At 44.7% G+C, this 72,089-nt stretch overlaps 1 protein-coding gene across 1 annotated transcript; it reads left to right on the plus strand.

Moving 5' to 3' along the window:
- Positions 1 to 15,635: 15,635 nt before the first annotated feature.
- LOC112240801 (sodium- and chloride-dependent GABA transporter 1-like) lies at positions 15,636 to 47,352 on the plus strand. Its single transcript, XM_042329393.1, has 15 exons — positions 15,636 to 16,054; positions 17,211 to 17,607; positions 17,906 to 18,037; positions 18,342 to 18,442; positions 18,834 to 18,943; positions 19,143 to 19,275; positions 19,609 to 19,743; positions 21,917 to 22,020; positions 22,968 to 23,092; positions 24,647 to 24,759; positions 26,048 to 26,179; positions 40,052 to 40,154; positions 40,378 to 40,478; positions 42,214 to 42,381; positions 46,276 to 47,352. Exons 2-15 carry the CDS (start codon positions 17,382 to 17,384, stop codon positions 46,378 to 46,380), a joined length of 1,788 nt encoding a protein of 595 aa, XP_042185327.1. The 5' UTR covers positions 15,636 to 16,054; positions 17,211 to 17,381; the 3' UTR covers positions 46,381 to 47,352.
- Positions 47,353 to 72,089: the final 24,737 nt, after the last annotated feature.

Genomic DNA, 72,089 nt, shown 5'->3' on the forward strand with positions numbered 1-72,089 from the left:
CATTGATCTGGTACTGGTACTCCCTGTATATAGCTCCACATTGATCTGGTACTGGTATACTCCACATTGATCTGGTACTGTATATAGCTCCACATTGATCTGGTACTGGTACTCCTGTATATAGCTCCACATTGATCTGGTACTGGTACTCCCTGTATATAGCTCCACATTGATCTGGTACTGGTACTTCCTGTATATAGCTCCACATTGATCTGGTACTTCCTGTATAGCTATTACTCCCATTGATCTGGTACTGGTACTCCCTGTATATAGCTCCACATTGATCTGGTACTGGTACTCCTGTATATAACTCCACATTGATCTGGTACTGGTACTTCCTGTATATAACTCCACATTGATCTGGTACTACTCCTGTATATAACTCCACATTGATCTGGTACTGGTACTCCCTGTATATAGCTCCACATTGATCTGGTACTGGTACTCCCTGTATATAGCTCCACATTGATCTGGTACTGGAACTCCCTGTATATAGCTCCACATTGATCTGGTACTGGTACTTCCTGTATATAACTCCACATTGATCTGGTACTGGTACTCCCTGTATATAGCTCCACATTGATCTGGTACTACTCCCTGTATATATATTGAGCTCCACATTGATCTGGTACTGGTACTCCTGTATATAGCTCCACATTGATCTGGTACTGGTACTTCCTGTATATAGCTCCACATTGATCTGGTACTGGTACTCCCTGTATATAGCTCCACATTGATCTGGTACTGGTACTCCCTGTATATAGCTCCACATTGATCTGGTACTGGTACTTCCTGTATATAGCTCCACATTGATCTGGTACTCCCTGTATATAGCTCCACATTGATCTGGTACTGGTACTTCCTGTATATAGCTCCACATTGATCTGGTACTTCCTGTATATAGCTCCACATTGATCTGGTACTGGTACTTCCTGTATATAGCTCCACATTGATCTGGTACTTCCTGTATATAGCTCCACATTGATCTGGTACTGGTACTTCCTGTATATAGCTCCACATTGATCTGGTACTGGTACTCCCTGTATATAGCTCCACATTGATCTGGTACTGGTACTCCTGTATATAGCTCCACATTGATCTGGTACTTCCTGTATATAGCTCCACATTGATCTGGTACTGGTACTTCCTGTATATAGCTCCACATTGATCTGGTACTTCCTGTATATAGCTCCACATTGATCTGGTACTGGTACTTCCTGTATATAGCTCCACATTGATCTGGTACTGGTACTTCCTGTATATAGCTCCACATTGATCTGGTACTGGTACTTCCTGTATATAGCTCCACATTGATCTGGTACTGGTACTTCCTGTATATAGCTCCACATTGATCTGTACTGGTACTCCCTGTATATAACTCCACATTGATCATTGATCTGGTACTTCCTGTATATAACTCCACATTGATCTGGTACTTCCTGTATATAGCTCCACATTGATCTGGTACTGGAACTCCCTGTATATAGCTCCACATTGATCTGGTACTGGAACTCCTGTATATAGCTCCACATTGATCTGGTACTCCCTGTATATAGCTCCACATTGATCTGGTACTGGAACTCCCTGTATATAGCTCCACATTGATCTGGTACTGGTACTTCCTGTATATAACTCCACATTGATCTGGTACTGGTTCCTGTATATAACTCCACATTGATCTGGTACTGGTACTCCCTGTATATACTCCACATTGATCCACTGTATTGCTCCACATTGATCTGGTACTGGTACTCCCTGTATATAGCTCCACATTGATCTGGTACTGGTACTCCTGTATATAGCTCCACATTGATCTGGTAATGGTAATCCCTGTATATAGCTCCACATTGATCTGGTACTGGTACTCCTGTATATAGCTCCACATTGATCTGGTACACCCTGTATATAACTCCACATTGATCTGGTACTGGTGAACCCTGTATATAGCTCCACATTGATCTGGTACTGGTACTCCCTGTATATAGCTCCACATTGATCTGGTACTGGTACTCCCTGTATATAACTCCACATTGATCTGGTACCGGTACTCCCTGTATATAGCTCCACATTGATCTGGTACTGGAACTCCCTGTATATAACTCCACATTGATCTGGTACTGGTACTTCCTGTATATAGCTCCACATTGATCTGGTACTCCCTGTATATAACTCCACATTGATCTGGTACTGGTACTTCCTGTATATAGCTCCACATTGGTCTGGTACTCCCTGTATATAACTCCACATTGATCTGGTACTGGTACTCCCTGTATATAGCTCCACATTGATCTGGTACTGGTACTCCCTGTATATAGCTCCACATTGATCTGGTACTCCCTGTATATAGCTCCACATTGATCTGGTACTCCCTGTATATAACTCCACATTGATCTGGTACTGGTACTCCCTGTATATAACTCCACATTGATCTGGTACTGGTAATCCCTGTATATAGCTGCACATTGATCTGGTACTGGTACTCCCTGTATATAACTCCACATTGATCTGGTACTGGTACTCCCTGTATATAGCTCCACATTGATCTGGTACTGGAACTCCCTGTATATAGCTCCACATTGATCTGGTACTGGTACTCCCTGTATATAGCTCCACATTGATCTGGTACTGGTACTCCCTGTATATAGCTCCACATTGATCTGGTACTGGTACTCCCTGTATATAACTCCACATTGATCTGGTACTGGTACTTCCTGTATATAGCTCCACATAGATCTGGTACTGGTACTTCCTGTATATAGCTCCACATTGATCTGGTACTCCCTGTATATAACTCCACATTCATCTGGTACTGGTACTCCCTGTATATAGCTCCACATTGATCTGGTACTGGAACTCCCTGTATATAGCTCCACATTGTTCTGGTACTGGTACTCCCTGTATATAGCTCCACATTGATCTGGTACTGGTACTCCCTGTATATAACTCCACATTGATCTGGTACTGGTACATCCTGTATATAGCTCCACATTGTTCTGGTATTGGTACTCCCTGTATATAGCTCCACATTGATCTGGTACTCCCTGTATATAACTCCACATTGATCTGGTACTGGTACTTCCTGTATATAGCTCCACATTGATCTGGTACTCCCTGTATATAACTCCACATTGATCTGGTACTGGTACTCCCTGTATATAACTCCACATTGATCTGGTACTGGAACTCCCTGTATATAGCTCCACATTGATCTGGTACTGGTACTTCCTGTATATAACTCCACCTTGATCTGGTACTGGTACTCCCTGTATATAGCTCCACATTGATCTGGTACTGGTAGTCCCTGAAAATAGCTCCACATTGATCTGGTACTGGTACTCCCTGTATATAGCTCCACATTGATCTGGTACTGGAACTCCCTGTATATAGCTCCACATTGATCTGGTACTGGTACTTCCTGTATATAGTTCCACATTGATCTGGTACTGGAACTCCCTGTATATAGCTCCACATTGATCTGGTACTGGTACTCCCTGTATATAACTCCACATTGATCTGGTACTGGTACTCCCTGTATATAACTCCACATTGATCTGGTACCGGTACTCCCTGTATATAGCTCCACATTGATCTGGTACTCCCTGTATATAGCTCCACATTGATCTGGTACCGGTACTCCCTGTATATAGCTCCACATTGATCTGGTACTGGAACTCCCTGTATATAGCTCCACATTGATCTGGTACTCCCTGTATATAACTCCACATTGATCTGGTACTGGTACTCCCTGTATATAACTCCACATTGATCTGGTACTGGTACTCCCTGTATATAGCTCCACATTGATCTGGTACTGGTACTCCCTGTATATAGCTCCACATTGATCTGGTACTGGAACTCCCTGTATATAGCTCCACATTGATCTGGTACTGGTACTTCCTGTATATAACTCCACATTGATCTGGTACTGGTACTCCCTGTATTTAGCTCCACATTGATCTGGTACTGGTACTCCCTGTATATAGCTCCACATTGATCTGGTACTCCCTGTATATAGCTCCACATTGATCTGGAACTTCCTGTATATAGCTCCACATTGATCTGGTATTGGTACTCCCTGTATATAAGTCCACATTGATCTGGTACTCCCTGTATATAAATCCACATTGATCTGGTACTGGTACTTCCTGTATATAGCTCCACATTGATCTGGTTCTCCCTGTATATAACTCCACATTGATCTGGTACTGGTACTTCCTGTATATAGCTCCACATTGATCTGGTACTCCCTGTATATAACTCCACATTGATCTGGTACTGGTACTCCCTGTATATAACTCCACATTGATCTGGTACTGGTACTCCCTGTATATAGCTCCACATTGATCTGGTACTGGTACTCCTGTATATAACTCCACATTGATCTGGTACTGGTACTCCCTGTATATAACTCCACATTGATATGGTACTGGTACTCCCTGTATATAACTCCACATTGATCTGGTACCGGTACTCCCTGTATATAGCTCCACATTGATCTGGTACTGGTACTCCCTGTATATAGCTCCACATTGATCTGGTACTGGAACTCCCTGTATATAACTCCACATTGATCTGGTACTGGTACTTCCTGTATATAGCTCCACATTGATCTGGTATTGGTACTCCCTGTATATAGCTCCACATTGATCTGGAACTTCCTGTATATAGCTCCACATTGATCTGGTATTGGTACTCCCTGTATATAGCTCCACATTGATCTGGTACTCCCTGTATATAACTCCACATTGATCTGGTACTGGTACTTCCTGTATATAGCTCCACATTGATCTGGTACTCCCTGTATATAACTCCACATTGATCTGGTACTGGTACTCCCTGTATATAGCTCCACATTGATCTGGTACTCCCTGTATATAACTCCACATTGATCTGGTACTGGTACTCCCTGTATATAACTCCACATTGATCTGGTACTGGTAATCCCTGTATATAGCTGCACATTGATCTGGTACTGGTACTCCCTGTATATAGCTCCACATTGATCTGGTACCGGTACTCCCTGTATATAGCTCCACATTGATCTGGTACTGGAACTCCATGTATATAGCTCCACATTGATCTGGTACTGGTACTCCCTGTATATAGCTCCACATTGATCTGGTACTGGTACTCACTGTATATAACTCCACATTGATCTGGTACTGGTACTTCCTGTATATAGCTCCACATTGATCTGGTACACCCTGTATATAACTCCACATTGATCTGGTACTGGTACTCCCTGTATATAACTCCACATTGATCTGGTACTGGTACTCCCTGTATATAACTCCACATTGATCTGGTACTGGTACTCCCTGTATATAGCTCCACATTGATCTGGTACTCCCTGTATATTGCTCCACATTGATCTGGTACCTGGTACTCCCTGTATATAGCTCCACATTGATCTGGTACTGGTACTCACTGTATATAACTCCACATTGATCTGGTACTGGTACTCCCCGTATATAGCTCCACATTGATCTGGTACTTCCTGTATATAACTCCACATTGATCTGGTACTGGTACTTCCTGTATATAACTCCACATTGATCTGGTACTTCCTGTATATAACTCCACATTGATCTGGTACTGGTACTCCCTGTATATAGCTCCACATTGATCTGGTACTGGTACTCCCTGTATATAGCTCCACATTGATCTGGTACTGGAACTCCCTGTATATAGCTCCACATTGATCTGGTACTGGTACTTCCTGTATATAACTCCACATTGATCTGGTACTGGTACTCCCTGTTTATAGCTCCACATTGATCTGGTACTGGTACTCCCTGTATATAGCTCCACATTGATCTGGTACTGGAACACCCTGTATATAGATCCACATTGATCTGGTACTCCCTGTATATAGCTCCACATTGATCTGGTACTGGAACTCCCTGTATATAGCTCCACATTGATCTGGTACTCCCTGTATATAACTCCACATTGATCTGGTACTGGTACTCCCTGTATATAGCTCCACATTGATCTGGTGCTCCCTGTATACAGCTCCACATTGATCTGGTACTGGTACTTCCTGTATATAGCTCCACATTGATCTGGTACTGGTACTTCCTGTATATAGCTCCACATTGATCTGGTACTGGTACTCCCTGTATATAGCTCCACATTAATCTGGTACTCCCTGTATATAGCTCCACATTGATCTGGTACTGGTACTTCCTGTATATAGCTCCACATTGATCTGGTACTTCCTGTATATAGCTCCACATTGATCTGGTACTGGTACTTCCTGTATATAGCTCCACATTGATCTGGTACTTCCTGTATATAGCTCCACATTGATCTGGTACTGGTACTTCCTGTATATAGCTCCACATTGATCTGGTACTGGTACTTCCTGTATGTAGCTCCACATTGATCTGGTTCTGGTACTTCCTGTATATAGCTCCACATTGATCTGGTACTTCCTGTATATAGCTCCACATTGATCTGGTACCGGTACTTCCTGTATATAGCTCCACATTGATCTGGTACTGGAACTCCCTGTATATAACTCCACATTGATCTGTTACTTCCTGTATATAGCTCCACATTGATCTGGTACTGGTACTTCATGTATATAGCTCCACATTGATCTGGTGCTCCTGTATATAGCTCCACATTGATCTGGTACTGGTACTCCTGTATATAGCTCCACATTGATCTGGTACTGATACTTCCTGTATATAGCTCCACATTGATCTGGTACTGGTACTCTCTGTATATATCTCCACATTGATCTGGTACTTCCTGTATATAGCTCCACATTGATCTGGTACTGGTACTCTCTGTATATATCTCCACATTGATCTGGTACTTCCTGAATATAGCTCCACATTGATTTGGTACTGGTACTCTCTGTATATATCTCCACATTGATCTGGTACTTCCTGAATATAGCTCCACATTGATTTGGTACTGGTACTTCCTGTATATATCTCCACATTGATCTGGTACTGGTACTTCCTGTATATAGCTCCACATTGATCTGGTTCTGGTACTTCCTGTATATATCTCCACATTGATCTGGTACTTCCTGTATATAGCTCCACATTGATCTGGTACCGGTACTTCCTGTATATAGCTCCACATTGATCTGTTACTGGAACTCCCTGTATATAACTCCACATTGATCTGTTACTTCCTGTATATAGCTCCACATTGATCTGGTACTTCCTGTATATAGCTCCACATTGATCTGGTACTTCCTGTATATAGCTCCACATTGATCTGGTACTTCCTGTATATAGCTCCACATTGATCTGGTACTTCCTGTATATAGCTCCACATATATCTGGTACTTCCTGCATATAGCTCCACATTGATCTGGTACTTCCTGTATATAGCTCCACATTGATCTGGTACTTCCTGTGTATAGCCACTTTACCTGAGCCCTCTGTCAGAACCCAACACAGCCTACCACTTTACCTGAGTCCTCGGTCAGAACCCAACACAGCCTACCACTTCACCTGAGCCCTCTGTCAGAACCCAACACAGCCTACGACTTTACCTGAGCCCTCGGTCAGAACCCAACACAGCCTACCACTTCACCTGAGCCCTCTGTCAGAACCCAACACAGCCTACCACTTCACCTGAGCCCTCTGTCAGAACCCAACACAGCCTACCACTTCACCTGAGCCCTCTGTCAGAACCCAACACAGCCTACCACTTCACCTGAGCCCTCTGTCAGAACCCAACACAGCCTACCACTTCACCTGAGCACTCTGTCAGAACCCAACACAGCCGACCACTTCACCTGAGCCCTCTGTCAGAACCCAACACAGCCTACCACTTTAGCTGTTAAACTATATATCCTCTAGAGCTGTCGCATTCAAGGAATCCCGGAATCTTACTATGCCCTCCGACGAACCATCAAACAGGCAAAGCGTCAATACAGCACTAAGATCGAATCGTACTACACTGGCTCTGACACTCATCGATGTGGCAGGGCTTGCAAACCATTACAGACTACAAAGGGAAGCACAGCCAAGTGCTGCCCAGTGACCCGGGCCTACCAAATGATAAACTACTTCTATAACCGCTTCGAGGCAAATAACATGCATGAGAGCACCAGCTGTTCCGGAAGACTGTGTAATCACACTCTCTGCAGCCAATGTGAGTAAGACCTTTAACTTGATACCTGTCTACTACCTGAACAACTGCCTCCTACCTGACCAACTGCTTCCTACCTGACCAACTGCCTCCTACTTGACCAACTGCCTCCTACCTGACCGACTGCTTCCTACCCGACCAACTGCCTCCTACCTGACCAACTGCCTCCTATCTGACCAACTGCCTCCTACTTGAACAACCTCCTGCTAACTGACCAACTGCCTCCTACCTGACCAACTGATACCAACTACCTGCCTGAACAACTGCTGCCTACCTGACCAGCAGCTACCTGGTGACTACTTGACCAACTGTTACCTACATTACCAACTGCTGCCTGCCTGACCAACTGTTTCCTACATGACCAACTTCTACCTGCTACCTACCTGACCAACTTCTGCCTTCCTAGCCAACAGCTACCGTGTGACTACCTGATCAACTGATGCCTACATGACCAACTGCTGCCTGCCTGACCAACTGTTTCCTACATGACCAACTCCTGCCTGCCTGACCAGCTGTTTTCTACATGACCAACTCCTGCCTGCCTGACCAACTGTTTCCTACATGACCAACTCCTGCCTGCCTGACCAACTGTTTCCTACATGACCAACTCCTGCCTGCCTGACCAACTGTTTCCTACATGACCAACTCCTGCCTGCCTGACCAACTGTTTCCTACATGACCAACTCCTGCCTGCCTGACCAACTGTTTCCTACATGACCAACTCCTGCCTGCCTGACCAACTGTTTCCTACATGACCAACTCCTGCCTGCCTGACCAACTGTTTCCTACATGACCAACTCCTGCCTGCCTGACCAACTGTTTCCTACATGACCAACTCCTGCCTGCCTGACCAACTGTTTCCTACATGACCAACTCCTGCCTGCCTGACCAACTGTTTCCTACATGACCAACTCCTGCCTGCCTGACCAACTGTTTCCTACATGACCAACTCCTGCCTGCCTGACCAACTGTTTCCTACATGACCAACTCCTGCCTGCCTGACCAACTGTTTCCTACATGACCAACTGCAAGAATGAAGAATTGCTCCATGGTGTTGTGGAGGGAGTTGAACTGTGCAAAGGCTGGGTGAAGGCTGAGTTACCTCTCCCATTCTCCCACAGCATGTCATCTTAACCCGAACCAATGGGATTATTAAAGGGGAAATACACTTTATCAGAGTAAGAATAAAGTGAATGAGAGAATACACAAAACACACTTTGATTTGGGAATGTGATGAATAATGAGTTATTTTCTCTGTCCGAGCGGGGCGGAGACAGAGATAGTTGCGCGCCATAGACATCTCTGTGAAATGTTTGTATAAAACGAGTGGATAAAAGGACTAACCCTTTGTTAAAGCCATGGTCCTACTGCAGTGAAGTAATGAGAACACTTCCTGCACACTGCTGCTCCAGACCTAGTGCATGTGTCCCTAATGGATCCCACTGGGCTAAAACCTGTCGAATCAACGTTGTTTCGACGTGATGATGTTGAATCAACCTGGAAAACTAATTGGATTTACAAAAAGTTATCAAATGAAGGGCATTTTGTCTTCTTTTCACCCAGCTTTAAACCTAAATTGAATTACTTGGTGAAATCTTTTGTTGAATTCACGTTGAATTCACGTTAGTTGACAACTCAACAAAAGGTAAGTCAAAACTAAACGTTGAACTGGTATCTGTAGCGAGCGCAACTACAGGATGAGGTTTAGGACAGCCTGTTATGTCATGTCAACACAGCCCTAGCCTGGTCTTAATCACAGCCTGTTAAAGTCACGTCAACACAGCCCTAGCCTGGTCTGAATCACAGTCTGGTCTTAATCACAGCCTGGTCTTAATCACAGCCTGTTAAGTCACGTCAACACAGCCCTAGCCTGGTCTTAATCACAGCCTGTTAAGTCACATCAACACAGCCCTAGCCTGGTCTTAATCACAGCCTGTTATGTCACATCAACACAGCCCTAGCCTGGTCTGAATCACAGCCTGTTATGTCACATCAACACAGCCCTAGCCTGGTCTGAATCACAGCCTGTTATGTCATATCAACACAGCCCTAGCCTGGTCTGAATCACAGCCTGTTATGTCATATCAACACAGCCCTAGCCTGGTCTGAATCACAGCCTGTTATGTCATATCAACACAGCCCTAGCCTGGTCTGAATCACAGCCTGTTATGTCATATCAACACAGCCCTAGCCTGGTCTGAATCACAGCCTGTTATGTCATATCAACACAGCCCTAGCCTGGTCTGAATCACAGCCTGTTATGTCATATCAACACAGCCCTAGCCTGGTCTGAATCACAGCCTGTTATGTCATATCAACACAGCCCTAGCCTGGTCTGAATCACAGCCTGTTATGTCATATCAACACAGCCCTAGCCTGGTCTGAATCACAGCCTGTTATGTCATATCAACACAGCCCTAGCCTGGTCTGAATCACAGCCTGTTATGTCATATCAACACAGCCCTAGCCTGATCTGAATCACAGCCTGTTATGTCATATCAACACAGCCCTAGCCTGGTCTGAATCACAGCCTGCTATGTCATATCAACACAGCCCTAGTCTGGTCTGAATCACAGCCTGTTATGTCATATCAACACAGCCCTAGCCTGGTCTGAATCACAGCCTGTTATGTCATATCAACACAGCACTAGCCTGGTCTGAATCACAGCCTGCTATGTCATATCAACACAGCCCTAGCCTGGTCTGAATCACAGCCTGCTATGTCATATCAACACAGCCCTAGCCTGGTCTGAATCACAGCCTGTTATGTCATGCAGTGTTGTCATCATGTCTCATCATGTCTTGCACGATGAATGACACAATACTTTGCTGAAATCCGCTTGCATCCAAACAGTCATTTTAAAATATAAATATCATTATGGAGTATCAAAGGGGTAAATGTGGATATTTGTCCCAAACCTCTCTCCAAATTAGTGTGGCTAGCTCATAGTGCCTCCTTCTGAGTTACATTTCCATACATCATCTGTTTTTTTAAACACAGCTGATTTTGTTGCAAACTACTACCTTTTTAGATATTTTAATTAATTATCATTAGAATAAAATTCTCTCTGCCATTTTCCATCTGCTTGTATTATTATGGCAGAGAACCTCATGGTGATTCTACTGGTGTCGACGTGGGATCTTTTTTTGCACAAACCGTGCTTATAGCTGAATACCAAAAAGACCTCAGAGAGATGGGATTATCACAACCTACTGCAATTATATGGTTCAATGCACAGTGGCACTATCAGGTGCTCCACCACCAACGCCTAAACACTTTGAGTCTGTGACAACACGCATCCCAAATGACAGGCTATTCCTACGGGTCAAAAGCAGTGCACTGCCTATGTGAATAGGTTGCCGTTTGGGACACGTCCTCTGGCTGGCTGCAGGTGGGGGCCAGGTGGGCCGGCATGTGGCGGTGGTGTCTCTCTCTCTCTTTGCTCTGCTAACCCCCATCCCCAGAGGGAGAAACAACCAGGTGGGGTTTAGAAATGCTACATTTAATTTTGTATCATTAGTAGGTTAGCTCACCCCTCATTGGCTTCCCATCTGCTGCAGTCCCAAATGGTACCCTATTTCTTGCATAGGGCTCTGGTCGAAAGTAGTGCACTATATAGGGAATAGGGTGCCAGCCCTGGTGTAAAGTAGTGTTCTATATAGGGAATAGGGTGCCAACCCTGGTGTAAAGTAGTGCACTATGTAGGGAATAGGGTGCCAACCCTGGTGTAAAGTAGTGTTCTATGTAGGGAATAGGGTGCCAGCCCTGGTGTAAAGTAGTGCACTATGTAGGGAATAGGGTGCCAACCCTGGTGTAAAGTAGTGCACTATGTAGGAAATAGGGTGTCATTTGGGATTTAGCCTATACCTTTATGCCTTCATAATGCAGCAGATCAGAAACCGCAGCTATTGGCTTCCTACACTACAACAACAGACACCACAGGTACTGACAGCATTATCTCCAACCTAGACCCCTTTCTCATCATCAGAGATAGAGGGACAGACAGACAGACAGACAGACAGACAGACAGACAGACAGACAGACAGACAGACAGACAGACAGACAGACAGACAGACAGACAGACAGACAGACAGACAGACAGACAGACAGACAGACAGACAGACAGACAGACAGACAGACAGACAGACAGACAGACAGACAGACAGACAGACAGTGACATAAACAGAGAGAGAAGCAGACAGAGAAGCAGAGAGAGAGAAGCTTAGAGAGAGAGAGTAGCAGAGAAAGAAGCAGAGAGAGAAGCAGAGAGAGAGGCAGAGAGAGAGAAGCTTAGAGAGAGAGAGTAGCAGAGAGAGAAGCAGAGAGAGGCAGAGAGAAGCTTAGAGAGAGAGAGTAGCAGAGAGAGAAGCAGAGAGATAGAGAAGCTTAGCGAGAGAGAGAAGGAGGGAGAGAAAAGCTTAGAGAGAGAGAAGCAGAGAAAGAGCCGCAAAGAGAGAGAGAAACAGAGAGAGAGAGAAGCAGGGAGAGAGAAGCAGAGAGAGAGAGAAGCAGAAAGAGAGAGAAGCAGGGAGAGAGAAGCAGAGAGAGAGAGAAGCAGAGAGAGAGAGAAGCAGGGAGAGAGAGAAGCAGAGAGAGAGAGAAGCAGAGAGAGAGAGAAGCAGGGAGAGAGAGAAGCAGGGAGAGAGAGAAGCAGGGAGAGAGAAACAGATGTTATAACGGCTGTAATGGTGTCTTATAACAGCTGTCATGGTATGTTATAACAGCTGTCGTGGTAGGTTATAACAGCTGTTGTAGTAGGTTATAAAAGCTGTCGTGGTAGGTTATAACAGCTGTCGTGGTAGGTTATAACAGCTGTTGTGGTATGTTATAAAAGCTGTCGTGGTAGGTTATAACAGCTGTCGTGGTAGGTTATAACAGCTGTTGTGGTATGTTATAACAGCTGTCGTGGTAGGTTATATCAGCTGTCGTGGTGTCTTATAACAGCTGCCGTGGTAGGTTATAACAGCTGTCGTGGTATGTTATAACAGCTGTCGTGGTGGGTTATAACAGCTGTCGTGGTGTCTTATAACAGCTGTCGTGGTATGTTATAACAGCTGTCGTGGTAGGTTATAACAGCTGTCGTGGTGTCTTATAACAGCTGTCGTGGTAGGTTATAACAGCTTTCTTTGTATGTTATAACAGCTGTCATGGTAGGTTTACAACATCTTTCCTTGTATGTTATAACAGCTGTAATTGTAGGTTATAACAGATTTCCTTGTATGTTATAACAGCTGTTGTGGTAGGTTATAACAGCTGTCATGGTAGGTTATAACAGCTTTCCTTGTATGTTATAATAGCTGTCATGGTAGGTTATAACAGCTGTCATGGTAGGTTATAACAGCTGTCGTGGTGTCTTATAAAAGCTGTCGTGGTAGGTTATAACAGCTTTCCTTGTATGTTATAATAGCTGTCATGGTAGGTTATAACAGCTTTCCTTGTATGTTATAACAGCTGTCATGGTATGTTATGATAGCTGTTGTGGTCGGTTATAACAGCTGTCGTGGTGTCTTATAGCAGCTGTCGTGGTAGGTTATACAGCATTCCTTGTATGTTATAACAGCTGGCATGGTATGTTATAATAGCTGTTGTGGTCGGTTATAACAGCTGTCGTGGTGTCTTATAACAGCTGTCGTGGTAGGTTATACAGCATTCCTTGTATGTTATAACAGCTGGCATGGTATGTTATGATAGCTGTTGTGGTCAGTTATAACAGCTGTCTTGGTGTCTTATAACTGCTGTCATGGTAGGTTATAACAGCTGTCGTGTTAGGTTATAACAGCTGTCGTGGTAGGTTATAACAGCTGTCATGGTAGGTTATAACAGCTGTTGTGGTATGGTGCAACAGCTGTCGTGGTAGGTTATAACAGCTGTCGTGGTGTCTTATAACAGCTGTCGTGGTAGGTTATAACAACTTTCCTTGTATGCTATAACAGCTGTCATGGTATGATATAATAGCTGTCGTGGTGTCTTATAACAGCTGTCGTGGTAGGTTATAACAGCTGTCGTGTTATGTTATAACAGCTGTCGTGGTAGGTTATAACAGCTGTCATGGTATGTTATAACAGCTGTCGTGGTATGTTATAACAGCTGTCGTGGTATGTTATAACAGCTGTCGTGGTATGTTATAACAGCTGTTGTGGTATGTTATAACAGCTGTCGTATGTTATAACAACTGTTGTGGTAGGTTATAACAACTGTTGTGGTAGGCTATAACAGCTGTCGTGGTGTCTTATAACAGCTGGCGTGGTAGGTTATAACTGCTGTCGTGGTAGGTTATGACAGCTGTCGTGGTAGGTTATAACAGCTGTTGTGGTATGTTATAACAGCTGTCGTGGTAGTTTATAACAGCGTTCCTTGTATGTTATAACAGCTGTCGTGGTAGGTTATAACAGCTGTCGTGGTAGGTTATAACAGCTGTCGTGGTATGTTATAACAGCTGTCGTGGTAGGTTATAACAGCTGTCGTGGTATGTTATAACAGCTGTCGTGTTTATACTGTTATTATAGGTCTTTCCACATTGTTTTTAAATCTGTGCTCTGTAGTCCAATGAAATGAGTTCCCATCAGAAGATGACGGACCAGAAGCTGTGATACGTCAGAGAGAGTGGTACATACCTGAATACGGCCTCACAATCCAAATGAGTGGGTGACTGTGGCTAGGAAATTAGAAACATCGTTGGCACCAGGTGATTTTGGGCGATCGGGTTATAATGAAATAATCTATTCACCATTTGGTATGCATGGACTTCAAGCTTTGAAGAATAGAGAGTGGATAAAACACCCAATCCCCATTCTAGCTGAGTGAGCCAATCAGAATGGAACACAACAGAGGCCATCTTTCTGTTTTAGCTGTTTATTCCTTTGTCTCTGCACTTTTCCAAGTCTCACACTCACTGAGGCCCAATCTCCCTGTGAGACACTATAGCGTCTACTAATCAATATATTCATTTGTCTCCACATTTTGGGGTTCAATTCTCCTTTTAAAGTCTGTTTTTCCTCTGTCCCCGGGGTCTTATATTTCATGAGACAGCGGATTAAAAAGATTATAGACAGCCGTTTTCAATTCATCTCCCACCCTCAGACTAGCTTGTATTGACTGGTTCCTCTTATCACAGTTTGCCAGCAGCCACAGCATGATTGGCATCTGCCTTCACATCAGCCACTCTCTGGGAATGGTTGTTTTCTCTGACATAAACAGAGGAAAAACTGCGGATGCACAACCAGGTTTCGAAATTGCACCTTGCTGTAATTCTATTATTCTAACTCTCAACAGTAAATTGAGACCCCGACTTGAGTTAATTTGTTTCTGGGAATATCAACACGGTTAAGCGTATGATAACTGTCCTATATGTGAGAAATCGCGTAAAGCTAACAAAATGTTAAGTCATATAACTAACTGTCTTTGAGTCACCCAATCAATTCGTGTAGAAAAAAAAATCCACAAATTGATGAAAAGCACTATGCCTATAAAACCATGAGACTATAAGATGCTACTTTATCAGAACCACAGCGATCTCAGTGGTGGAAATGTTGGACACACGGGGAGGGTCGACTTACAGATGACATTGACGCTATGTAGATGAGAACGGGGATTTGTGATCCGCGTAACAACTCTGGCCGCTGAAGATAGACGGTGTTACGAGGTGAAGCTGCTGCCTTTTCGTGGTGTTGTTCCCCCCCGCTCTGCTCTCCTCTGCTTGTCTCTCTCTCCTTCAGGCATCACCAAGCTAACGGACAGCACCACTCACACCTAGTTCCTGCTTTCCTGCAAACTCACCTTTCCCATCAGGATCATAGTTTAGTTTTGCTTATCTATCTCTAAAAATATTTGATTTGTTCTGCCCGTTTAGAAGCTTCAAAGAACACAACTTTTCGAAGAACGCACGGATACTATACCATGTCCCACAATTCTGGCTGGCACAGCAGTTTAATTGTAAGTACAGAATTGACGTTAAACAGTGTGGGAAAACTTCATTGCGATGGTCAGAACATTGAACAGTGAACCCATTTGGGGATGCGGAGTTGCGTCTCGGTGGGGAAAAACGATGTTTCAGATGTTGCGCACTGAGTAGCCGAGATGATTAGCCTAAATTGGATGAATCAATGATATATATTTTTTAAATCAATGCAACTTCAAAGAGAGTGATAAATCACATCATTCTACATTTGATTCGTTTTTTGAAGTTCCATAATTCATGGAATATAATCAGCAAATGTGAAAGGACGCGTAGGAGAGTGTCTGACGCGTAAATCTTGTTGCTTTTGTTGGCGGGCACATATCCATCTCCATCTCTTTCCATACATGTCAACTAGCTGATGGGAAAAACGAGGGATATTTGACCATTATACTACAGATATAGAGGCACGGTATTATTCACACAAATAAAAGCCTAAAAATACCAAAAGCATGACGTTGCCTAGCCAATGTTTCCACAATACGCACATTGCGTTTTGACTTGTAACAGGAACGATTTTTATTTTTTAAATCGACTAATTTACCTTTGTCTCACATTTATTATGAATAATTAAAGATAAATTATATTCAAAGTATTTAACCTCGGATAATTAACAGTTAAGCTGATTTATGTTAATATGAATGCTTTGCGATTCAGTTTTGTATTTATAACGTTACACTTATTTGGATGCGTACATTCTAAGCCATAGCGTGTGAATGAACGTAATTTATCTTTTTTTTGTGTGTCAAATTGATGGTTGAGTTCCGCTGCAATTAACATCCAAATGCTGAATAATTGGACAGCGGGGATCGCCTCCTCCTCCTCTTAAAGTATGAAATGACCTGTCTGCGGAATGTGTGCTGTTTTAAAGTTGTATAAGGGGGACATTGAGAGTAACGACGTTGTGAATCAACCGGCCCTGGCTGTTTAAAAAGCACCACAGGGTCTTCGTGTGATCTCTTGTCCCCTGCGCCAACAAAGTGAATCAATGAAAACTCTTCAAAACGGCCCATTTTCAGCGCTATACTTTAATTTGGATCATTCCCGTGTTAATTCAATATTATGTAAATATTTAGGGTCCTATCATTATTTTAATTTCCTATTTGGTAAAATTCTCTTGCTCTTTTTTTCCAGGTTCGCTTTTAACTTCCTCGGTGTTCCCTCTCCTTCTCCCGCTCCTTCACATCTAACGGTCAATCGGCTGGGTAACGAACCGCGAAGCTGCTCTCTACGTGGATCAGTGGGGTTAAAATCTTCCGACCGCCTGCCATCCTTGCCAGGAAATCTAAACCCAATCAGAGAGACATGGCGACTAATGGAACTAAAGCCTCGGATGGACACGTTTTAACGGAGGTGAATGCGGAGCCTAATGACAAACCCAAAACCTTGGTCGTAAAAGTCCAGAAAAAGGAACTTCCCGAAAGAGAAAACTGGACTGGAAAATTTGACTTTCTCCTGTCTTGCGTCGGGTACGCAATTGGACTCGGAAATGTCTGGAGATTTCCTTATCTATGTGGGAAGAACGGAGGAGGTAATCAAGATTTCGGCGCTTTTCCCGTGTTTTCAAAAACAGGAGGCTTAAAAACTTAACCCTTCAAACAGAAAATGTGTTCTGAGTCCCTCATTTAATTTTCACAATGGTCTTTTTCTCTCCAGATTGAGCGTAATTATCATTAATTTTAGGCGCAGCATTGTGATACAAAAAATATTGTCTTCATCTCTTTATTTTTTGGATGATTTGAAATGTTCCCTGTATATCAATGCAAATGGTCGCTTTTATTCACCATTCTATATATGTGTTGTGTACTTACCTTTCACCTTCCATTCAGGGGCCTTCTTGATTCCATACTTTTTGACGCTCATATTTGCTGGCATGCCCCTGTTTCTGCTCGAAACGTCCCTCGGTCAGTACACATCGATTGGAGGGCTTGGGGTGTGGAAACTGGCTCCCATGTTTAAAGGTAAATCAAAGCACTACGCTTAGAGGTTCAACTGAAATACATCTCAATATATACCGTAAAACAATTAGCTCTCCTCATCCAATACTCTTTTTGCTGGTTGTCAATAAACACACACAAATATCTGCAATTTCAGTGCACGCCTCCTCTCCCCGTTGTAATTACAGATCAAACCACATATTTAATATAACTAGCTAAAGCTATTTTATGTATTTTTTTCTCAAATTACTCAAGTTGTCACATTATTTCATCTTATATTAACTGACTGTATATACATTCCTAATTTCACGTTTCCCTGCTGTTCTAGGTGTTGGTCTGGCCGCTGCAGTGCTTTCTTTCTGGCTAAATATTTATTACATTGTCATCATTTCCTGGGCCATATACTATCTCTGGTCCTCCTTTACTTCTGTGAGTATGATGGATATTATTGCTTTACTATGAAAAAGTTGTAAGTACAAAACAAACAAACCAAAAAAAAAAATCGAATTAATGTGAGTTTATTGCATTTCGTTCACTGGGAGGTTTAAAAAAGAAAAGCACATTTCCCTGATGAATGTCTTTAAGTAGCATGACTGAGGACTGAAAGAGCAGGGGGCATAGGCCTCTTCGGTGTTATTCATTTGAATGCTGAAAAGAAAGAAATACTGTTTCTTTTATGTATAGTTAATTCAAATATATCGAATTTGGCCATCAGTACCCTTTCAAAAAACAATGTGGTGCATGTCGCCTGGGTGAAAAGAGATGGGCAAAATGACAAAAAGTGAGAAAAAGAAAAAAAAAACTGTCTTTGTTATTACAGGAGTTGCCATGGCAATCATGTGGAAATTCTTGGAATACAGATCGCTGTTACACCAACTACAGCATCCCGAACGCTGTCAACCTCACCAGCGCAGTTCAGGAATTCTGGGAGTAAAGAACATATATTTTATTATATTTTGTTAAACTTTTTTTTTTTTTTTTTTTTTGGTCTGTGGTTAGACCACGCAGTGTAGAAAATAATGAATGGGGTTGTAGTTGATGAAAAAAAGGATTTATAAATAGATTTGATTGGTTGGTTGATTGATTGGTTGGTTGATAGATTGGTTTCATTGGTTGATTTGTCCTATAGACGTAACATGCACCAATTGACGGATGGTCTGGAGAAACCTGGGGAGATCAGAGCGCCTCTAGCCATCACGCTGGCCATCGCTTGGGTCCTGGTTTATTTCTGCATCTGGAAAGGTGTCGCATGGACCGGCAAGGTAAGAGGCTGCCACTGACTAAATTCATAGAGTAGGTGCTAAACCGCACAGAAGAATCTTGACATTGGATTTTTGCAGCCATATTGGATTTTGGCAGCCATATTAGATTTTGGCAGCCGTATTGGATGTTGGGAGGGCGGGGGGATCCAGCATGTCCCCTGGCTTATTTGCAAAAGTAAGAGGCATTACTATAGATTAAAAATCCATTAAGAAACATTTGACTGGAAACATGGCAGTTAATCCATGCATGGGTTCTAGCTGTAATAATGACGTAAGGAGGGTGGCTCCATTGTCTTGTATTTTAACAAGTCTCTCCCTCCCTCCCTGTTTCAGGTGGTGTACTTCTCAGCGACGTACCCCTACTTTATGCTCTTCATCCTCTTCTGCCGCGGCATCACTCTGCCCGGAGCCATCGATGGAATCCTCTTCTATATCACGCCCAACTTTGAGAAGCTCAAGGAATCAGAGGTAGCTAGTCCTTATCAGTGAACAGATTCAGAGGTAGCTAGTCTTTATCAGTGAACAGATTCAGAGGTAGCTAGTCTTTATCAGTGAACAGAATCAGAGGTAGCTAGCCTTTATCAGTGAACAGATTCAGAGGTAGCTAGCCTTTACCAGTGAACAGAATCAGAGGTAGCTAGTCTTTATCAGTGAACAGAATCAGAGGTAGCTAGCCTTTACCAGTGAACAGAATCAGAGGTAGCTAGTCTTTATCAGTGAGCAGATTCAGAGGTAGCTAGTCTTTATCAGTGAACAGAATCAGAGGTAGCTAGTCTTTATCAGTGAACAGATTCAGAGTTAGCTAGTCTTTATCAGTGAACAGAGTCAGAGGTAGCTAGCCTTTATCAGTGAACAGATTCAGAGGTATCTAGCCTTTATCAGTGAACAGAATCAGAGGTAGCTAGTCTTTATCAGTGAACAGAATCAGAGGTAGCTAGCCTTTATCAGTGAACAGAATCAGAGGTAGCTAGTCTTTATCAGTGAGCAGATTCAGAGGTAGCTAGTCTTTATCAGTGAACAGATTCAGAGGTAGCTAGCCTTTATCAGTGAACAGAATCAGAGGTAGCTAGTCTTTATCAGTGAACAGAATCAGAGGTAGCTAGTCTTTATCAGTGAACAGAATCAGAGGTAGCTAGCCTTTATCAGTGAACAGAATCAGAGGTAGCTAGTCTTTATCAGTGAACAGATTCAGAGGTAGCTAGCCTTTATCAGTGAACAGATTCAGAGGTAGCTAGTCTTTATCAGTGAACAGAATCAGAGGTAGCTAGCCTTTATCAGTGAACAGATTCAGAGGTAGCTAGTCTTTATCAGTGAACAGAATCAGAGGTAGCTAGTCTTTATCAGTGAACAGATTCAGAGGTAGCTAGTCTTTATCAGTGAACAGAATCAGAGGTAGCTAGCCTTTATCAGTGAACAGAATCAGACGTAGCTAGTCTTTATCAGTGAACAGATTCAGAGGTAGCTAGCCTTTATCAGTGAACAGAATCAGACGTAGCTAGTCTTTATCAGTGAGCAGATTCAGAGGTAGCTAGCCTTTATCAGTGAACAGAATCAGAGGTAGCTAGTCTTTATCAGTGAACAGATTCAGAGGTAGCTAGTCTTTATCAGTGAACAGATTCAGAGGTAGCTAGCCTTTATCAGTGAACAGATTCAGAGGTAGCTAGCCTTTATCAGTGAACAGATTCAGAGGTAGCTAGTCTTTATCAGTGAGCAGATTCAGAGGTAGCTAGCCTTTATCAGTGAGCAGATTCAGAGGTAGCTAGTCTTTATCAGTGAGCAGATTCAGAGGTAGCTAGCCTTTATCAGTGAGCAGATTCAGAGGTAGCTAGTCTTTATCAGTGAGCAGATACAGAGGTAGCTAGTCTTTATCAGTGAACAGATTCAGAGGTAGCTAGCCTTTATCAGTGAACATAATCAGAGGTAGCTAGCCTTTATCAGTGAGCAGATTCAAAGGTAGCTAGTCTTTATCAGTGAGCAGATACAGAGGGAGAATGGATGCTGATTGCTGTATGTGATGCTGTGAGTACCAGTCTGTTTTGACTTGCAGTGTGTTTTGACTTGCAGTGTGTTCTGACTTGCAGTGTGTCTTGACTTGCAGTGTGTTCTGACTTGCAGTATGTTTTGACTAGTGGTGTGTTTTGACTTGCAGCCTGTTTTGACTTGCAGTGTGTCTTGACTTGCAGTGTGTCTTGACTTGCAGTGTGTCTTGACTTGCAGTGTGTCTTGACTTGTGGTGTGTCTTGACTTGCAGTGTGTCTTGACTTGCAGTGTGTCTTGATTTGCAGTCTGTTTTGACTTGTAGTCTGTTTTGACTTGCAGTGTGTCTTGACTTGCAGTGTGTTTTGACTTGCAGTGTGTCTTGACTTGCGGTGTCTTGACTTGCGGTGTGTCTTGACTTGCGGTGTATCTTGACTTGCGGTGTGTCTTGACTTGCGGTGTGTCTTGACTTGCGGTGTGTCTTGACTTGTGGTGTGTCTTGACTTGCGGTGTGTCTTGACTTGTGGTGTGTCTTGACTTGCGGTGTGTCTTGACTTGTGGTGTGTCTTGACTTGTGGTGTGTTTTGACTTGCAGTGTGTTTTGACTTGCAGTATGTTTTGACTTGTGGTGTGTTTTGACTCTCTGTCTCTCTGTTCTCCTCAGGTGTGGTTGGATGCTGCCACTCAGATCTTTTTCTCCTATGGGCTGGGGCTGGGATCACTGATTGCTCTGGGAAGCTACAACCCATTCAATAATAATGTTTACAGGTAGGTTAAAATCTACAACACCGTTCAATAGTCATATTTACAGGTAGGTTAAAATCTACAAAACCATTCTATCCAGCTCCCTGCTATCGGTTTATATTCTGCCTCTGCCAATGAGAGAGCGAGTGAGATAGAGGGAGAGCGAGTGAGAGTGAGTGAGTAACAGAGAGAGAGAGAGCGAGCGAGACAGAGAGAGAGAGAAGGGGGGGAGAGAGACAGAGAGAGAGAGAAAGAAAAGGGGGAGAGAGAGAGACAGAGAGAGAAGGGGGAGACAGAGAGAGAGAGAGAGAAGGGGGAGAGAGAGAGAGAGAGAGAAGGGGGGAGAGAGAGACTTTTGTGAGTGTAATACTAATGTTTCCACTGTTTATTTCCCTTTTGTTTATTGTCTATTCCATTTGCTTTGGCAATGTAAACATATGTTTCCCATGCCAATAAAGCCCTTTTGAATTGAATTGAATTGAGAGGGTGAGAGAGAGAGAGAGTGAGAGAGAGAGAGCGAGAGAGAGTGAGAGAGAGAGAGAGGAGGTAGGAGAGAGAGAGGGGATTTGAAGAGGGGGTGAGAGAGAAAGTAAGAGATAGAAAGGGGGGGTGAGAGAGAGAGACAAAGAGAAAACACATCTCTCAGCTGTCACATCATCTCTGTCTCTCTCCTATGTTCAACCCTGGCACCGAATGAACAATCACCCCATCTCTGAAATGAATAGGTCAGTCCATTGACATTGCAGTAACACTCGGCTATAGAATACAAAACCCTCCCTCCCTCCCTCCCTCCCTCCCTCCCTCCCTCCCTCCCTCCCTCCCTCCCTCCCTCCCTCCCTCCCTCCCTCCCTCCCTCCCTCCCTCCCTCCCCAATTTTAAATGTGCTTTGGTTTTGATAAGGCTTCCATATCAGTGTGACAACAGCCGTTCCAAACCCCATGCTTTTTGTCTTTCTCTCCATCTCCCTGCAGAGATTCTGTCATTGTGTGCTGCATCAACTCGTTCACCAGCATGTTCGCTGGCTTAGTCATCTTCTCCATTGTGGGCTTCATGGCCAACGTGACTAAGAGGCCTATAATAGAAGTAGCAGCCTCAGGTAATTACCGTTCACTATTGATATAGATCTTAATTGGAACAATACATGACTTAGCCTATTTAATCAAATGGCCTCCCGGACTATTTACATTGACCCCCCCTCCCCCTTTTCCGTTTTACACTGCTGCTGCTTTGCTGTGTATCATCTATGCATTGTCACTTTACCCCTACCTACATGTATGAAAAATAACTCGACTAACCTGTACCCTTGCACATTAACTCTGTACCGGTACCCTCTGCATATATCCTCGTTGTTATTTGAACTTTTTAATTTTAATTTGACTATTTTTACTTTAGTTTATTTTAGTAAATATTTTCTTAACTCTATTTCTTGAACTGCATTGCTGGGTAAGTCAGCATTTCACGGTCTACACTGGTTTTCAGGAGCATGTGACACGTAACATTTGATTTGAATAAAAAAAATAGAGCAAATCTTGGAATAACAGTTGGACTCACTGTAAAACCACGGACATTGAAACACTTCTCTATATGGGTATTTGAACAGGAATGGGATGTGTTGTGTTGTTAGATCCCATCTTTAACTGTCTGTGTTGTCAGATCCCATCTCTAAATGTCTGTGTTGTGTTGTCAGATCCCATCTCTAACTGTCTGTGTTGTCAGATCCCGTCTTTAACTGTCTGTGTTGTCAGATCACGACTCTAACTGTCTGTGTTGTATTGTCAGATCACGTCTTTAACTGTCTGTGTTGTGTTGTCAGATCCCGTCTCTAACTGTCTGTGTTGTCAGATCCCGTCTCTAACTGTCTGTGTTGTGTTGTCAGATCCTGTCTCTAACTGTCTGTGTTGTCAGATCCCGTGTCTAACTGTCTGTCTGTGTTGTGTTGTCAGATCCCATCTCTAACTGTCTGTGTTGTCAGATCCCGTCTCTAACTGTCTGTGTTGTGTTGTCAGATCCCGTCTCTAACTGTCTGTGTTGTGTTGTCAGATCCCGTTTCTGTCTGTGTTGTGTTGTCAGATCCCGTCTTTAACTATCTGTGTTGTGTTGTCAGATCCCGTCTCTAACTGTCTGTCTGTGTTGTGTTGTCAGATCCCGTTTCTGTCTGTGTTGTGTTGTCAGATCCTGTCTCTAACTGTCTGTGTTGTGTTGTCAGATCCCGTCTCTAACTGTCTGTCTGTGTTGTGTTGTCAGATCCCGTTTCTGTCTGTGTTGTGTTGTCAGATCCCGTATCTAACTGTCTGTCTGTGTTGTGTTGTCAGATCCTGTCTCTAACTGTCTGTCTGTGTTGTGTTGTCAGATCCCGTCTCTAACTGTCTGTGTTGTGTTGTCAGATCCCGACTCTAACTGTCTGTGTTGTGTTGTTAGATCCTGTCTCTAACTGTCTGTGTTGTCAGATCCCATCTCTAACTGTCTGTGTTGTGTTGTCAGATCCTGTCTCTAACTGTCTGTGTTGTGTTGTCAGATCCCGTCTCTAACTGTCTGTCTGTGTTGTGTTGTCAGATCCCGTCTCTAACTGTATGTGTTGTATTGTCAGATCCCGTTTCTGTCTGTGTTGTGTTGTCAGATCCCGTCTCTAACTGTCTGTGTTGTGTTGCAGGTCCTGGCTTGGCGTTCTTGGCCTACCCTGAGGCAGTAACCCAGCTGCCTATCTCTCCTCTCTGGGCGATCCTTTTCTTCTCTATGTTGCTCATGCTGGGAATAGACAGTCAGGTGAGGAAACAACAGCTATTTGCATTTCATGTTTCTGTTGTTGTTTTGTGTTATTGTATGGGTGTTATGTGTTGTGTTGTTGTGTGATGTGTTGTTATGTTGTGGTTTGTGTTATGTTGTGTTGTTGTGATGTTGTGGTGTTTTGTGTTATGTTGTGTTGTTGTGTTGTGTTTGTGTTGTTGTTTTGTTGTTATTTTGTGTTGCGTGTTGTTGTATGGGTGTTATGTGTTATTTTGTGTTGTTGTTGTTTTGTGTTTTTGTGTGTTGTTGCAAGGGTGTTATGTGTTGTGTGGTTGTGTTTGTGTTGTTGTGTTGTGGTGTTGTGTTTGTGTTGTGTTTTGGTGTTGTGCTTGTGTTGTGTTTTGGTGTTGTGTTTGTGTTGTGTTTTGTGTATGTTGTCTTGTTGCTTTTGTTGCGTTATTGTGTTGTGTGTATTTTGTCTTGTTGTGTTGTTGTTGATATGTTGTGTTATTGCATTGTTGTGTTGTGGTTTGTTTGTTTGTTGGACAATGAATGTAGTATTATCCATCTAATGCAGTGCTTGATGAGTTGCGTGATTGGAATAGTGTTTAATATTCTATAAGAGATGCAGGAAGTCAGTTCCATCCAACATCTAATCTATCTAACCTAGTAGTGTTAATGTGTTGTATAGTACTATATCATGTGTTGTATAGTACTATATCATGTGTTGTATAGTACTATATCATGTGTTGTTTAGTACTATATCATGTGTTGTATAGTACTATATCATGTTTTGTACCACCACACACGGGTAGCAAAACATCTTAGCGGACGCTATCTAGACAGCAGAGCGACATTTTTTAAGTTTTAGTGTGAATTTTGTGTAATTCTTCACATTTTGCAGTTGGGTGTAGAGAAAATTAAAACAAGATTTCTGCAATTCTGCACCTTTTGCGTAGAGAGAAGATTTTTCAATTGTATACCTCATAACCTGCAATACTACTCATTTTGTTTTGAGGCGGAGAGGAATATGAGTTTTCAATAACCGGGAGGTAATTCCACCATGAATACTAAGTTTAGATAGCTGGCCGCTAGACTAATTTACCAATCCCCCCCCCAAAAAATGTGGCTGGCGTGGTTTAATTGAGGGACTGTCAATGACTGACATAACAAGAGAAAAACCTACTGAAAACCTACAACCAGGTTTATTCTACTATTCTACCTAGCAACAGGAAGTTTAAATCCCAACTGAGTTCCTGCGGGAAATTGATCCGAGAGCCTTTGAAAGGGGTGGGCCTGATCTAATATGTTTTACCTCTCTGTGTAGTTCTGTACGGTAGAGGGCTTCATCACTGCGTTGGTGGATGAGTTCCCCAGGGCTCTGAGAGGAAGAAGAGAACTCTTCATCGCTGCCGTCTGCCTGGTCTCTTACATCATTGGCCTGTCCAACATCACACAGGTACAGTACACACTCACTCACTCACTCACTCACTCACTCACTCACTCACTCACTCACTCACTCACTCACTCACTCACTCACTCACTCACTCACTCACTCACTCACTCACTCACTCACTCATTCACATCCAGTTCACTCACTCACATCCAGTCCAGTTCACTCACATCTAGTCCAGTCCGGTCACATCTAGTCCAGTCCGGTAACATCTAGTCCGGTCACATCTAGTCCAGTCCAGTCACATCTAGTCCAGTCACATCCAGTCCAGTCACATCAGTCCAGTCACATCCAGTCCAGTCACATCTAGTCCAGTCACATCTAGTCCAGTCACATCTAGTCCAGTCACATCTAGTCCAGTCCAGTCACATCTAGTCCAGTCACATCTAGTCCAGTCACATCTAGTCCATTCTGGTCACATCTAGTCCGGTCACATCTAGTCCAGTCACATCTTGTCCAGTCCAGTCACATCTAGTCCAGTCCAGTCACATCTAGTCCAGTCACATCTAGTCCAGTCACATCTCGTCCGGTCACATCTAGTCCAGTCCAGTCACATATAGTCCAGTCCAGTCACATCTAGTCCAGTCCAGTCACATCTAGTCCAGTCACATCTAGTCCAGTCACATCTAGTCCAGTCACATCTCGTCCGGTCACATCTAGTCCAGCCCAGTCACATATAGTCCAGTCCAGTCACATCTAGTCCAGTCACATCTAGTCCAGTCCAGTCACATCTAGTCCAGTCCAGTCACATCTAGTCCAGTCACATCTAGTCCAGTCCAGTCACATCTAGTCCAGTCACATCTTGTCCAGTCCAGTCACATCTCGTCCAGTCCAGTCACATCTAGTCCAGTCACATCTAGTCCGGTCACATCTAGTCCCGTCACATCTTCTCCAGTCCAGTCACATCTAGTCCGGTCCAGTCACATCTAGTCCAGTCACATCTAGTCCAGTCACATCTCGTCCGGTCACATCTAGTCCAGTCCAGTCACATCTAGTCCAGTCCAGTCACATCTAGTCCAGTCACATCTAGTCCAGTCCAGTCACATCTAGTCCAGTCCAGTCACATCTAGTCCAGTCACATCTAGTCCAGTCCAGTCACATCTAGTCCAGTCACATCTTGTCCAGTCCAGTCACATCTAGTCCAGTCACATCTAGTCCAGTCAAAGTCCAGTCTCGTCCGGTCACATCTAGTCCAGTCCAGTCACATATAGTCCAGTCCAGTCACATCTAGTCCAGGTACATCTAGTCCAGTCCAGTCACATCTAGTCCAGTCACATCTAGTCCAGTCTAGTCACATCTAGTCCAGTCCAGTCACATCTAGTCCAGTCACATCTAGTCCAGTCACATCTTGTCCAGTCACATCTCGTCCGGTCACATCTAGTCCAGTCCAGTCACATATAGTCCAGTCCAGTCACATCTAGTCCAGTCCAGTCACATCTAGTCCAGTCCAGTCACATCTAGTCCAGTCACATCTAGTCCAGTCCAGTCACATCTAGTCCAATCACATCTTGTCCAGTCCAGTCACATCTAGTTCAGTCCAGTCACATCTCGTCCAGTCCAGTCACATCTAGTCCAGTCACATCTAGTCCAGTCACATCTCGTCCGGTCACATCTAGTCCAGTCCAGTCACATCTAGTCCAGTCACATCTAGTCCAGTCCAGTCACATCTAGTCCAGTCACATCTAGTCCAGTCTAGTCACATCTAGTCCTGTCCAGTCACATCTAGTCCAGTCACATCTAGTCCAGTCACATCTTGTCCAGTCACATCTAGTCCAGTCCAGTCACATCTAGTCCAGTCCAGTCACATCTCGTCCGGTCACATATAGTCCAGTCACATCTAGTCCAGTCTGGTCACATCTAGTCCAGTCCAGTAACATCTAGTCCAGTCCATTCCTGTCACATCCATGTCTAGTCCAGTCCAGTCACATCTAGTCCAGTCACCATAGTCCAGTCACCCTAGACCAGTCCAGTCACATATAGTCCAGTTCAGTCACATCTAGTCCAGTCCAGTCACATCTAGTCCAGTTCAGTCACTTCTAGTCCAGTCCAGTAACTTCTAGTCCAGTCCAGGCACATCTAGTCCAGTCACATCTAGTCTAGTCCAGTCACATATAGTCCAGTTCAGTCACATCTAGTCCAGTCCAGTCACATCTAGTCCAGTTCAGTCACTTCTAGTCCAGTCCAGTAACTTCTAGTCCAGTCCAGTCACATCTAGTCCAGTCCGGTCACATCTAGTCCAGTCCAGTCACATCCAGTCCAGTCACATCTAGTCCAGTCCAGTCACATCTAGTCCAGTCCATTCCTGTCACGTCCATGTCTAGTCCAGTCCAGTCACATCTAGTCCAGTCCAGTCACATCTAGTCCAGTCACATCTAGTCCAGTCCAGTCACATCTAGTTCAGTTCAGTCACATCTAGTCCAGTCCAGTCACATCTAGTCCAGTCCAGTCACATCTAGTCCAGTCACATCTAGTCCAGTCCAGTCACATCTAGTCCAGTCACATCTTGTCCTGTCCAATCACATCTAGTTCAGTCCAGTCACATCTCGTCCAGTCCAGTCACATCTAGTCCAGTCACATCTAGTCCAGTCACATCTCGTCCGGTCACATCTAGTCCAGTCCAGTCACATCTAGTCCAGTCACATCTAGTCCAGTCCAGTCACATCTAGTCCAGTCACATCTAGTCCAGTCACATCTCTTCCGGTCACATCTAGTCCAGTCCAGTCACATCTAGTCCAGTCACATCTAGTCCAGTCCAGTCACATCTAGTCTAGTCACATCTAGTCCAGTCTAGTCACATCTAGTCCAGTCCAGTCACATCTAGTCCAGTCACATCTAGTCCAGTCACATCTTGTCCAGTCACATCTAGTCCAGTCCAGTCACATCTAGTCCAGTCCAGTCACATCTCGTCCGGTCACATATAGTCCAGTCACATCTAGTCCAGTCTGGTCACATCTAGTCCAGTCCAGTAACATCTAGTCCAGTCCATTCCTGTCACGTCCATGTCTAGTCCAGTCCAGTCACATCTAGTCCAGTCACATCTAGTCCAGTCACATCTAGTCCAGTTCAGTCACATCTAGTCCAGTCCAGTCACATCTAGTCCAGTTCAGTCACTTCTAGTCCAGTCCAGTAACTTCTAGTCCAGTCCAGTCACATCTAGTCCAGTCCAGTCACATCTAGTCCAGTTCAGTCACATCTAGTCCAGTCCAGTCACATCTAGTCCAGTTCAGTCACATCTAGTCCAGTCCAGTCACATCTAGTCCAGTTCAGTCACTTCTAGCCCAGTCCAGTAACTTCTAGTCCAGTCACACCTAGTCCAGTTCATTCCGGTCACGTCCATGTCTAGTCCAGTCCATTATTTTCAAAGACAAGTTGGCATGTCAGAATTCAAATAGCTTAATTACACCAGAACAAATGTGTAAGAAGTGAAATAATAAAAGTATGGGGAATGACAGTAGTGTTGTTGCGGAGATAAACACATAGTCTCTGTTTTAGTCCACTGTAGGGGATGGGAATTGTTCTAATGACTATCAGCTATTGTGTAAGACCAAATGAATTAAACAGATCAAATCTCCTGAAGACAAGATGACGTAGCCTAAATCTGCTCCGCCTCACATCCAGCACAAATTATATTTCACTGTGTTGTCACACCCCCTCCACCTGAATCAGTTACACATTTGGGTTCACAATCTGTTTGGCCAAAATAATGTTCATTATTTCAGTGAGTTAAATCGGGTCACCAGAATCCATGCTGAGTTAGTGACCAAAGTAGGTGAATAATGTCCTGTGGATCTGGGTTAATGCTACAGGGTTAAAGCTACAGGGTTAATGCTACAGGGTTAATGCTACTGGGTTAATGCTACTGGGTTAATGTTACAGGGTTAATGCTACAGGGTTAATGCTACAGGGTTAATGCTACTGGGTTAATGCTACAGGGTTAATGTTACAGGGTTAATGCTACAGGGTTAATGCTACAGGGTTAATGCTACTGGGTTAATGCTACAGGGTTAATGTTACAGGGTTAATGCTACAGGGTTAATGCTACTGGATTAATGCTACAGGGTTACAGCTACAGTATTAATGCTACTGGTTAATGCTACAGGATTAATGGTACTGGTTAAATCAATAGTATAGCCTATTATCTTATGTTGCCATAAGGAAGCATTCAGCGACAGTGAGGAGGCAGTGAGTGAACAGTGAGGTGGCAGTGAGGTGGCGGTGAGGTGGCGATGAGGTGGCGGTGAGGTGTCGGTGTGGTGGCGGTGAGGTGTCAGTGAGGTGTCAGTGAGGTGGTAGTGAGGTGTCAGTGAGGTGTCAGTGAGATGGAGGTGAGGTGGGGTGAGGTGGCAGTGAGGTGGAGGTGAGGTGTCAGTGAGGTGAGGTGGTAGTGAGGTGGAGGTGAGGTGGTAGTGAGGTGGCGGTGAGGTGGAGGTGAGGTGTCAGTGAGGTGTCAGTGAGGTGGTAGTGAGGTGGTGGTGAGGTGGCAGTGAGGTGGAGGTGAGGTGTCAGTGAGGTGGCAGTGAGGTGGAGATGAGGTGGTAGTGAGGTGGCAGTGAGGTGGAGGTGAGTTGTCAGTGAGTTGTCAGTGAGGTGTGGGTGAGGTGGTGGTGAGGTGGCGGTGAGGTGGCGGTGAGATGGCAGTGAGGTGGTAGTGAGGTGGCAGTGAGGTGTCAGTGAGGTGTCAGTGAGGTGGTAGTGAGGTGTCAGTGAGGTGTCAGTGAGGTGTCAGTGAGGTGGCAGTGAGGTGGAGATGAGGTGGTAGTGAGGTGGCAGTGAGGTGGAGGTGAGTTGTCAGTGAGGTGGCAGTGAGGTGTGGGTGAGGTGGTGGTGAGGTGGCGGTGAGGTGGCGGTGAGATGGCAGTGAGGTGGTAGTGAGGTGGCGGTGAGGTGGCAGTGAGGTGGCAGTGAGTTGTCAGTGAGGTGGCAGTGAGGTGTGGGTGAGGTGGGTAGTGAGTTGGCAGTGAGGTGTTAGTGAGGTGGTAGTGAGGTGGCAGTGAGGTGTCAGTGAGGTGGTAGTGAGGTGGCAGTGAGGTGGCAGTGCGGTGGTCAGTGAGGTGGTAGTGAGGTGGCAGTGAGGTGGCAGTGCGGTGGTGGTAGTGAGGTGTCAGTGAGGTGGCAGTGCGGTGGTAGTGAGGTGGCAGTGAGGTGGTAGTGAGGTGTGGGTGAGGTGGTGGTGAGGTGGCGGTGAGGTGGCGGTGAGGTGTGAGTGAGGTGGCAGTGAGGTGGCAGTGAGATGGTAGTGAGGTGGTCAGTGAGGTGGCAGTGCGGTGGTCAGTGAGATGTCAGTGAGGTGTGAGGCGGAGGTGAGGCGGAGGTGAGATGGCGGTGAGGTGGCAGTGAGGTGGCGGTGAGGCGGCGGTGAGGCGGAGGTGAGATGGAGGTGAGGTGGTAGGTGAGGTGGGAGGTGAGGTGGAGGTGAGGTGGCAGTGAGATGGCAGTGAGTTGGTAGTGAGGTGGCAGTGAGGTGTTAGTGAGGTGGGTAGTGAGTTGGCAGTGAGGTGTTAGTGAGGTGGTAGTGAGGTGGCAGTGAGGTGGCAGTGAGGTGGTAGTGAGGTGGCAGTGAGGTGGCAGTGCGGTGGTAGTGAGGTGGTAGTGAGGTGGCAGTGAGGTGGCAGTGCGGTGGTAGTGAGGTGTCAGTGAGGTGGCAGTGCGGTGGTAGTGAGGTGGCAGTGAGGTGGTAGTGAGGTGTGGGTGAGGTGGTGGTGAGGTGGCGGTGAGGTGGCGGTGAGGTGTGAGTGAGGTGGCAGTGAGGTGGCAGTGAGGTGGCAGTGAGGTGGTAGTGAGGTGGCAGTGCGGTGGTAGTGAGATGTCAGTGAGGTGGCGGTGAGGCGGAGGTGAGGCGGAGGTGAGATGGCGGTGAGGCGGCGGTGAGGCGGCGGTGAGGCGGCGGTGAGGCGGAGGTGAGGTGGAGGTGAGGTGGAGGTGAGGTGGAGGTGAGGTGTAGGTGAGGTGGAGGTGAGGTGGAGGTGAGGTGGAGGTGAGGTGGCAGTGAGATGGTAGTGAGGTGGATAGTGATGTGGCAGTGAGGTGGTAGTGAGGTGTCAGTGAGGTGTCAGTGTGGTGGTAGTGAGCTGGTAGTGAGGTGGTAGTGAGGTGGATAGTGAGGTGGTAGTGCGGTGGTAGTGAGGTGGTGGTGAGATGGTGGTGAGGTGGCGGTGAGGTGGCGGTGAGGCGGCCGTGAGGCGCGGTGAGCTGGCGGTGAGCTGGCAGTGAGGTGGTAGTGAGGTGTCAGTGAGGTGTCAGTGCGGTGGTAGTGAGGTGGTAGTGAGGTGGATAGTGAGGTGGTAGTGAGGTGGTACTGCGGTGGTAGTGAGGTGGTGGTGAGATGGTGGTGAGGTGGCGGCGGGGGCGGTGAGGCGGCCGTGAGGCGCGGTGAGGTGGCGGTGAGCTGGCAGTGAGGTGGTAGTGAGATGGTAGTGAGATGGTAGTGAGGTGGTGGTGAGATGGTGGTGAGGTGGAGGTGAGGTGGAGGTGAGTTGGCAGTGAGATGGTAGTGAGATGGGTAGTGAGGTGGCAGTGAGGTGGTAGTGAGGTGTCAGTGAGGTGGTAGTGAGGTGTCAGTGAGGTGTCAGTGAGGTGTCAGTGCGGTGGTAGTGAGGTGGTAGTGAGGTGGCAGTGAGGTGGTAGTGAGGTGTGGGTGAGGTGGTGGTGAGGTGGCGATGAGGTGGCGGTGAGGTGTGAGTGAGGTGGCAGTGAGGTGGCAGTGAGGTGGCAGTGAGGTGGTAGTGAGGTGGCAGTGCGGTGGTAGTGAGATGTCAGTGAGGTGGCGGTGAGGCGGAGGTGAGGCGGCCGTGAGGCGCGGTGAGGTGGCGGTGAGCTGGCAGTGAGGTGGTAGTGAGGTGTCAGTGAGATGGTAGTGAGGTGGTGGTGAGATGGTGGTGAGGTGGAGGTGAGGTGGAGGTGAGTTGGCAGTGAGATGGTAGTGAGATGGGTAGTGAGGTGGCAGTGAGGTGGTAGTGAGGTGTCAGTGAGGTGGTAGTGAGGTGTCAGTGAGGTGTCAGTGAGGTGTCAGTGCGGTGGTAGTGAGGTGGTAGTGAGGTGGCAGTGAGGTGGTAGTGAGGTGTGGGTGAGGTGGTGGTGAGGTGGCGGTGAGGTGGCGGTGAGGTGTGAGTGAGGTGGCAGTGAGGTGGCAGTGAGGTGGTAGTGAGGTGGTGAGGTGGTTGAAAGGTGGCAGTGCGGTGGTAGTGAGATGTCAGTGAGGTGGCGGTGAGGCGGAGGTGAGGCGGAGGTGAGATGGCGGTGAGGCGGCGGTGAGGCGGCGGTGAGGCGGCGGTGAGGCGGATGGTGAGATGGAGGTGAGGTGTAGGTGAGGTGGAGGTGAGGTGGAGGTGAGGTGGCAGTGAGATGGTCCAGTGAGGTGGATAGTGATGTGGCAGTGAGGTGGTAGTGAGGTGTCAGTGAGGTGTCAGTGCGGTGGTAGTGAGGTGGTAGTGAGGTGGTAGTGAGATGGTAGTGAGGTGGTGGTGAGGTGGAGGTGAGGTGGAGGTGAGATGGCAGTGAGATGGTAGTGAGGTGGTGGTGAGATGGTGGTGAGGTGGAGGTGAGATGGTAGTGAGATGGTAGTGAGGTGGTGGTGAGATGGTGGTGAGGTGGAGGTGAGGTGGTGGTGAGATGGCAGTGAGATGGTAGTGAGGTGGGTAGTGAGTGAAGGGGGGTCCAATGACGGTGGCAGTGAGGTGGTAGTGAGGTGTCAGTGAGGTGGTAGTGAGATGTCAGTGCGGTGGTAGTGAGGTGGTGGTGAGATGGTGGTGAGGTGGAGGTGAGATGGTAGTGAGATGGTAGTGAGATGGTGGTGAGATGGTGGTGAGGTGGAGGTGAGGTGGTGGTGAGATGGCAGTGAGATGGTAGTGAGATGGCAGTGAGGTGGTAGTGAGGTGGTAGTGAGGTGGGTAGTGAGGTGGCAGTGAGGTGGTAGTGAGGTGGTAGTGAGGTGTCAGTGAGGTGTCAGTGAGGTGTCAGTGCGGTGGTAGTGAGGTGTCAGTGAGGTGTCAGTGAGGTGTCAGTGCGGTGGTAGTGAGGTGGTAGTGAGGTGGTTGAAAGGTGATGGGTCTCCCAGGTGAAGCTGGACCTGTTACAATACTTGTGATGTAGAACAGCAGATTTGAGTTGAAAAGTGAGCTCACTGACTATTCTGCCGATTAATTAGGAAATAAAAGCAGAAGTTTTTTCAATGATAAATAAGAGGTGTGCCGTGTGAAGAGGGTCCACTGCGTGTGAAGAGGGTCCACTGCGTGTGAAGGGGGTCCAGTGCCTGTGAAGGGGGCCAGTGCCCGTGAAGAGGGTCCAATGCGTGTGAAGGGGGTTCAGTGCCTGTGAAGGGGGCCAGTACCTGTGAAGAGGGTCCAGTGCGTGAGAAGGGGGTCCAGTGCCTGTGAAGAGGGTCCAGTGCCTGTGAAGGGGGTCCAGTGCCTGTGAAGGGGGTCCAGTGTGTGTGAAGGGGGTCCAGTGCCTGTGAAGGGGGTCCAGTGCCTGTGAAGGGGGTCCAGTGCCTGTGAAGGGGGTCCAGTGCGTGTGAAGGGGGTCCAGTGTGTGTGAAGGGGGTCAGAACCTGTGAAGGGGGTCCAGTGCGTGTGAAGGGGGTCCAGTGCGTGTGAAGGGGGTCCAATGACGGCCTAACCCCGGCCAATCCCTAACCCGGACGGTGCTAGGGCAATTGCGCACAGCCCTACGGGATTCCCAATCATGGAGGGTTGTGATACAGCCTGGAATTGAACCAGGGTCTGTAATGATGCCTCTAACACTGAGACGCAGTGCCTTAGACCGCTGCGCCTCTCGGGATCCCCAAAATATAGGGAAATAAGCAAAAAAGTGCTCTGTCAAGGTTCGTTCACCTGAGGTAACTGGGTTCACTTGTATTGTGATGTAATGACAGTGTAGTTGTGTAGCAGTTAATTAGATCTACTTTGTTACAGTCTACCGATACATACTTACATACACTATCTTCATCTTTTCTGACTGTCTGTTACGACTAGGTGTAGACTTTTATGACTGGTGACAATTAGATAAAAAACATTGAAGTCCCTTAATATCAAACTTTTAAGTCTCTTAACTTCTTATGTTATGTTGGCCAAAAACCAGGGAAAATGCAGTGCGGCAAATTTAAATAAAATGATATAAAAATCTAACTTTCATTAAATCACACATATAAGATACTAAATTAAAGCTACACTCGTTGTGAATCCAGCCAACATGTCAGATTTTCAAAAGGCTTTTCGGCGAAAATATTAGAAGCTATTATCTGATGATAGCACAACAGTAAACAAAGAGGGTAGCATATTTCAACCCTGTAGGCATTACACAAAACGCATAAATAAAATATAAAACATGCCTTACCTTTGACGAGCTTCTTTTGTTGGCACTCCAACATGTCCCATAAACATCACAATTGGTCCTTTTGTTCGATTAATTCTGTCCATATATATCCAAAATGTCCATTTATTTGGCGCGTTTGATCCAGAAAAAAACAGCTTCCAAAATGCACAACGTCACTACAAAATATTTCTAAAGTTGCTTATGAAATTTGCCAAAATAGATTTAGGTATAGGTATTTATAACTTTAGGTATTTCTAAACGTTAATAATCGGGTCTATCTGTGTTCAATACAGGAACACAATAAACCAAGCTACTTTTCAAGTCTTGCGCAACTCTCAACAGTGTTACGCAGTTCCTAGTTGGCCCTAATTCTTCATTGCACAAATGAATAACCTCAACCAAATTCCAAAGACTGGGGACATCCAGTGGAAGCTGTATCGTTTGCCAATGAGAACTCAGTGAACAGACAGAGACCTAAAAAAACAACAATTCTGAATGGTTAGTCCTCAGGGTTTTGCCTGCTACATAAGTTCTGTTATACTCACAGACATGATGCAAACAGTTTTAGAAACTTCAGAGTGTTTCCTATCCAAATCTACTAATAATATGCATATCTTATATTCTTAGCATGAGTAGCAGGAAGTTGAATTTGGGCACACTATATATCCAAAAGTGATAATGCTGCCCACTATACCTAAAGAAGGTAATATCAAACCTTTAAGTCCCTTAACATTCCATGTTATTTTTCTCCAATATAATTTCTTTACAGGCTGTATCTGATCAGTTGATGTTATTTCACTCAGCTCTAATCAGGCTTCATCAGTTGTTCACCTCCTCGACCTCAGCTCTGATCAGTTGTTCACCTCCTCTAATCCCCTCAGCTCTGATCAGTTGTTCACCTCAGCAGGATCAGTTGGACTCTCAGCTGTTCCCAAACTTCAGTTGTCAGCTCTAATCAGTTGTTCAGCTCTAATCAGTTGTTCAAATCAGTTTCAGCTCTAATCAGTTGTTCACCTCAGCTCTAATCAGTTGTTCACCTCAGCTCTAATCAGTTGTTCACCTCAGCTCTAATCAGTTGTTCACCTCAGCTCTAATCAGTTGTTCACCCAGCTCTAATCAGTTGTTCACCTCAGCTCTAATCAGTTGTTCACCTCAGCTCTAATCAGTTGTTCACCTCAGCTCTGATCAGTTGTTCACCTCAGCTCTAATCAGTTGTTCACCTCAGCTCTAATCAGTTGTTCACCTCAGCTCTAATCAGTTGTTCACCTCAGCTCTAATCAGTTGTTCACCTCAGCTCTAATCAGTTGTTCACCTCAGCTCTAATCAGTTGTTCACCTCAGCTCTAATCAGTTGTTCACCTCAGCTCTAATCAGTTGTTCACCTCAGCTCTAATCAGTTGTTCACCTCAGCTCTGATCAGTTGTTCACCTCAGCTCTGATCAGTTGTTCACCTCAGCTCTGATCAGTTGTTCACCTCAGCTCTGATCAGTTGTTCAGCTCTGATCAGTTGTTCACCTCAGCTCTGATCAGTTGTTCACCTCAGCTCTGATCAGTTGTTCACCTCAGCTCTGATCAGTTGTTCACCTCAGCTCTGATCAGTTGTTCACCTCAGCTCTGATCAGTTGTTCACCTCAGCTCTGATCAGTTGTTCACCTCAGCTCTGATCAGTTGTTCACCTCAGCTCTGATCAGTTGTTCACCTCAGCTCTGATCAGTTGTTCACCTCAGCTCTGATCAGTTGTTCACCTCAGCTCTGATCAGTTGTTCACCTCAGCTCTGATCAGTTGTTCACCTCAGCTCTGATCAGTTGTTCACCTCAGCTCTGATCAGTTGTTCACCTCAGCTCTGATCAGTTGTTCACCTCAGCTCTGATCAGTTGTTCACCTCAGCTCTGATCAGTTGTTCACCTCAGCTCTGATCAGTTGTTCACCTCAGCTCTGATCAGTTGTTTCAGCTCTGATCAGTTGTTCACCTCAGCTCTGATCAGTTGTTCACCTCAGCTCTGATCAGTTGTTCACCTCAGCTCTGATCAGTTGTTCACCTCAGCTCTGATCAGTTGTTCACCTCAGCTCTGATCAGTTGTTCACCTCAGCTCTGATCAGTTGTTCACCTCAGCTCTGATCTCTCACCTCAGATCAGTTGTTCACCTCAGCTCTGATCAGTTGTTCAGCTCTAATCAGTTGCTCAGATCAGTTGTTCACCTCAGCTCTGATCAGTTGTTCACCTCAGCTCAGTTGCTGATCTCAGCTCTGATCAGTTGTTCAGTTGTTCACCTCAGCTCTGATCAGTTGTTCACCTCAGCTCTGATCAGTTGTTCATCAGTTGTTCAGCTCTGATCAGTTGTTCACCTCAGCTCTGATCAGTTGTTCACCTCAGCTCTGATCAGTTGTTTCAGCTCTGATCAGTTGTTCACCTCAGCTCTGATCAGTTGTTCACCTCAGCTCTGATCAGTTGTTCAGTTGTTCACCTCAGCTCTGATCAGTTGTTCACCTCAGCTCTGATCAGTTGTTCACCTCAGCTCTGATCAGTTGTTCACCTCAGCTCTGATCAGTTGTTCACCTCAGCTCTGATCAGTTGTTCACCTCAGCTCTGATCAGTTGTTCAGCTCTGATCAGTTGTTCACCTCAGCTCTGATCAGTTGTTCACCTCAGCTCTGATCAGTTGTTCACCTCAGCTCTGATCAGTTGTTCACCTCAGCTCTGATCTCTGATCAGTTGTTCACCTCAGCTCTGATCAGTTGTTCACCTCAGCTCTGATCAGTTGTTCACCTCAGCTCTGATCAGTTGTTCACCTCAGCTCTGATCAGTTGTTCACCTCAGCTCTGATCTGTTCATCAGCTCTGATCAGTGTTCACCTCAGCTCTGATCAGTTGTTCACCTCAGCTCTGATCAGTTGTTCACCTCAGCTCTAATCAGTTGTTCACCTCAGCTCTAATCAGTTGTTCACCTCAGCTCTAATCAGTTGTTCACCTCAGCTCTAATCAGTTGTTCACCTCAGCTCTAATCAGTTGTTCACCTCAGCTCTAATCAGTTGTTCACCTCAGCTCTGCAGTACCAGTCTAGCGTTTCATCTCCCTCCACACTTCCCTAGCGCTGGGCTCCAGAGCCCTGAAGATTCCCAGGGAGACAGGCAGGCAGCTAGGGTCAGTGACCCTCCACCAGCTACCACCACTGGTGCTCTCATCTCTCACATTATTCCACGTCACCAGTTTAATAGGCTACGTCACATCTCAGTCGTTCTATCTCCTGTCCTCTATAGTTGTTCCCCCTCCCCCATGGCTCCCCCCCCCTCCCCCATGGCTCCCCGTCTTGCTGGTCTCGTTCTCTCTACACTTGGGAACTTATATCCAACAGTCTTTCTCTGTTCTCTTCTCGTCCAATAGGGTGGGAACCTGTATCCAACAGTCTTTCTCTGTTCTCTTCTCGTCCAATAGGGTGGGAACCCGTATCCAACAGTCTTTCTCTGTTCTCTTCTCGTCCAATAGGGTGGGCTGTATGTGTACTCTCCTCAACACTCTTTCTCTGTTCTCTTCTCGTCCAATAGGGTGGGAACCCGTATCCAACAGTCTTTCTCTGTTCTCTTCTCGTCCAATAGGGTGGGAACCTGTATCCAACAGTCTTTCTCTGTTCTCTTCTCGTCCAATAGGGTGGGAACCCGTATCCAACAGTCTTTTTCTGTTCTCTTCTCGCCCAATAGTGTGGGAACCCGTATCCAACAGTCTTTCTCTGTTCTCTTCTCGTCCAATAGGGTGGGCTGTCCAATAGGGTGTCCAACAGTCTGTCTACTCTTCCTCAACACTCTTTCTCTGTTCTCTTCTCGTCCAATAGGGTGGGAACCCGTATCCAACAGTCTTTCTCTGTTCTCTTCTCGTCCAATAGGGTGGGCTGTATGTGTACTCTCCTCAACACTCTTTCTCTGTTCTCTTCTCGTCCAATAGGGTGGGAACCCGTATCCAACAGTCTTTCTCTGTTCTCTTCTCGTCCAATAGGGTGGGCTGTATGTGTACTCTCCTCAACATTCTTTCTCTGTTCTCTTCTCGTCCAATAGGGTGGGCTGTACAGTGTACTCTCCTCAACAGTCTTTCTCTGTTCTCTTCTCGTCCAATAGGGTGGGAACCCGTATCCAACAGTTCTCTTCTCGCCCAATAGGGTTTTCTTTTTCTGTTCTCTTCTCGCCCAATAGGGTGGGAACCCGTATCCAACAGTCTTTCTCTGTTCTCTTCTCGTCCAATAGGGTGGGCTGTATGTGTACTCTGTTCTCTTCCTCAACATTCTCAACATTTCTCTGTTCTCTTCTCGTCCAATAGGGTGGCCTGTATGTGTACTCTCCTCAACAGTCTTTCTCTGTTCTCTTCTCGTCCAATAGGGTGGGCTGTATGTGTCCAACAGTCTGTCTCTGTTCTCTTCCCGTCCAATAGGGTGGGCTGTATGTGTCCAACAGTCTGTCTCTGTTCTCTTCTCGTCCAATAGGGTGGGAACCTGTATCCAACAGTCTGTCTCTGTTCTCTTCTCGTCCAATAGGGTGGGAACCTGTATCCAACAGTCTTTCTCTGTTCTCTTCTCGTCCAATAGGGTGGGCTGTACGTGTTCAAGCTGTTTGACTACTATTCTGCCAGCGGCATGTGCCTGCTCTTCCTGGTCTTCTTCGAGTGTGTCTCCATATCCTGGTTCTACGGTGAGTTGGTTACCTCACTTCCTGTTAGAGCTACGGTGACGTCGCTAACCTGACTGATGTACAAAGAGGTTGGGGCCTTCTCAATGTAATAGTCTATGTAAAAGGTTTGGGTGTTGGTGTTGTCAAAATCCAAATTCCAAAATCTGCTTCCAATGAGTGCAGGTACTTGTCTTCCATCACAGCACCTTTGACCTACTTGCTTCCTGTCTTGCATATGTTGCAGGTGCTGATAAGTTCCTTGCCAACATTGAGGAGATGATTGGCTTTAGGCCCTGCCTGTGGTGGAAGCTGTGTTGGGTCGTGTTCACTCCTCTCATCGTGGCTGTAAGTACTCTCTCTTTCTCTCTCTCTCTCTCTCTCTCTCTCTTCTTCTCTCTCTCTCTCTCTCTTCTTCTCTCTCTCTATATATATATCTCTTCCCCTTTCTCTGTCTTTCAACATTCTCAAACTAGAGCATTAAACATCAAATGAAATCAAATGTTATTGTTCACAAACACGCGTTTAGCAGATGATATTGCGAGGTGTAGTGAAATGCTTGTGTTTCTAGAGACAACAGTGCAGTAATATCTAACAAGTAATATAACAATTCCACAACAATACACACAAATCTAAGTAAATGAATGGAATGAATAATATATACATATATGGACAAGCAATGTCGGAGTGGCATAGGCTAAGATACAGTAGAATAGAATACAGTATATACATATGAGATGAGTAATGCATAGGCTAAGATACAGTAGAATATAATACAGTATATACATATGAGATGATTAATGCATAGGCTAAGATACAGTAGAATAGAATACAGTATATACATATGAGATGAGTAATGCAAGGTATGTAAACATTATTAAAGTGACTAGTTAATAAAGTGGCCAGTGATTTCAAGTCTATGTATATAGGGCAGCAGACTCTAATGTGCTAGTGATGACTATTTAACAGTCTGATGGCCTTGAGATAGAAACTGTTTTTCAGTTTCTCTGTCCCAGTTTTAATGCAACTGTACTGACCTTGCCTTCTATATGATAGCGGGATGAACGGGTAGTGGCTCGGGTGGCTGTTGTCCTTGATGATATTTTTCACCTTCCTTTGAAGGTGGGTGCTGTAGGTGTCCTGGAAGGCAGGTAGTTTGCCCAACGCATCACATTGGAGAGCCATGTGGTTGCGGTTGGTGCAGTTGCCGTAACAGGCTGTGATATAGCCCGACAGGATGCTCTCAATTGTGCGTCTGTATAAGTTTTGTGAGGGTTTTAGGTGCCAAGCCAAATTCCTTAGCCTTCTGAGGCTGTCTGTGTGGGTGGACCATTTCAGTTTGTCAGTGATGTATACGCTGAGGAACTTGAAGCTTTCCACCTTCTCCACTGCGGTCCCGTCAATGTGGATATGGGGGTGCTCCCTCCGCTGTTTCCTGAAGTCCATGATCAGCTCTTTTTGGTCTATTGATGTTGAGTGAGAGGTTATTTTCCCGGCACCACTCTTCCAGGGCCCTGACCTCCTCGTCATTGTTGGTAATCAAGCCTACTACTGTTGTGTCGTCTGCAAACTTGATGACTGAGTTAGAAGCGTGCAGTCATGGATGAACAGGAGTACAGACACTCCCTATTCCTAAGGACAAGCATACCCATAACATGATGCAGCCAGTAATGTGTTGTGTTGGATTTGCCCCAAACATAACACTTTGTATTCAGGACATAAATTTAATTTACAAATCAATGTAAAGCATTAAATTGTCTACCACAATGTATAGAGTTGTCAAATTAACTCTATGGTGTTTTTGTATGGAGGGCTGTAAAACCAAATTATACAACATATTTTTGGCATTAATAACCCTCCATATTCCTTCATCCTTGGTGTTGTGTTTGTGATGTAACAAGGTGACTTTGATTGATTAATTGTATTAATTGTATTAATGGAAAGTAGTAGTCCGTTCTAGCCAGATACAACATTACATACATTTAAAAACATTATCCAGGATGAAAACACAATTAAGCCCTCAGGCTTTTTTTCCCCATTGTGGTTGATTGTGTTGTGACCAGGTTGTTCTTCTGTGTTCCAGGGAGTGTTCCTGTTCAGTGCTGTCCAGATGGTTCCTCTCACCATGAACAACTACGTGTTCCCGGCCTGGGGACAGGGAGTAGGTTGGTGCATGGCGTTGTCCTCCATGCTCCTGATACCTGGATACATGATCTATATGTTCCTCAACCTCAAGGGAGATTACAAAGAGGTAACACATCACCTTCTGTCTTCCTCAGCTGCTGACACAGTGCCTTCAGAAAGTACTCACACCACTTGACTTTTTACACATTTTGTTTCAAGGTTGGATTAAAATGTATTAAATTGTCTTTTTTTTTGGTCAACGATGTACACAAAATACTCTGGAATGTCAAATTGGAAGAAACATTTCTGAAAAATAAACACTAATATATCTTGAATACATAAGTTTTCACACCCTTGAGTCAGCACTTTTTTAGAAACACCTTTGGCAGTGATTACAGCTGTGAGTCTTTCTGGGTAAGTCTCTAAAGAGCTTTGCACACCTGGTTTGTACAGTATTTGCACATTATTATTTTAGAAATTCTTCAAGCTCTGTCAAGTCTGTTATTGATCATTGCTGGACAGCCATTTTCAAGTCTCGCCATATATTTTCAAGCCGGTTTAAGTCAAAACTGTAACTAGGCCACTCAGGAACATTCGATTGTATCTTGTTAAGCAACTAAAGTTTATATTTGGCCTTGTGTTTTAGATGATTGTCCTGCTGAAAGGTGAATTTATCTCCCAGCGTCTGTAGGAAAGCAGACTGAACTAGGTTTTCCAGGATTTTGCCTTAACTCCGTTTCTTTATATTCTTCAAAATCTCCCTAGTTCTCACCGATGACAAGCATACCCATAACGTGATGCAGCCAGGAATGTGCTGCTCCAAACATAACACTTTGTATTCAGGACATAAAGTGAATTTCTTTGCATCAGTATTTAGTGCCTTGTTGCAAACAGGATGCATGTTCAGGAATATTTTTATTCTAAACAGGCTTCCTTCTTTTCACTCTGTCATTTAGGTTAGTATTGTGGAATAACTACAATGTTGTTGATCCATCCTCAGTTTTCTCCTATCACAGCCATTAAACTCTGTCATTTAGGTTAGTATTGTGGAGTAACTACAATGTTGTTGATCCATCCTCAGTTTTCTCCTATCACAGCCATTAAACTCTGTCACTGTTTTAAAGTCACCATTGACCTTATGGTGAAATCCCTGAGCAGTTTCCTTCCTCTCCGGCAACTGAGTTAGGAAGGACACCTGTATCTTTGTAGTGACTGGTTGTATTGATACACCATCCAAAGTGTAATTAACAACTTCACCATACTGATAGGGAAATTCAATGTCTGCTTTTTATTTTACCCATCTACCAACAGATCGCCTTCTTTGTGAATCATTGGAAAACGTCACTGGCCTTTGTGGTTGAATCTGTGTTTGAAATTCACTGCTCGACTGAGGCACCTCACAGATAATTGTATGTGTGGGGTACAGAGATGATGTTGACATTCAAAAAGCATGTTAAACACATGTTGCACACAGACAGTTCATGTAACTCATTATGTGACTGAATACTTATTGACTCAAGACATTTCAGCTTTTCATATTTTATTAATTTGTAAATATGTCTAAAAAAATAATTCCGCTTTGACATTTTGGAGTATTGTGTGTAGGCCAGTGAAACAAAATCTAAATTTAATCCATTTTTAAATTCAGGCTGTAACACAACAAAATGTGTTAAAATGCAATCGGTGTCAAATTCTTCCTGAAGGGCTGTGTATGTCTGTCCCATTTAGCAGACACTTTTATCCAGTGACTTACAGTCATGCGTGCCTAAATTATTTTCCTATGGGTGGTCCCAGGAATCGAACCAACTATCCTAACATTGCAAGTGCTCTCCTCACATACTGTGTATACAGAGTCGACCTTAAAGGCGACCATTTTGTGTCCAACAACTCCCAACTCTTCTCGAGATAACCATAGCGTGCGTCTCAGAAAGAGATCTGCCTGCAGCAGAGAGTTTGTCACAGGCTGTGGGGTTTTGTACAATTTTAAATAGATGGTATGGCACTTAATCCAAAATTAGTTGGGAATATTGCTCTTGGCGATTACTGTTTTTATATTAATCCGTATAAATAATCGTTGGTTCTCACAGACACTCTAAAAGAAAAGTTGGCGATAATGTATTTTGTTGCAAGACATCAGAGAGAGAGAGAGAGAGAGAGAGAGAGAGAGAGAGAGAGAGAGAGAGAGAGAGAGAGAGAGAGAGAGAGAGAGAGAGAGAGAGAGAGAGAGAGAGAGAGAGAGAGAGAGAGAGAGAGGGAGAGAGAGAGGGAGAGAGAGACAGAGAGAGAGAGAGAAAGAGAAGTTGAAAGTGATCATTGCTAACGTAAATTAGTTTCAATAGGCTACAGTAGGCTGTAATTTAGATATGAGATCAAATGAGGGAAAGACAACTGCAGATTTTCAGTCACTTTATGTAAATCACAAAGCTCATTTAAAAATTATCTGTGACAACAGAGTGATCAAATTAAGATACATGTATACACATAGACGTTCAGTTGAGAAGGAGAAAGGAGTGTGAGGCTGGTCGGTCCCATGACGCTTCGTCTGTTGAGAAGGTCACAGAAAGGAATGTGAGGCTGGTCGGTCCCATGACGCTTCGTCTGTTGAGAAGGTCACAGAAAGGAATGTGAGGCTGGTCGGTCCCATGCCACTACGTCTGTTGAGAAGGTCACAGAAAGGAATGTGAGGCTGGTCGGTCCCATGCCGCTACGTCTGTTGAGAAGGTCACAGAAAGGAATGTGAGGCTGGTCGGTCCCATGACGCTCCGTCTGTTGAGAAGGTCACAGAAAGGAATGTGAGGCTGGTCGGTCCCATGACGCTCCGTCTGTTGAGAAGGTCACAGAAAGGAATGTGAGGCTGGTCGGTCCCATGACGCTCCGTCTGTTGAGAAGGTCAAAGAAAGGAATGTGAGGCTGGTCGGTCCCATGACGCTCCGTCTGTTGAGAAGGTCACAGAAAGGAATGTGAGGCTGGTCGGTCCCATGACGCTCCGTCTGTTGAGAAGGTCACAGAAAGGAATGTGAGGCTGGTCGGTCCCATGCCGCTACGTCTGTTGAGAAGGTCACAGAAAGGAATGTGAGGCTGGTCGGTTCCATGACGCTCCGTCTGTTGAGAAGGTCACAGAAAGGAATGTGAGGCTGGTCGGTCCCATGACGCTCCGTCTGTTGAGAAGGTCACAGAAAGGAATGTGAGGCTGGTCGGTCCCATGACGCTCCGTCTGTTGAGAAGGTCACAGAAAGGAATGTGAGGCTGGTCGGTCCCATGACGCTCCGTCTGTTGAGAAGGTCAAAGAAAGGAATGTGAGGCTGGTGACGCTCCGTCTGTTGAGAAGGTCCAGAAAGGAATGACGTCCTCCGTCTGTTGAGAAGGTCACAGAAAGGAATGTGAGGCTGGTCGGTCCCATGCCGCTACGTCTGTTGAGAAGGTCACAGAAAGGAATGTGAGGCTGGTCGGTCCCATGCCGCTCCGTCTGTTGAGAAGGTCACAGAAAGGAATGTGAGGCTGGTCGGTCCCATGACGCTCCGTCTGTTGAGAAGGTCACAGAAAGGAATGTGAGGCTGGTCGGTCCCATGACGCTCCGTCTGTTGAGAAGGTCACAGAAAGGAATGTGAGGCTGGTCGGTCCCATGCCACTACGTCTGTTGAGCTGCAGCTTGCAGTGAAAGGAACAGTAATTGCTGGTTCTGGTGTTGTCAAGGATGGAGCGCTGCGGTCGTCAATGGCAACGAGAGGAGCAGCTGTCCGCCCCTTTGTGTCAGTCAGTGCAATCTTGATTGCTTAAATTGTAGCAATCAATTCCTTGGTTTGTGTGTGCCAAGCACCCGGCGGAAAGGCTCGATCTTACAGACACGGATGCCAGCTAGCTATCTAGTGCGTGATACAATGCATCACCAGTAATGTGAAAGCATGAAGATGTGTAACATATCATTTCCTCACGGCATCTGCATATAGCATGTTAATGTTGTAACTTACAGCCTAAAGATGTCTGACGTATTTTGAACGTATCGTTCTCTCGCACATTGCAGCGTCTGCGGATAATGATCCAACCCCCAATGATGGTGAGAGGAGAACGCCAGGAGAACGGTCCTGAGCAGACACCGGCAGCAGCCACTGAAGAGGCTTACATCTAAACCCTGTTGTATTCAGCCTGTCTCCAACTCTTTGCAGAAAACAACGTAATCAAGGTGAAGCACAACCAAGGGATGCATTCCCAAATGGAGTCCTATTCTATATATAGTGCACTACTTTTGACCAGGGCCCACATGGACTACTACCTAATATAGGCCCTGGTTAAAAGTAGTGCACTATATAGGGAATAGGACGTCATTTGGGACGCAGATAAGACCTTCCATGTCTGATATCTAATCACCTACCTCCAGGGGAAACGTGACCAACCTGATTACATTTGACTTTTCAATTATTTTTCATTTATTTTTATTTATTTTTTTCATTTGTTTTTTCATTTGTTTTGTCAACAGAAATAAGAAAGTAAAACAGCTGTTATTGTGATAGTTTTGTGTTTCATATGCAAACATGTCTTTCTAAGATTGTTACCTAGAAAGTTACTATAATTTGAATTATAATTTAAATTTGGAGGCCCAATGTGATTCAACACTGACGTGCTAATATTGACTTAATTCATCTATAAAAAATGAAGTTATTGTAAACCGAGCCGTAGCCAGGGTCTGGGTTTTAGTGCGTCTGGAAGGGGAGGGTGGGGTGGTGGGCTATTAGGAATGACTTCAGTCATCATCACATTGGTTATTGTAGCTTCATTCACCTCAGTGGATCTACAAACACATAGCCTGTTAGCTATACAATTAGCCGCGACACATTAACTCAGCACCAGAATTTAAAAAATATAATTGAATACGTACAGAGGTATCTGACAACAGAAAAAACTATTTCATTAACAAAAGTCAACAAATATAGTTTTTTTGCAGTTTTATAGCTAATTAATGACCTGCAATTCTACACATTTTGCCATGTTGATATGATATCTGAGCGAGTGAGCAAATAAAATCAATTGGGGCCCCCTGGAGGTCAAGGCCCCCTGGAGGTCAAGGCCCCCTGGAGGTCAGGGCCCCCTGGAGGTCAAGGCCCCTGGAGGTCAAGGCCCCTGGAGGGCCCCCTGGAGGTCAAGGCCCCCTGGAGGTCAAGGCCCCCTGGAGGTCAAGGCCCCCTGGAGGTCAAGGCCCCCTGGGAATGTGCCCTGCATGCCCTGTCGGTAATTCGGCCATGATTACTACACGTTTAGATGACTAAATAGACTAATTAACCAATCTAAAAAGGTTTAACTGAATTGGGCTAATTGAGTGACTGTCACACATAAAGAAAATATGCACATTTTCACACCCGTTTCCACCTAATAGACTTGTTACGGATGAAACAATCAGTGTGAGATAGAATAGTGCACATAAAAATACACTTTTGCATTCCAGTTTTCATGTACCGAATTCATGTACCGAATTTTAAACAATCAACTAATGTTTCCATTGCATTTTCAACTCTACCAAACAGTTTTGTCACAAAAAAAATGGTTGACTTAAATACAAATACCAACGGCTGACAGATGCAGTGTAATCTACATAATGAGATTTATTATGGATAAGAGCGAGAATATTTTTATTTTGTCAAACAGCAGTCGAGCATCGATCATCACGTCACCAGAATAAGACCCCAGATATTTATTAGAAAAGGAGCATCAAGATCATCTTTCACCACCCTGTGAAGTTCATCATCCTTTATTTAATATCAATCCTAATAAACTGCATCCCGAGTTGTAGTGGGGAGGACCACACACCATATCATCGCGTGACTCCAAATTTACTTCAATAGGATGGTTATTATATAAATATTTGAGCATCAAAGTGATTTCCACCCACCATTTCTCACAAAACACATTTTACAGACACAAAAAAACATCCCACCATGTTGAACGAAGAGATGATCTATCGGCATTGGACTGAAACTTCCTGTTTCCATCACACCTGATTTATTATATATTTTTTTACATGGTCAGAGATTACTTGCATAACAACCTTGGATGGAAGCATGGTTTACTGACACATAACAAGAGAGAAACTGCAGATGCACAACCAAGTTTCAGCATTTCACCTTGTGTATTCAACTATTCTAATTCTCAACAGTAATTTGAGACCCCAAACAAGAGTTTAAAAAAATAAAAAATAAAAAAATAAAATAAATATCCAATTTGAAATCATTATTGAGGTTCGGACCTCGGTGTCCTCATATGTTGCTATAGCTCTGATTGTAAAAAGGAAAGAAACACATTAATATCCGAATGAAAGAGATAGAGAAAAAAAACGATGTATTAAAGTCGACAAATTAATTCAACATGAAAATTGCATAGTGGAATTGAATATTGACCAATCATAAGCGCTGACCATTATAGGAAAGTGCAACCTGCAAATGTCCATATCTTTTATATAATATTATCACATACATGTATATTAACCTTTGAAAAGCACAAGGCCAGTATGGATCTCAAACCATCTGGCATGACATGACTGAAGTACCTGTTACAAAACAACGCAGATTACCGTTACATACGAGAGACTGTTTTAATTGTATCTTTTGTTTTCTAAAGAACAATAACTTTCTATGTGTCCTATAACTTGTTTTTAGAATCCTCTGTAGGATGTTTTTTGTATGTGAGAGTGAGACGGACCAAAATCATACGCTGGTGAGAAGGGATTAACGCAAAACACTAAACGACATGTGACACGGATTTACAAACGGAAATGAGAAGCATCCCTCACATGCCGTCGCTGCAGAGAACAGGGTACAATGAGAGGTATTACTACAGAAGCAGCATTTGAGCAGTGATTGTCTAACAACTCCTAAATAACCCAGATATACTGTTTTACTGCAATCATGTTTACCACATTTAGTGTCCAACTCCTCAGGAACAGCCGTGAAAAGCGACCAAATGATCTACTGAAACTACCGTGATGAGAGTTGTGAACGAAGACTTTCCTTCCTTCCACCAGTCAGTCAGTTAGTCAGTCATTCTAGTCGAAGCCAGAGCCATGTATTTAGAGATGAGGTTTCAGTTAGTCAGTCATTCTAGTCGAAGCCAGAGCCATGTATTTAGAGAGATGAGGTTTCTGCAATATGATGCATTAACTTGACAATACAACATTCTACAACAGCCATGTTAGAGCTCATTGACATGACACTACAACATTCTATAACAGCAATGTTAGAACCCCATTAACATGACACTACAACATTCTATAACAGCCATGTTAGAACCCCATTAACATGACACTACAACATTCTATAACAGCCATGTTAGAACCCCATTAACATGACACTACACATTCTATAACAGCCATGTTAGAACTCCATTAACATAACACTACAACATTCAATAGCAGCCATGTTAGAACCCCATTAACATGACACTACAACATTCAATAACAGCCATGTTAGAACCCCATTAACATGACACTACAACATTCTATAACAGCCATGTTAGAACCCCATTAACATGACACTACAACATTCTATAGCAGCCATGTTAGAACCCCATTAACATGACACTACAACATTCTATAACAGCCATGTTAGAACCCCATTAACATGACACTACAACATTCTATAACAGCCATGTTAGAACCCCATTAACATGACACTACAACATTCCATAACAGCCATGTTAGAACCCCATTAACATGACACTACAACATTCAATAGCAGCCATGTTAGAACCCCATTAACATGACACTACAACATTCCATAACAGCCATGTTAACACTCCTTTAACATTACACAGGTAATATTTAAACAATGCCATCTAAATGAATGTGTAGAACTGTTTAAATATATGGCTCTGTTAATAGCCATAGTCTGTTGTTATGACTGTACAGGTTTCCAATGTCATGATCTGAGAGAGAAACCTTATAGATGGACTACAACCTATCCTGACCAGAAACCAACAACAGGCCAATATTATTACTGAAAATATACCTTTTTTCTCTTTTTTTAAAAATTGAAAGACGAAACATATGAATTATCAAGTTGTTTGGCAATATATAGAGAAATAGATTAATATATATACAGTATATGTATAAATATATTTAGTTTGATTATATATTAATTCCACAAAATGATCAAATATGTATTTCTATAAGATATCAACTAGTTTGTTTCCATGGCAGCTACAAATGACAAGGATCTGATTTCAATGAGTCATTTTGGTCTCTGCAAAGATTATATAACTAAAATGTGCAATGAATAAGGGTTCCATTCATTTTGTATAAAGTTACCATACTGCAGTTTTCTGTCTTAAAATGATGTTGTAAAACTCTGTGTTATACGTGTAACTGTGGCCTCTGTGAATTGTCCGTACGATCTGATCTGATATGTCTACATGTTGAAGAAAAAAAATCTGTTTTCTGCAATAATATGATTCTCTCAGAAACTAAAGCACATACAGTATATTTCTGATATGTAAAATAATACAATTGCAATAATGATAGTAGTATAATAATTAAATAATATATACACTCGTCTAGTCAAAAGAATCTTGTTTTGTATATTTCTACCAGTTTCATGGGCCTAATGTAAAATATTCTATGTAAAAAATAAAATATATAATAAATGTCTTTAGATGGTGTTATATGAAAAAGCATGATTGCCATATATGTTATCTGCAGAAGTAAATAAAGAACTATAGATTATAACGTCTGCTTTTCATCATGTCTATATTTGGGGGGGATATTATCTTTTTGTTTTTAGATGAACTGTTTTTTTTATTTTTTTTATTTCACCTTTATTTAACCAGGTAGGCTAGTTGAGAACAAGTTCTCATTTGCAACTGCTACCTGGCCAAGATAAAGCTTAGCAGTGTGAACAGACAACACAGAGTTACACATGGAGTAAACCATTAACAAGTCAATAACACAGTAGAAAACAAAGGGGGGAGTCTATATACAATGTGTGCAAAAGGCATGAGGAGGTAGGCGAATAATGACAATTTTGCAGATTAACACTGGAGTGATAAATGATCAGATGGTCATGTACAGGTAGAGATATTGGTGTGCAAAAGAGCAGAAAAGTAAATAAATAAAAACAGTATGGGGATGAGGTAGGTGAAAATGGGTGGGCTATTTACCAATAGACTATGTACAGCTGCAGCGATCGGTTAGCTGCTCAGATAGCTGATGTTTGAAGTTGGTGAGGGAGATAAAAGTCTCCAACTTCAGCGATTTTTGCAATTCGTTCCAGTCACAGGCAGCAGAGTACTGGAACGAAAGGCGGCCAAATGAGGTGTTGGCTTTAGGGATGATCAGTGAGATACACCTGCTGGAGCGCGTGCTACGGATGGGTGTTGCCATCGTGACCAGTGAACTGAGATAAGGCGGAGCTTTACCTAGCATGGACTTGTAGATGACCTGGAGCCAGTGGGTCTGGCGACGAATATGTAGCGAGGGCCAGCCGACTAGAGCATACAGGTCGCAGTGGTGGGTGGTATAAGGTGCTTTAGTGACAAAACGGATGGCACTGTGATAGACTGCATCCAGTTTGCTGAGTAGAGTGTTGGAAGCCATTTTGTAGATGATTTTAGTAAATGTATCTAATTAAAAATTGTATTATATATTGTATTACAGAGATTGATTATATATATATATATATATCAGTAAAATGATTATAACATGACTCTGAGACTCGAGGACAGTATAGTACATCCGTTGCAGAATAAAAACACTGTTTTACAGGACAAATGTCTTCTACAATGTGAATCCTTTAATACAGATTATACTTCTGATTTATAGTGGTGTGATTGGGTGTTCACATTGTAGTACCTTTCCTTTTAATAATTCTTAATTCATTTTAAAGGATCGCTACATTTAACATGGACACTGTAAAGACTTGTTTTCATGTCTGATTATTTAATCCCTGTGTTCAATGTTGTTGTTATTCACCCAATGTTCACGGGTCTGATGGACCCACAACATTATTGGCTTTTTAAACTATACAGCCATAACAATTTACGTAAAAAAAATACTTCATACTTAGATGTTGACTTATATCAATTACAAGCAAAAGAGACACCATACCTTTTTTTCTATAATTTCCAATTTGCCTGCTAGATCACATTCATCAATAACAGTGCTATTTTTTTTTTTAAAGATATAAAATGTGATTTCTGTAAACAAAAATCTATGATAATCAAGACATGGGTGGAATAAATTATGTTAATCTTGAACAAATATAAATGAAACAAGGTTTATCACCATTGATGTTTATTGCTTTGAACTGAACCAATTGGAAGGACAACATTTACATACAGTATATTATGGAAATGACAAATGAGCCCCATTGAACACAAATTAAGGCCGGTCTGCACACCACATGAGGGACAGAGTTTTACTGTGTGTGTGTGTGTGTGTTGCAAATGTATTTCTAGCACGTGATGCATGTGTACCGTGTCTTCCTGTCCTTCTTGGGTCCACACACATTGCAACGTTTCTTCTTGTTACTACCGGCTGCAATCTAGAATGATGAAAACACTTCAGGAATTTTATTAACATCTCACTCACTCACATATATAATTACATTAGGCAATGTGTCTGTGCGTTCATCAGGCCAAGGTAGGAGAGTCAGACACACACACATGCAACAACATCACTCACACTTCCTGTATTGGAGTTGTTGGTTCTGTGGGTCGGGGCGGATGGGGAGGATGGGGCACCAGCATCCTCCTCCTGAATCATCCTCACGATGGCTGCAGAAGCAGGGGTCCTTGGGATATGTTGCCTCCTCTGGATTTGAGGTCTTACCAATACCTTGACCAGCTCCTCGAGAAAGAGCCATCTCCTCTGGATGTGAGGTCTTACCAATGCCTTGACCAGCTCCTTGAGAAAGAGCCGTCTCCTCTGGATGTGAGGTCTTACCAATGCCTTGACCAGCTCCTCGAGAAAGAGCCATCTCCTCTGGATGTGAGGTCTTACCAATGCCTTGACCAGCTCCTCGAGAAAGAGCCGTCTCCTCTGGATGTGAGGTCTTACCAATGCCTTGACCAGCTCCTCGAGAAAGAGCCATCTCCTCTGGATGTGAGGTCTTACCAATGCCTTGACCAGCTCCTCGAGAAAGAGCCGTCTCCTCTGGATGTGAGGTCTTACCAATGCCTTGACCAGCTCCTCGAGAAAGAGCCATCTCCTCTGGATGTGAGGTCTTACCAATGCCTTGACCAGCTCCTCGAGAAAGAGCCGTCTCCTCTGGATGTGAGGTCTTACCAATGCCTTGACCAGCTCCTCGAGAAAGAGCCATCTCCTCTGGATGTGAGGTCTTACCAATGCCTTGACCAGCTCCCCGAGAAAGAGCCATCTCCTCTGGATGTGAGGTCTTACCAATGCCTTGACCAGCTCCTCGAGAAAGAGCCATCTCCTCTGGATGTGAGGTCTTACCAATGCCTTGACCAGCTCCTCGAGAAAGAGCCATCTCCTCTGGATGTGAGGTCTTACCAATGCCTTGACCAGCTCCTCGAGAAAGAGCCGTCTCCTCTGGAGCTTCCCTCTGTTCCAATCTGGGTTCAACTCCATCCAGATGACAAACATGTTGTACGCCGAGATGTCCAAGATGTTGAAGAATATCCCAAGTGGCGAGCGTAGGGTTCTTCTTTTGAACAGTTCAAAAGACGTCTTTATGTCCTGTACATGAGTAACCGCCATCCGCGTCGGCCCTGGTTGCATCACATTGGCAGCCATGTCGTTCTCTCTGTTCTCCCTGTTCTCCCTGTTCTCTGTGTTCTCTCTGTTCTCCCTGTTCTCCCTGTTCTCTGTGTTCTCCATGTTCTCCCTGTTCTCTCTGTTCTCCCTGTTCTCCCTGTTCTCTGTGTTCTCTCTGTTCTCCCTGTTCTCCCTGTTCTCCCTGTTCTCTGTGTTCTCTCTGTTCTCCCTGTTCTCCCTGTTCTCTCTGTTCTCCCTGTTCTCCCTGTTCTCCCTGTTCTCCCTGTTCTCTCTGTTCTCCCTGTTCTCCCTGTTCTCTGTGTTCTCTCTGTTCTCCATGTTCTCCCTGTTCTGTGTTCTCCATGTTCTCCCTGTTCTCCCTGTTCAAATCAAATCAAGTCAAAATCAAATCAAATCAAATTTTACTTGTCACATACACATGGTTAGCAGATGTTAATGCGAGTGTAGCGAAATGCTTGTGCTTCTAGTTCCGACAATGCAGTAATAACCAACAAGTAATCTAACTAACAATTCCAAAACTACTGTCTTATACACAGTGTAAGGGGATAAAGAATATGTACATAAGGATATATGAATGAGTGATGGTACAGAGCAGCATAGGCAAGATACAGTAGCTGATATCGAGTACAGTATATACAGTGCCTTGCGAAAGTATTCGGCCCCCTTGAACTTTGCAACCTTTTGCCACATTTCAGGCTTCAAACATAAAGATATAAAACTGTATTTTTTTATGAAGAATCAACAACAAGTGGGACACAATCAGGAAGTGGAATGACATTTATTGGATATTTCAAAAAATTTTAACAAAACAAAAACTGAAAAATTGGGAGTGCAAAATTATTCAGCCCCTTTACTTTCAGTGCAGCAAACTCTCTCCAGAAGTTCAGTGAGGATCTCTGAATGATCCAATGTTGACCTAAATGACTAATGATGATAAATACAATCCACCTGTGTGTAATCAAGTCTCCGTATAAATGCACCTGCACTGTGATAGTCTCAGAGGTCCGTTAAAAGCGCAGAGAGCATCATGAAGAACAAGGAACACACCAGGCAGGTCCGAGATACTGTTGTGAAGAAGTTTAAAGCCGGATTTGGATACAAAAAGATTTCCCAAGCTTTAAACATCCCAAGGAGCACTGTGCAAGCGATAATATTGAAATGGAAGGAGTATCAGACCACTGCAAATCTACCAAGACCTGGCCGTCCCTCTAAACTTTCAGCTCATACAAGGAGAAGACTGATCAGAGATGCAGCCAAGAGGCCCATGATCACTCTGGATGAACTGCAGAGATCTACAGCTGAGGTGGGAGACTCTGTCCATAGGACAACAATCAGTCGTATATTGCACAAATCTGGCCTTTATGTGGCAAGAAGAAAGCCATTTCTTAAAGATATCCATAAAAAGCGTTGTTTAACGTTTGCCACAAGCCACCTGGGAGACACACCAAACATGTGGAAGAAGGTGCTCTGGTCAGATGAAACCAAAATTGAACTTTTTGGCAACAATGCAAAACGTTATGTTTGGCGTAAAAGCAACACAGCTCATCACCCTGAACACACCATCCCCACTGTCAAACATGGTGGTGGCAGCATCAAGGTTTGGGCCTGCTTTTCTTCAGCAGGGACAGGGAAGATGGTTCAAATTGATGGGAAGATGGATGGAGCCAAATACAGGACCATTCTGGAAGAAAACCTGATGGAGTCTGCAAAAGACCTGAGACTGGGACGGAGATTTGTCTTCCAACAAGACAATGATCCAAAACATAAAGAAAAATCTACAATGGAATGGTTCAAAAATAAACATAATCAGGTGTTAGAATGGCCAAGTCAAAGTCCAGACCTGAATCCAATCGAGAATCTGTAGAAACAACTGAAAACTGCTGTTCACAAATGCTCTCCATCCAACCTCACTGAGCTCAAGCTGTTTTGCTAGGAGGAATGGGAAAAATGTTCAGTCTCTCGATGTGCAAAACTGATAGAGACATACCCCAAGCGACTTACAGCTGTAATCGCAGCAAAAGTTGGCGCTACAAAGTATTAACTTAAGGGGGCTGAATAATTTTGCACGCCCAATTTTTCAGTTTTTCATTTGTTAAAAAAGTTTGAAATATCCAATAAATGTCGTTCCACTTCATGATTGTGTCCCACTTGTTGTTGATTCTTCACAAAAAAATACAGTTTTATATCTTTATGTTTGAAGCCTGAAATGTGGCAAAAGGTCGCAAAGTTCAAGGGGGCCGAATACTTTCGCAAGGCACTGTACATATGAGATGACTAGTGGCTAGTGATACATGTATAACATAAGGATGCAGTCGATGATATAGAGTACAGTATATACGTATGCATATGAGATGAATAATGTAGGGTATGTAAACATTATATAAGGTAGCATTGTTTAAAGTGGCTAGTGATATATTTACATCATTTCCCATCAATTCCCATTATTAAAGTGGCTGGAGTTGAGTCAGTGTCAGTGTCAGTGTGTTGGCAGCAGCCACTCAATGTTACTGGTGGCTGTTTAACAGTCTGATGGCCTTGAGATAGAAGCTGTTTTTCAGTCTCTCGGTCCCAGCTTTGATGCACCTGTACTGACCTCGCCTTCTGGATGATAGCGGGGTGAACAGGCAGTGGCTCGGGTGGTTGATGTCCTTGATGATCTTTATGGCCTTCCTGTAACATCGGGTGGTGTAGGTGTCCTGGAGGGCAGGTAGTTTGCCCCCGGTGATGCGTTGTGCAGACCTCACTACCCTCTGGAGAGCCTTACGGTTGAGGGCGGAGCAGTTGCCGTACCAGGCGGTGATACAGCCCGCCAGGATGCTCTCGATTGTGCATCTGTAGAAGTTTGTGAGTGCTTTTAGTGACAAGCCGAATTTCCTCAGCCTCCTGAGGTTGAAGAGGCGTTGCTGCGCCTTCTTCACGATGCTGTCTGTGTGGGTGGACCAATTCAGTTTGTCTGTGATGTGTACGCCGAGGAACTTAAAACTTACTACCCTCTCCACTACTGTTCCATCGATGTGGATAGGGGGGTGTTCCCTCTGCTGTTTCCTGAAGTCCACAATCATCTCCTTAGTTTTGTTGACGTTGAGTGTGAGGTTATTTTCCTGACACCACACTCCGAGGGCCCTCACCTCCTCCCTGTAGGCCGTCTCGTTATTGTTGGTAATCAAGCCTACCACTGTTGTGTCGTCTGCAAACTTGATGATTGAGTTGGAGGCGTGCATGGCCACGCAGTCGTGGGTGAACAGGGAGTACAGGAGTTGGCTCAGAACGCACCCTTGTGGGGCCCCAGTGTTGAGGATCAGCGGGGTGGAGATGTTGTTGCCTACCTTCACCACCTGGGGGCGGCCCGTCAGGAAGTCCAGTACCCAGTTGCCCAGGGCGGGGTCGAGACCCAGGGTCTCGAGCTTGATGACGAGCTTGGAGGGCACCATGGTGTTAAATGCCGAGCTGTAGTCGATGAACAGCATTCTCACATAGGTATTCCTCTTGTCCAGATGGGTTAGGGCAGTGTGCAGTGTGGTTGAGATTGCAACGTCTGTGGACCTATTTGGGTGGTAAGCAAATTGGAGTGGGTCTAGGGTGTCAGGTAGGGTGGAGGTGATATGGTCCTTGACTAGTCTCTCAAAGCACTTCATGATGACGGAAGTGAGTGCTACGAGCTATGTTATGTAGTCTAACAGGTTAGTACAGGAGCTATGTTATGTACTGTAACAGGTTAGTACAGGAGGTATGTTATGTACTGTAACAGGTTAGTACAGGAGGTATGTTATGTACTGTAACAGGTTAGTACAGAGGCTATGTTATGTATTGTAACAGGTTAGTACAGGAGCTATGTTATGTACTCTAACAGGTTAGTACAGGAGCTATGTTATGTACTCTAACAGGTTAGTGCAGGAGGTATGTTATGTACTGTAACAGGTTAGTGCCAGAGGTATGTTATGTACTGTAACAGGTTAGTACAGGAGGTAGATTATGTACTGTAACAGGTTAGTACAGGAGGTAGATAATATACTGTAACAGGTTAGTACAGGAGGTAGATTATGTCCTGTAACAGGTTAGTGCAGGAGGTATGTTATGTACTGTAACAGGTTAGTACAGGAGGTATGTTATGTACTGTAACAGGTTAGTGCAGGAGATATGTTATGTACTGTAACAGGTTAGTGCCGGAGGTATGTTATGTACTGTAACAGGTTAGTGCCGGAGGTATGTTATGTACTATAACAGGTTAGTACAGGAGGTAGATTATGTACTGTAACAGGTTAGTACAGGAGGTAGATTATGTACTGTAACAGGTTAGTACAGGAGATATGTTATGTACTGTAACAGGTTAGTACAGGAGGTATGTTATGTACTGTAACAGGTTAGTGCAGGAGGTATGTTATGTACTGTAACAGGTTAGTACAGGAGGTATGTTATGTACTGTAACAGGTTAGTGCAGGAGGTATGTTATGTACTGTAACAGGTTAGTGCCGGAGGTATGTTATGTACTGTAACTGGTTAGTGCCGGAGGTATGTTATGTACTGTAACAGGTTAGTACAGGAGGTAGATTATGTACTGTAACAGGTTAGTACAGGAGGTAGAGTATGTACTGTAACAGGTTAGTACAGGAGGTATGTTATGTACTGTAACAGGTTAGTACAGGAGATATGTTATGTACTGTAACAGGTTAGTACAGGAGATATGTTATGTACTGTAACAGGTTAGTACAGGAGGTATGTTATGTACTGTAACAGGTTAGTGCAGGAGGTATGTTATGTACTGTAACAGGTTAGTACAGGAGGTATGTTATGTACTGTAACAGGTTAGTGCCGGAGGTAGATTATTTAACATAACAGGTTAGTGCAGGAGGGGGGGTAGATTATTTAAATGAGCTGATAAATATGTATGTGAACTCCATGGCCACGGCTTAGTTATTATAATGATGAACGTATCAGTGATTCCTTCCTAGTGGTGTTGTGTTAGCCTATGGGTGCAATCTCCTTCCAGAATGTTCTCTGTCATCACAGCATTGTGTCCTCACTCCGTCCTGCTTGTATTGGCTCTCCTCACGCTGTGATCTATGGTACTTCTCTTGCTATAGCTAGAATAGTGTGATCAATATCACTGTGTAATCAATGTCTGTAGATCAGATGACAATTTATCAAAACAAAAAGAAAAATCACAAAATGATCTGGTACATGGAAAAGTCACGTTACAGGAAACCTTGTTTGCACTATTGCATGACTCTCAGTCACTAGAACGCACACATCTCAAATGCCAAATACTTCATGGTACTTATTAACGCTCTACCAGTCTGCAATATCTCTGTGCTATGAAGGGATATAGACATGACATGCAGAGCAGTGGTGTGGTGGGTGACACAAGCAGAGAGAGATCCTCTCAGAATCCTTCAGGAGGCAGAGAGAGATCCTCTCGGGATCCTTCAGGAGGCAGAGAGAGATCCTCTCGGGATCCTTCAGGAGGCAGAGAGAGATCCTCTCGGGATCCTTCAGGAGGCAGAGAGAGATCCTCTCGGGATCCTTCAGGAGGCAGAGAGAGATCCTCTCTGGATCCTTCAGGAGGCAGAGAGAGATCCTCTCAGGATCCAACAGGAGGCAGAGAGAGATCCTCTCAGGATCCTTCAGGGGTGTCGTTTCTTTGGCATCATTAAACTGAAGATGAATTTTATCAAATAACTCTGTAATTATTATTACGCGATTAAACTGATTAATCATGTAACTGTAATTAACTAGGAAGTTCGGGGCACCAAGGAAAATATTCAGATTGCAACATTATCATTTTCCTAATATAACTTTCAGATATTTTAATATCTGATCCTGTCACGCCCTGGCCATAGAGAGGCTTTTATTCTCTATTTTGGTTAGGCCAGGGTGTGACTAGGGTGGGAATTCTATGTTAATTTTCTATGTTTTGGATTTCTGTGTTTGGCCGGGTGTGGTTCTCAATCAGAGGCAGCTGTCTATCGTTGTCTCTGATTGAGAACCATACCTAGGTAGCCTTTTCCCACCCGTGTGGGGTGGGTAGTTGCTTTCTGTTTTTGGGTCTGCTCCAGACAGAACTGTTTCGGTTGTTCTCTTTGTTGTTTTGCATTTGATTGTTCAGTTTCGAATAAATAATATGAACTCGTACCACGCTGCACATTGGTCCTCACCTTCTTCCACCAACAGACGTTACAGATCCCTTAGTCTTCTGATTAAGGACGTATTCTTTATCTGACGTTAGTCTCATTCCAAACATCGTAAATTGTTGGTTATCTGCACGAACCCAGTCTTCACTATGAGTCATCCATACATCAATTGTCTTAAAATCATTTATTTTCATTTATTGTGAATTAACTATGTAATTCACAAAAATGCATAACAAACAGTAGATAGTTACAAGTAAATGATAGCGGAGTGGGATAAACCGTCATCGCGGCTTGGTGGACAAAAGGGAAGTGGGGGTCGACTGAGATAAGACACACAGTTGATAATTATAACAATTGAAATGCTAATCCTTTGGACATGAACACTAACGTCATGACAGGAGGCAGAGAGAGATCCTCTCAGGATCAGACAGGAGGCAGAGAGAGATCCTCTCAGGATCCAACAGGAGGCAGAGAGAGATCCTCTCAGGATGAGACAGGAGAAAGATCCTCTCAGGATCCAACAGGAGGCAGGGAGACATCCTCTCAGGTTCCATCAGGAGGCAGAGAGAGATCCTCTCAGGTTCCATCAGGAGGCAGAGAGACATCCTCTCAGGTTCCATCAGGAGGCAGAGAGACATCCTCTCAGGTTCCATCAGGAGGCAGAGAGACATCCTCTCAGGATCCAACAGGAGGCAGAGAGACATCCTCTCAGGTTCCATCAGGAGGCAGAGAGAGATCCTCTCAGGTTCCATCAGGAGGCAGAGAGACATCCTCTCAGGCTCCATCAGGAGGCAGAGAGACATCCTCTCAGGTTCCATCAGGAGGCAGAGAGACATCCTCTCAGGCTCCATCAGGAGGCAGAGAGACATCCTCTCAGGTTCCATCAGGAGGCAGAGAGAGATCCTCTCAGGATCCAACAGCAGGCAGGGAGACATCCTCTCAGGATCCATCAGGAGAGACATCCTCTCAGGTTCCAACAGGAGGCAGAGAGAGATCTTCTCAGGATCCATCAGGAGGCAGAGAGAGATCCTCTCAGGTTCCATCAGAAGGCAGGGAGACATCCTCTCAGGATCCAACAGGAGGCAGAGAGACATCCTCTCAGGATCCATCAGGAGGCAGAGAGGCATCCTCTCAGGATCCAACAGGAGGCAGGGAGACATCCTCTCAGGATCCAACAGGAGGCAGGGAGACATCCTCTCAGGATCCAACAGGAGGCAGGGAGACATCCTCTCAGGATCCAACAGGAGGCAGGGAGACATCCTCTCAGGTTCCATCAGGAGGCAGAGAAACATCCTCTCAGGTTCCATCAGGAGGCAGACAGACATCCTTTCAGGTTCCATTTGGAGGCAGAGAGACATCCTCTCAATGTCCATCAGGAGGCAGAGAGACATCCTCTCAGGATCCATCAGAGAGAGATCCACTCAGGATCCATCAGGAGGCAGAGAGAGATCCTCTCAAGATCCATCAGGAGGCAGAGACACATCCTCTCAGGATCCATCAGGAGGCAGAGAGACATCCTCTCAGGATCCATCAGGAGTCAGAGAGAGATCCTCTCAGGATCCATCAGGAGGCAGAGAGACATCCTCTCAGGATCCATCAGGAGGCAGAGAGAGATCCTCTCAGGATCCATCAGAGAGAGATCCACTCAGGATCCATCAGGAGGCAGAGAGAGATCCTCTCAGAATCCATCAGAGAGCGATCCACTCATGATCCATCAGGAGGCAGAGAGAGATCTTCTCAGGATCCATCAGAGAGAGATCATCATAGTGACAGATTCAGTCTAACAGAGGTAGTCTGCTCCAGGCTACTGGGCTAGCTAGCGAGCACACTGCTATCTTTCCTCTGCTCTCCTCTTGGCCATGGCTGCCTGGCACAACACGCTTTCTGGGCGCCATGACCGGGCGTTGGACATGCAGCTGGAGCAATTCCACGGGTCGTCTGGGGGGCCGCCTTCCATGGTGTTAACCCCACCTCCCCTCAATAACTCGGAGGTTAGCAGCACCACCCCACCGGCCACTCCACCTTCCAGGGAGCCCCATTTACCTCCCCCGGAACAACGTAATGGAGAGCCAAGCACCCGTCTGGATTTTTTAGCTCAGTGTGCCCACATTTTCGAGCCTCATCCCTCCTCCTTCCCCTCGGATAGCTCCAAGATAACCTACCTCATCACGCTGATGTCTAGGATGGCTCTCACCTGGTGTCACGCCCTGCATTAGTATTTTGTGTTTATATATTTATTTGGTCAGGCCAGGGTGTGACATGGGTTTATTTTGTGTTGTGTTTTTGTATTGGGGTTTTAGTAGGGATTGGGATTGTGGCTAGTAGGGGTGTCTAGTAAAGTCTATGGCTGCCTGAGGTTCTCAATCAGAGTCAGGTGATTATCGTTGTCTCTGATTGGGAACCATATTTAGGTAGCCTGGGTTTCACTGTGTGTTGGTGGGTGATTGTTCATGTCTCTGTGTGTGTTGGTGGGTGATTGTTCATGTCTCTGTGTGTGTTGGTGGGTGATTGTTCATGTCTCTGTGTGTGTTGGTGGGTGATTGTTCATGTCTCTGTGTGTGTTGGTGGGTGATTGTTCATGTCTCTGTGTGTGTTGGTGGGTGATTGTTCATGTCTCTGTGTGTGTTGGTGGGTGATTGTTCATGTCTCTGTGTGTGTTAGCACAAGACAGACTGTTTAGGTTTTCACGTTACGTTTGTTGTTTTGTTTTGTTCCTTTTTTCTTCATCATTAAATATGTATCTAACTTACCACGCTGCATTTTGGTCCGACTCTCTTTCAACGGAAGAAAGCCGTAACACCTCGGCTACCGCCATATGGGAACAACAGCCGGCCATGTGCGTGAGTCTGGAGGGGTTCGTGGTAGAGTTGAGAAAGTGAGAAAGTGTTTTTGATGCCCCGTTCTCCGGGAGAGATAATGCCCGGAAGCTAATCCAGCTACGGCAGGACGCCCGCAGAGTGGCCGACTATGCGGTGGAATACCGCACGTTGGCATCGTAGATTGCAGGAAGAACTGTTCGACATGTCCCTGCACGGCGTCTCAGAGGTTAATTAAGGATGAGCTTGCTGCTCAGGAGTTACCCACGGATCTTGACTCCCTCATCGCTTTGACCATCCGCATTGATGGGCGATTGCTGGAACGACGGATGGAGAGGGAATTTGATTTCGCTCGCACGTCCAGGGATTCCACCTTGCCTCCGAGTCATCCCGGAAGTCCCCGGACGGTCCCGTGGCCGAGAGCACCCATGGTTTCCCTACATTCCTCAAGAGTCACCGAAGACTGCCGAGGCACTGGTTCCCGAGCAACTAGACAGAGGAACGGTTCCCGAGCAACTAGACAGAGCTAGGCTGTCGCCAGCGGAACGGCAGCACTGGATCAACACAAGGAGCTGTGTGTATTGCAGGACTGTTGGTCATTTTGTGTCCTCTTGCCCAGTAAAAGACCAGGCTCACCGGTAGGAGCGAGTACTTTGGTGGGCCATATGGAGAGCTTTTCTGCTTCCCTGACTCGCACCTCTTTTCATGTCATTCTGCTGTGGGGAAACCAGTCCAAATCTCTCCGGGTCCTCATTGACTCTGGGGCCAATGAGAGCTTTTTGGGCGCCACATTGGCTTTCGAGCTGAAGATACCCACTCAGCCCTTCCATTTCCATGGATGTTAGAGCGCTGGACGGGTGCTCTACAGGTCAGGTTACCCATAACACCACTCCCATCAACCTATGGGTGTCAGGGAATCACAGCAATACTGAGCTGGCTACTGATGGACTGGTCTTGGGGCTGGTTGCTGATGGGCTGGTCTTGGGGCTGGTTGCTGATGGGCTGGTCCTGGGGCTGGCTGCTGATGGGCTGGTCTTGGGGCTGGTTGTTGATGGGCTGGGCCTGGGGCTGGTCCTGGGGCTGGCTGCTGATGGGCTGGTCCTGGGGCTGGCTGCTGATGGGCTGGTCCTGGGGCTGGTTGCTGATGGGCTGGTTGCTGATGGGCTGGTCCTGGGGCTGGTTGCTGATGGGCTGGTTGCTGATGGGCTGGTCCAGGGGCTGGTTGCTGACGGGCTGGTCCTGGGCCTGGTTGCTGATGGGCTGGTCCTGGGGCTGGTTGCTGATGGGCTGGTCCTGGGGCTGGTCCTGGGCCTGGTTGCTGATGGGCTGGTCTTGGGGCTGGTTGCTGATGGGCTGGTCCTGGGGCTGGCTGCTGATGGGCTGGTCTTGGGGCTGGTTGCTGATGGGCTGGTCCTGGGGCTGGTTGCTGATTGGCTGGTCCTGGGGCTGGTCCTGGGCCTGGTTGCTGATGGGCTGGTCCTGGGCCTGGTTGCTGATAGTAAAGCCCATCTTCTTCTTCCAAGTCACTGTCAAGCTCCAAATGAACAGAGACATGACCGTTCTATTCTGAAGATGTTTCATCTTCCAAAGTGGAAGACTCTCCGCAATTTACTTTTTATATGGCCCTCTGAGCAGAGATTATTTTTGCCACACTGATTGATTGTGGTAAGGAGCCACACATGCAAAGCTATTTATTTGTTGTGTCCCGCCCCAATTTCCACCTGGCTGGGGTAGAGTGTGGGAAAATACAGATTTTTGTTACAATGTATCTAAATAATGTATTGTAATAACATTGTGCAGATTCCCACATTACAGAGTGTAAATAGTGCGAATAAAGCGGAAGACATGCAGACAGGCAGCAGACAGACAGGAGACAGGCAGGAGACAGGCAGACAGGCAGGAGACAGGCAGGAGACAGGCAGACAGGCAGGAGACAGGCAGGAGACAGGCAGGAGACAGGCAGACATGCAGGAGACAGGCAGGAGACAGGCAGGAGACAGGCAGACAGGCAGGAGACAGGCAGGAGACAGGCAGACAGGCAGGAGACAGGCAGACAGGCAGCAGATAGGCAGACAGGCAGGAGACAGGCAGACAGGCAGGAGACAGGCAGACAGGCAGGAGACAGGCAGACAGGCAGACAGGCAGGAGACATGCTGACAGGCAGGAGACATGCAGACAGGCAGGGAGACATGCAGACAGGCAGGGAGACATGCAGACAGGCAGGGAGACAGGCTGACAGGCAGGGAGACAGGCAGGGAGACAGGCAGGGAGCCAGACAGGCAGGCAGACAGGCAGGAGACATGCAGACAGGCAGGGAGACATGCAGACAGGCAGGGAGACATTCAGACAGGCAGGGAGACATGCAGACATGCAGCAGGGGAGACATGCTGACAGGCAGGGAGACAGGCAGACAGGCAGGGAGACAGGCTGACAGGCAGGGATACATGCAGACAGGCAGGATACAGGCTGACAGGCAGGGAGACATGCTGACAGGCAGGGAGACATGCAGACAGGCAGGGAGACATGCTGACAGGCAGGGAGACAGGCAGACAGGCAGGGAGACAGGCTGACAGGCAGGGATACATGCAGACAGGCAGGATACAGGCTGACAGGCAGGGAGACATGCTGACAGGCAGGGAGAGATGCAGACAGGCAGGGAGACAGGCTGACAGGCAGGGAGACATGCAGACAGGCAGGGAGACAGACAGGCAGGCAGGGAGACAGGCAGGTTCTTGGTGCTGTGTTGAAACAGCAGGACCAGGGAGGAGGAAGACAGTGAAGTAACGCAGCAAACATTTTGGTTTCATTTTTACTTGTTTTCACCGACACACAAACTTTTCCACCCTTTTATTACCCTCGGGTCCAGTGGACCCGGACACCACATATGTAATATAAATGTGTAGGGGGGTTCACAGTGGGCTCTCAATGAAAAGGTGTTCTTCTACATGTTCTTCGCAGAGAATGAGCCAAGGCCAATGAGGTTCAGGTCAAACAAAATAATTCACTGTATCATTTTTCTTTTAGTAAACATTGAAAATGGGTCCCACAGACTCAAACACCACACAAGGGTTAAGCAGAGCAGATCCAGATCTAGAATGGCTTGTGATTTGCCACATTAAGCAGAGCAGATCCAAGACACAGACCAGAAGAACCTCTCCGACAGACACCCAGTGTCATTCATTGCCAATTTAAAAACAAAATCAGAAACACATAACAAAACATCAGGAGACTTTAAAAAGAAAAAGACGATTTTCCGAGGCAGTATTAATATGCATTCCAATGTGTATCTTGCCATGAAAAGGTTGGTTGAGCTGTCAGCTACAGTACCTCACCATAACCCGTGGCAGTAGTACCGTGACCTACTTTCAGTGTTACTGATTTTACAATGACATCAGAAGAGTGGCTCTACATTGGAAATGACACAATCACAGATACTAGAAAATAAATTCCTGCCAAGACAAGACAGAGGTTTGTGGGAGAATATGGAGAGAGGAGGAGGAGTGAGGGAGAGAGACAGATGAGAGAAACAGATGAGGAATGAATGAGAGAGAGAGGGGGAGAGAGAGAGAAGGGGGGGGAGAGAGAGAGAGGGGGAGAGAGAGAGAGAAGGGGGGGAGAGAGAGAGAGAGAGAGAGAGAGAGGGGGAGAGAGAGAGAGAGAGAGAAGGGGGAGAGAGAGAGAGAAGGGGGAGAGAGAGAGAGAGAGAGAGAGAGAGAGAGAGAAGGGGGAGAGAGAGAGAGAGAGAGAAGGGGGAGAGAGAGAGAGAGAGAGAAGGGGGGAGAGAGAGAGAGAGAGAGAGAGAGAGAAGGGGGAGAGAGAGAGAGAGAGAGAGAGAAAGAGAACTCCCCCTCTGTGAATAGGTTTCTACATGGAACCAAAATGGATCTACCTGGAACCCAAGAGGGTTCTTCAAAGAATTCTCCCACAGCTAAATAACTATGTTAGGGTCTAGATATAACTTTTTTTCTGCGAGTTTCAGAAGTGTGCCGTATTCAGCCGTCTGATGCCTCTGTACGTCCCCCTGTCCCCTTTCTCATGGTAAACCCTCGGTGTTTCCAGAAAATACAAGGAAACAGTGACTCTTGGCTGAGTGTTGGGATACAGCTGCTTAGAATGTTAATTACACAGGATGAATTAAAGACAAACTTTTCTTGCTGGCTCTACTCACAACACTCTCTCTCTGGCTCTCTCTCTCTCTCTGGCTCTCTCAATTCAATTCAAGGGCTTTATTTGCATGGGAAACATGTGTTAACATTGCCAAAGCAAGTGAGGTAGATAATATCTCTCTCTCTCTCTCTCTCTCTCTCTCTCTCTCTCTCTCTCCCTCTCTCTCTCTCTCTCTTTGTCTCTCTCTCTCTCTCTCTCTCTCTCTCTCAATTCAATTCAAGGGCGCTTTATTGGCATGGGAAACATGTGTTAACGTTGCCAAAGCAAGTGAGGTAGATAATATATAAAGTGAGTATATAAAGTGAAATAAACAATAACAATTAACAGTAAACATTACACATACAGAAGTTTCAAAACAATAAAGACATTACAAATGTCATATTATGTATATATACAGTGTTTTAACAATGTACAAATGGTTAAAGGACACAAGATAAAATAAATAAGCATAAATATGGGTTGTATTTACAATGGTGTTTGTTCTTCACTGGTTACCCTTTTCTCGTGGCAACAGGTCACAAATCTTGCTGCTGTGATGGCACACTGTGGAATTTCACCCAGTAGATATGGGAGTTTATCAAAATTGGATTTGCTTTCGAATTCTTTGTGGATCTATGTAATCTGAGGGAAATATGTCTCTCTCTAATATGGTCATACATTGGGCGGGAGGTTAGGAAGTGCAGCTCAGTTTCCACCTCATTTTGTGGGCAGTGAGCACATAGCCTGTCTTCTCTTGAGAGCCATGTCTGCCTACCGAGGCCTTTCTCAATAGCAAGGCTATGCTCACTGAGTCTGTACATAGTCAAAACTTTCCTTAATTTTGGGTCAGTCACAGTGGTCAGGTATTCTGCCGCTGTGTACTCTCTGTGTAGGGCCAAATAGCATTCTAGTTTGCTCAGTTTTTTTGTTAATTCTTTCCAATGTGTCAAGTAATTATCTTTTTGTTTTCTCATGATTTGGTTGGGTCTAATTGTGCTGCTGTCCTGGGGCTCTATAGGGTGTGTTTGTGTTTGTGAACAGAGCCCCAGGACCAGCTTGCTTAGGGGACTCTTCTCCAGGTTCATCTCTCTGTAGGTGATGGCTTTGTTATGGATGGTTTGGGAATCGCTTCCTTTTAGGTGGTTATAGAATTTAACGTCTCTTTTCTGGATTTTGATAATTGGTGGGTATCGGCCTAATTCTGCTCTGCATGCATTTTTTGGTGTTCTACGTTGTACACGGAGGATATTTTTTGCAGAATTCTGCGTGCAGAGTCTCAATTTGGTGTTTGTCCCATTTTGTGAAGTCTTGGTTGGTGAGCAAACCCCAGACCTCACAACCATAAAGGGCAATGGGCTCTATGACTGATTCAAGTATTTTTAGCCAAATCCTAATTGGTATGTTGAAATTTATGTTCCTTTTGATGGCATAGAATGCCCTTCTTGCCTTGTCTCTCAGATCGTTCACAGCTTTGTGGAAATTACCTGTGGCGCTGATGTTTAGGCCAAGGTATGTATAGTTTTATGTGTGCTCTAGGGCAACAGTGTCTAGATGGAATTTGTATTTGTGGTCCTGGTGACTGGACCTTTTTTGGAACACCATTATTTTGGTCTTACTGAGATTTACTGTCAGGGCCCAGGTCTGACAGAATCTGTGCATAAGATTTAGGTGCTGCTGTAGGCCCTCCTTGGTTGGTGACAGAAGCACCAGATCATCAGCAAACAGCAGACATTTGACTTTGGATTCTAGTAGGGTGAGGCCGGGTGCTGCAGACTTTTCTAGTGCCCGCGCCAATTCGTTGATATTTATGTTGAAGAGGGTGGGGCTTAAGCTGCATCCCTGTCTCACCCCACGATCCTGTGTGAAGAAATGTGTGTGTTTTTTGCCAATTTTAACTGCACACTTGTTGTTTGTGTACATGGATTTTATAATGTTGTATGTTTTACCCCCAACACCACTTTCCATCAATTTGTATAGCAGACCCTCATGCCAAATTGAGTCGAAGGCTTTTTTGAAATCAACAAAGCATGAGAAGACTTTGCCTTTATTTTGGTTTGTTTGGTTGTCAATTAGGGTGTGCAGGGTGAATACATGGTCTGTTGTACGGTAATTTGGTAAAAAGCCAATTTGACATTTGCTCAGTACATTGTTTTCATTGAGGAAATGTACGAGTCTGCTGTTAATGATAATGCAGAGGATTTTCCCAAGGTTATTGTTATCGCATATTCCACGGTAGTTATTGGGGTCAAATTTGTCTCCACTTTTGTGGATTGGGGTGATCAGTCCTTGGTTCCAAATATTGGGGGAGATGCCAGATGATGTTAACTTCTTCGATATAGGGTCACTCTTTTAATTTTTGGATAAAAAAACGTTCCCGTTTTAAACAAGATATTTTGTCACGAAAAGATGCTCGACTATGCATTGACAGCTTTGGAAAGAAAACACTCTGACGTTTCCAAAACTGCAAAGATATTATCTGTGAGTGCCACAGAACTGATGCTACAGGCGAAACCAAGATGACATTTCAAACAGGAAATGCCCCAGATTTTGAAGGCGCTGTGTTCCAATGTCTCCTTATATGGCTGTGAATGCGCCAGGAATGAGCCTACACTTTCTGTCGTTTCCCCAAGGTGTCTGCAGCATTGTGACGTATTTGTAGGCATATCATTGGAAGATTGACCATAAGAGACTACATTTACCAGGTGCCCGTTTGGTGTCCTCCGTCGAAATTATTGCGTAATCTCCAGCTGATATGTGAAAAACACCTTGAGGGTTGATTCTAAACAAAGTTTGCCATGTTTCTGTCGATATTATGGAGTTAATTTGGAAAAAAGTTCGGCGTTGTAATGACTGAATTTTCGGGGGTTTTTCTTAGCCAAACGTGATGAACAAAACGGAGCGATTTCTCCTACACAAATAATCTTTTTGGAAAAACTGAACATTTGCTATCTAACTGAGAGTCTCCTCATTGAAAACATCCAAAGTTCTTCAAAGGTAAATGATTTTACAGTGCCTTGCGAAAGTATTCGGCCCCCTTGAACTTTGCGACCTTTTGCCACATTTCAGGCTTCAAACATAAAGATATAAAACTGTATTTTTTGTGAAGAATCAACAACAAGTGGGACACAATCATGAAGTGGAACGACATTTATTGGATATTTCAAACTTTTTTAACAAATCAAAAACTGAAAAATTGGGCGTGCAAAATTATTCAGACCCTTTACTTTCAGTGCAGCAAACTCTCTCCAGAAGTTCAGTGAGGATCTCTGAATGATCCCATGTTGACCTAAATGACTAATACTTTCGCAAGGCACTGTATTTGAATGCTTTTCTTGTTTATGTGAAAATGTGCCTGCTGAATGCTAGGCTTATTGCTATGCTAGCTATCAATACTCTTACACAAATGCTTGTGTAGCTTTGGTTGAAAAGCATATTTTGAAAATCTGAGATGACAGTCTTGTTAACAAAAGGCTAAGCTTGTGAGTGAATATATTTCATTTGCGATTTTCATGAATAGGAAAAGTTTCTAGGGGTATTTATGTCCGCTGCGTTATGCTAATTTGTTTGAGACTATGATTACACTCCTGGATCCGGGAAAAACAAGACAAGAACAGCATTAAAAATAAAATAATTTACCGTTGAAGAACTTTGGATGTTTTCAATGAGGAGACTCTCAGTTAGATAGCAAATGTCTTAACCTCTTGAAACTCTGGGGGCAGTATTTCATTTTTGGATGAAAACGTTCCCGTTTTAAACAAGATATTTTGTCACGAAAAGATGCTTGACTATGCATATAATTGTGCAATAAATGAAAATCGCAAATGAAATGAAATAAATATATTCAAATACAAGCTTAGCCTTTTGTTAACGTGTTAACGGTACAGGTTCCCCAAGGGGTACCCCCCCCCCCGCTCAACTGAAACACGTGAACGTGGCGCACAGAAAGCAAAAATATTCTTAGAAATATTTAACCTCCACACATTAACAAGTCCAATAGCTCAAATGAAAGATAAACACCTTGTTCATCTAGCCAGCAAGTCAGATTTCTAAAATGTTTTACGGCGAAAACATAGCACATATTTATGTCAAACCAACACCAAAGACACAGCCGATATACAGCCATTTTGTCGAACAAAAGATGCAATCACAAACGCAGGATTAAAAGAAAATTAATTCACTAACCTTTTGAAAATCTTCATCAGATGACAGTAATAGGACATGTTACACAGTACATTTATGTTTTTTTCAATAATATGCCATTTATATCCATAAATCACTGTTTACATTGACACCATGTTCAGAAAATGCTAAAAATTGTCCGGAGAAATTATAGATAGCTCCGCCAGATAACAGCAATACACATCATAAACTTTGACTAAATATACATGTTCTACATATAGTTAGAAAGAGCTTCTTAATGCAATCGCTTTGTCACATTTCTTTTTAACGTTACAGAAATCGTACATTTTTCAATAATCTGAGACGGCGCTCAGACATAAGCAATATTTCTCCGCTATGTTGGAGTCAAAAGAAACACAAAATTACAACATAAATATTCCCTTACCTTTGATGGTCTTCGATCAGAATGTAGTGGAAGAAGTCATACTTACCCAAAACTTTGTTTGGTTTCAAGTCGTGTGTCTTTGTATTAGCATATGCTGCAAGTTCCAGCTGAAATACTACCAAAAATGACTTCTGGTCACGAACAGTTGCTCATCAAAACGTCAAAATTACATATTATATGTCGACTAAACTGGTCAAACTAAGTGCAGAATCAAGCTTTAGGATGTTCTAAACGTTCAAAACAATTATCTAATCTATCGGACATTCTTGCTTGCTCTCAGGCATTCTGGAACAGAATGGTATTTTCTCGCGACACTCAGTCTTTTGCCTCCCAAAGGGTCAAAACCCGCGGGATTTGCACAATTAAACGCTGTACTGAATGAGGACATCTAGTGGAAGACATAGAAAGTGTCTCCAGATCCATAGCTGGTTGGGAAGGGTGGGGGCGATGATGTCAAAGTTGCCC

The sequence above is a fragment of the Oncorhynchus tshawytscha genome, linkage group LG02 (assembly GCF_018296145.1).
Source record: "Oncorhynchus tshawytscha isolate Ot180627B linkage group LG02, Otsh_v2.0, whole genome shotgun sequence".
In the NCBI taxonomy this organism is placed as follows: domain Eukaryota; kingdom Metazoa; phylum Chordata; class Actinopteri; order Salmoniformes; family Salmonidae; genus Oncorhynchus; species Oncorhynchus tshawytscha.

Bases quoted from the DNA above. Each gene is read 5' to 3' on its own strand.
- LOC112240801 (XM_042329393.1), top strand. From the start codon at position 17,382: ATGGCGACTAATGGAACTAAAGCCTCGGATGGACACGTTTTAACGGAG. The intron at 17,608-17,905 runs GTAATCAAGATT...CCTTCCATTCAG, and splicing joins ATGTGGGAAGAACGGAGGAG to GGGCCTTCTTGATTCCATAC. The intron at 18,944-19,142 runs GTAAAGAACATA...TTTGTCCTATAG, and splicing joins GCAGTTCAGGAATTCTGGGA to ACGTAACATGCACCAATTGA.